The sequence below is a fragment of the Mytilus californianus genome, unplaced genomic scaffold (genome assembly GCF_021869535.1).
Source record: "Mytilus californianus isolate M0D057914Y unplaced genomic scaffold, xbMytCali1.0.p SCAF_8, whole genome shotgun sequence".
Classification (NCBI taxonomy): Eukaryota; Metazoa; Mollusca; class Bivalvia; order Mytilida; family Mytilidae; genus Mytilus; species Mytilus californianus.
Window position 1 is genome coordinate 75,673,353 of NW_026262734.1, and position 72,089 is coordinate 75,745,441.

Here is a 72,089-nt window from a genome sequence, read left to right on the forward strand (position 1 = left end):
TGTTCAGGAATGGTATTCAATCTATCATAATATTTATTTGAAGTAATATTTTTATAATAAAAGAACTAAAATTTGTTATTAGTATCTGCTTACCTTCCACCTGAGATCTACCCCAGTTTTTGTTGGGGTTCGTGTTGCTTAGTCTTAAGTTGTCTATGTTGTGTCTTGTGTACTATTGTTTTTCTGTTTTTTTTCTTTTTTAGCCATAGCGTTGTCATTTTATTTTTGATCTATGAGTTTGTCCCTCTTTTAAATCATTAGCATCATTAGACAAATCTTTTGACCTATAAACCACAAATTTACAACATTTATTTATTTTGGGGCATATAATATCGACCCCCTGAGAAATGTTTTGCCTTTGGAGCATTTTTTATATTTTTTTTTGTTATTTTTGTAACAATTGCAATTTTTTTTGTAAATATTGTGCAACTAACCTCTTAGTTTTTGTTGGCTTTTGAATTTTTGTATTCTGTTTGATAAGTTTCAAATGATATTTCAAAGTGTGTTATACAATTACCAGAAAATGGAATTGTTTAATTCAAGCAAAATGTTGATCATCAATACTGTCTCTTAAAGATATTCACTCATTGACGAATTTGCACTTTTCATTTGGAAATATCAATCTACTCATCACATAGCTCTCAAACTTTGATTGAAATTATGCATTGATTTATTTTTGAGCCGTCTCAACTTGGGACTTGAACAACTTGATACCGTATAGAATGAGGTGGTGTTTAACATGTTTGTAAGCCCTTAACCTCTAGCCTATGACAGACTTTAACAGCAAATCATAAGAACAAACTGTAAAAATCAGTTGGAAAAGACTTTACTCATTAAATCGAATGGAAGCACAAAAAATGTTTACATAAGGACATTGCTATTTGTGTCTCTCCTGCTATGTTAATCGTGGAAAGCGAGACAGGGATCGCTTTTCTGGTGACAATGACGATGATGAATCATTGATGATGTAGGCTTCAACAATTGTTAAGTTCTCTGCTTAATTAAGTTTGATAGGAACTTCTTGTGATAGATCAATGATATTTTGCATAACTATCAGTACATATCAGTTTGACAACTTTTTTGAGGCCCTGCCCCCTGTCATGGTCCAGTGACTTTGAATTAATTACCAATTTTCAGTGTTAAGTTTTCTGCTTTAGTTGGTTTGATAGGAACAATAGACAACTATATTTTCTCTTAAGTTACATTACTGTCCGTACATTTAAGTATGTTGACCATTTCGAGACCCTGCCCACTAGTTCATGGTTCAGCGACTTTGAATTAGTTAGTAATGTTGCTGTCCATCTGATTGTCTTTTTCTTAATTTTATGCAGACAGGCGAGACATATGTCTATGACAACAGTTTATTTCAACAATGACAGATAATATGAATCCAACAGTAGGAGACAACATTGAAAAATTGTTTGTTAACATCTTTATGAAAACAATATTACACATGCTGAAATGTCTCACCTGTTTTACTTATCATTGAATTCATGCTGAAAGTCTGTAATATGAATCATATTTTCTACTACAAGTATCAAATAAACTTAACATTATAAAAGTTCTATAAAAATGAGATCACAGTCCGATGAACCCTGCCAAACAGATATGTACACCTGTAATACAATCATTCAATGCACCATTTATAGTGGTACTAATCCTAAGAGTACCTGAGCAACAGATCAAACCACAAAATCTTAATATTGACCAATTAACCATTAAAATGAGGTTAAGGTCATATATGAAGCCTGCAAGATAGACATGTACAACTCAGGTTCACAACTGTTCCATACACTTGACCTATTGCTTATAATATATGAGAAATAGACCAAACCACAAACTTAAAATTGTCTAATGAACAATGAAAATGAGGTCAAGGTTAGGTAAAACTTGTCAGACAAACATGTTCACCTGACAAGCATTCAATACACCAAATATAGTGGTCTCAATGCTTATATTTGAGAAATAAATTGTGTCTGATGAACCATGAAATTGGGGTCATGGTAAGATAAAACCTGTCCGTCAGACATGAACACCTTACAATCTTTCATTGAAACAAGTTGGCCTATTGCTGATAGTATCTGAGATACGGACTTGACCATGTATCTTTGACCTTTGATCACTGATCCATGGAATAAGGTCGATTTCAGGTAAACCTAACAGACCGACACGTAGACGCTGCAAAGAGCATATATACCATGTATAGTTATCCTATTACTCATAATTAGTGAGTATTTCACTCAACAAACGAATGTATTTTTTTCAAGCAGTCAGTGAAACATGAAAATGAGGTCAAGGACAATGGACATATATGACAGACAGAAACTTCGTAGCATAATAAGTTATCTGCACACAGGACTTCTAACTTCTGAAATATTAAGCTTTAAACAAATTGTTTACGCCGCCGGATTGTAATACCTATGTCTTGCATACTGCGACCGTCCACGCAGACGAGACAAAAAGAGATCTGGTATGATTGCTAATGAGACAACTATTCAAGAGTTTGAAGCAAATTTAAGCAAACACGTTCAATAATGAGCACAAGAGTGCACACGCTGAAATGACTTGCCTGCTTTACTGACCTTTGTTTTTATGTTGATAGTCTTAAATAAATATAAAGCTTTACTACAAGTATTACATAAACTAAGCATGATCAAAGAAAATGAGATCAAGGTCAGATAACATAACCGGTTATACATGTACACTTTACATTCTTACCATACAGCAAATATAGTTGACCTATTTCTTATAGTTTCGTAAAAACGAACTTAACCTGGAAAACTTAACATTGACTAATAAACCTTGAAAATGAGGTCAAGGTCAGATGAACAATGCCAGACAGACATGTACACCTTACAATCAATTTATGCATTACATATAGTTGACATGTTGCTTATTGTGTCTAAGAAACAAATTTAACCATGAATACTTAACATTGACCAATGAACCATGAACATGGGGTCAAGATCAGATTATATCTGCAAGACTGACACATACATCTTACAACCATTCCATACACCAAATATAGTTGACCTATTGCTTATAGTTTAAGAAAACAGACCGAAACATAAGAACTTAACACTGAGTAATGAACCGTGAATACAAGGTCAAGGTTAAATAAAACCTGCCAGACTGACATGTACATCATAGAGGAATTCCATACACCAACCTCAGTGGACTTATTGCATATAGTATTCAAAAAAAATACATAACTGAACTATGAAAATGAGGTCAAGGTCAGATGGCACCTACCAGTTGGACATGTACACCTTACAATCATTCCATACACCAAATATAGTAGACATATTGCTTTTAGTATCTGAAATATGGGACTTGACCACGAAAACTTAACCTTGTTCACTGATCCATGAAATGAGGACGAGGTCAGGTGAAAACTGTCTGACAGGAAAGAGGACATTGCAAGGTACCAAATATAGTTAACATATTACTCACAATAAGAGAGAAATTAACATTACAAAATTTTTTTTTTTCAAGTAGGAACAATACCACGAAGATGACGTCAAGCAGAATGGACATATGACTGGCGGACACTTCATAACATAAGGCATCTATAAACAAAGTATGAAACATCCAGGTCTTCAACCTTCTAAAATATAAAGCTTTTAAGTAGCTAGTTAAAGCCGCCGCCGCCACCGGATTACTATCCCTATGTCGAGCTTACAGCGCAGGCTGAAAAAAAAACCAATACCGTATAGGCAGCAGCTTTAAATAAACACAAAGCAATTCAAACGAAAAATCAACAGCTTAAATTATGAAAAAAAGATAAACGAAAAACAAATTATCAACTTTTTTTTAAATATACTGCCGAAATTTACTCAAATTTATTTTAAGTAAATTACTTACTTGGGTAATGTCTGATTTTTTTTTCTATTTGTTATCATTGGCTATGAACTAGCTGTCAATCTCAGATCTGTACTTTTTTTTGTGTTGTTGTTATGGGGATGTATAAGTACCCTGCCAAGTCCGGTCTGTGTTTTTTTTCGTTAGACGTATTTTTGCTTTGTATCGATCTGATGAGTTGAGCACTTTTCAACTGATTTTTTATAGTTTGTTATGTTGTACTGCTACAACACTGTCCAAGGTTATAGGAGGGTTGGCGCCTTCAAACTAGTTTAACCCTGCCACATTCTGGATGTGCCTGTCCCAATTCAGGAACCTGAAATTCAGTGGTTGACGTTTGTTGCTATAAATCATATTTGTTTCTCATTCATTATTTTGAAAATAAATCAGCCGTTTTCTCGTTTGAAGTGTTTTACATTTGTCATTTCGGGGCCTTTTATAGTTGAGTATGCGGTATGGGTTTTGCGCATTTTTGAAGGCCGTAAGGTGCTCTATATTTAGTTGTTAATTTCTATGTCATTTGGTCTCTTGTGGGGAGTTGTCTAATTTGCAATCATACCACATATTCTCATTTTTATATTAGTGACCAAGGACAATAACTGAATCATACGCTCCGGACTTGGGACGTGCACATATAGAATCAGATGTACATTTTGCATGAGTTTTGTGACAGGCAAGAAAAAGTAAAATGCATCTGGACTCCTAGAAAGAAAGTATAGTTGTTTATAGGCACTGGCTACAGTTACATGGAAATGTAACAATAATAAAAAAAGTTATTGTTACATTGGAGACTAATTGCCGGAATACAGCTGGGTTGGGTAAGGATCCGATTAATTACGAATGTAACAATAATATTTGTGTCTGCGGTTACATTGCGTTATTGTTACATTAATGCACTTCAATGTACGCTAGATTTATTAAACTTAAACCTTCTATAGTTTTGTTGCTTAATTTTTTTCGCCAATAAGAACGAAATTACGATCACAAAATATCTGGACTCTGAAAATGAAAACACTGATTCCACCAGTTTCAAAATGTCGGGAAATGTTAACATCAATTACCTTCACAATAGACTTGTATTTTTAGTTTTATTATTTTTTTCAGCTATGCTAAGTTGGATATTGAAATCGGAGGTGAACATAGAGCCTGTGTCGCTCACCTGTATTTACTGATGCTTTGGAAATCATGTAAAATAAGGTTAAAATCATAATTAATAGTATTTATAATGATATCTTAGATAATAACAAAAAACTGCAAACTTTTAGTAAAATTACTAACTCAGGGGCAGCAACCCAACAAAGGGTTGTCGGATTCGTCTGAAAATTTCAGGGTAGATAAATCTAAATCTGATGAACATTTTTGCCACCTGTCAGATTTGCTCTAAATGCTTTAGTTTCAGAGATATAAACCAAAAACTGCATTTTACCCCTATGTTCTATTTTTAACCAAGTCGGCCATGATGGTTGGAAGGCGGGGTCATCGGACAAATTTTTTAAACTAGATACCCTAATAATGATTATGGCCAAGTATGGTTAAATTTGTCTCAGTAGTTTCAGAGAAGAAGATTTTTGTAAAAGATTAAAAAAATTTACGAAAATTGTTAAAAATTGACTATTAAGGGCAATAACTCTTAAAGGGGTCGACTGACAATTTTGGTCATGACAACTTATTTGTATATCTTACTTTGCTGAACATTATTGCTGTTTACAGTTTATCTCTATCTATAATAATATTCAAGATAATAACCAAAAACTGCAAAATTTCCTTAAAATTACCAATTCAGGGGCAGCAACCCAACAACAGATTGTCAGATTTGTCTGAAAATTTAGGGCAGATAGAAATTGACCTGATAATCAGTTTTACCCTATGTCAGATGTACTCTTAGTGCTTTGGTTTCAGAGATATAAGCTAAAATCTACATTTTACCCCTATGTTCTATTTTTAGCCATGGCGGCCATCTTGGTTGGTTGGCGGGGTCATCGGACACATTTTTTAAACTAGACACCCTAATGATGATTGTGGCCAAGTTTGGTTAAATTTGGCCCAGTGGTTTTAAAGGAGAAGATTTTTGTAAAAAGCTAACGACGACGGACGACGACGACGACGACGCCGACGGACGCCAAGTGATGAGAAAAGCTCACTTGGCCCTTCGGGCCAGGTGAGCTAAAAAGGGATAGTGCAGAATGGAATTGTACAGTATGCAATACAGACGTGCACATTGCTGCATCACTCGTTTGTGATGGCTGCTTAAGAGTGGTTTCACCAAAATGCGTCGGACTAAAAGATGCTCCCAAAACAACATACCGTGGATTTGTAGAAACTGTCATTGTGAATAATTTAAAAAATTGAATGCAATATTGTAAAATTCAAATAAAGTATTCCAGTTTTATTTTAATACATATTTTACTAGTCCTAGCGTACATTGTAGTGCATTAATGTAACAATAACGCAATGTAACCGTACACTCAACTATTATTGTTACATTCGTAATTAATCGGTTCCTTACCCAACCCTGCATTCCGGCAATTAGTCTCCAATGTAACAATATATTTTTTTATTATTGTTACATTTCCATGTAACCGTAGCCAGTGCCTTGTTTATATCGTCGTTTTCAAAAATGTTTACCCAATTTTCCCATTGAGATACATGTAACCAAGGAACATCGATATAACCTGTTGTATTAGGCAAAACCTTTTGGAATTGGATCTCCTGTAGTTGGTGATCGCAATACTGGTATACCAGTATTGTCCACAATACTGGTATAAAAATTTTGTACCAGTATTGTAACTTAAAAAAAAAAACAGCAATACTGGTACATTACTGATATACCAGTATTGTAGTTGTATTGTTCACTATACTTTAAGGTGTATAATGAAAAATGAATTTTAAGAAAAATTAGATATTGAAGATCAAAGGGAGCTCGAGATTAAACGAACTCAAAAAGATTATAGAGGATAATTGTGAAATCAATAAACAACCAGTTAAAAATAATTACTATACTTGTACAAATAAACAAAAGATTATTGTAATTAACTCATCTTATTCAAACAATTGTTAATTATATATATAATTGCTAATAATTTTATCATATTTCTATATTTTATTTAGTTCAATTTAGATAAAATACAATAAAAGCTTTATTATCTGAGTTATTATTTAATAAATTCAAGCAAATAATTACACTACAACACTGTAAATTTAGCATTTACTTGTATGCCATCGTATATTTTTTACTGATAATTTAATACATGTATACTAAGATCATATGCATTTGTTTGTCTTTATTTTCTTATTAATCTTTCACAATAAACATGATAAAAGATATCAATAGCCATTAAACATAAAAAGTTGCTTAATAGGGGAACCTGATTATAATCAAATTAACTAGTTTGTCTACATGAATGTTAAGGGTAGTTAAAGCAGTTGATTCAGAACCATGGGCAATACAATTTGTAGCAGATTTATCTACTGGTACAAATCCGTGCAGGTGCTATCTAAACAAGCTTGTAATCTAGTAAGCGTAAGAGAAAGTCCACAGACTGATACCTAAATATCAATAAAGGAAGTGGGGTTGCAGAAATGCCATCTGAAGAAGAAATAAACAATACCAATGCTGATGATACAGAAGCTATAACAGCATTAATGTCAATATAAAATTCACTAAAATATACTATTGAGTCTTGGAAAGAGCGAGCTGGAAGAAAACATAGAAGAAAGTAAAGAGTTTGTTAAAATGCTGAGACATTACGGTTCCCTTAAGAAAAAAACATCAGAAGATTTAAAACTTTCTTTGATTACAATCACAGTGTACCATCAATGGCATCATCAGTTAAACATATAATCATTCCATATAAAATTGTCATGTCATATTTTAATATCATTATGCATATATATGTGACACCTTTAATAAAAGATTAATTACCTATATGTATTGTTTATTTTAAATGAAAGAACCTTAGTGAGCGCGCTCACATACCCCACGTCCCCACATTGTCATTGGAGAAATAAAATAAGTGTAAGAAAAAAAAATTGTATCAGAAAAAAAATTGAATCATAATTTCCTGTCAATATGCACATCTACATAGTATGTCCTTAATATCTACACAGTTTCCTGAAATTCTGTTGTGTGGTTTGAGAGGAGTCGCGATGACAAAAGGTTGCAGTAGTATATTGGGCAAATAAGTTCAAAGGGGCATAACTCCTGGAAAAAAAATTGAATTGTAATTTCCTGTCGATATGCACATCTAAGTAGTATGTCCTTATTATCTGAAAAGGTTTCATGAAATTCTGTTGTGTGGTTTAAGAGGAGTTGCGATGACAAACTGTTGCAGTAGTACATTAAAGTAAATAAGTTCAAAGGGGTGTAACTCCTAGAAAAAAAATTGAATCACAATTTCCTGTCGATATGCACAACTACATAGTATGTCCTTATTATCTAAATAGGTTTCGGGAAATTCTGTTGGGTGGTTTGAGAGGAGTTGCGATGACAAGAAACAGGACTGACGGAGGGTAGTATATTGGGCAAATAAGTTCAAAGGGGCGTAACTCCTGGAAAAAAAATTGAATCGTAATTTCCTGTCGATATGCACAATCATCTACATAGTATGTCCTTATTATCTGAAAGGTTTCATGAAATTCTGTTGTGTGGTTTGAGAGGAGTTGCGATGACTAACTGTTGCAGTAGTACATTAAAGTAAATAAGTTCAAAGGGGCGTAACTCCTAGAAAAAAAATTGAATCACAATTTCCTGTCGATATGCACAACTACATAGTATGTCCTTATTATCTAAAAAGGTTTCGTGAAATTCTGTTGGGTGGTTTGAGAGAAGTTGCGATGACAAGAAACAGGACTGACGGACGGACGGACTGACGGGTCAAAAACATTATACCCTCCGCAACCCGTTGCGTGGGGTATAAAAACACAATACTGGTACAATACTGGTACAAAATATTTATACCAGTATTGTGCACAATACTAGTATACCAGTATTGCGATCACCAACTACAGGAGATCCGGAATTTATGGTCCACAACGCTCAACTTCGTACTTTATTCGGCCTTTTCACTTTTGTTATTCGATAGTCGCTGATGAGTCTTGTAAACGAAAAGCACAGGATTGCAAGACTAGAATCTTCGATGATTTTTTTCTATGACGGACGAAAGCTTCTAACAAATATGTAAAATTTCATATGCGAAGTGGAAAATAATTAGAAAAGGGTGCTATGGTGTATATCTCTGAGTGTATATACAAGGCTAGGAAGGCCAAGTTTTCTACAGCACCTTTTGTACACTTCCAAAAAAGACGGTGCATCTAAAAATCCTTAAATGCTTACCCACAAAAAGAGCATTTCAAGAAGGAAACATTACGCTCAATAATACAGACACCACAACTAGGAGATTGAGTTGGGGTATCTATTAACCTACAAGAAGCATATTTAAATCAAGCAGTCATCATTCCACACTGGAAGTACATAAGGTTTTGTATGCAGATTCGTCACTACTAGTTATGCTTAGTCTAATGGCATCTTGTATAAATATTGTCCCTTCTTAAAATAGGGGACGACAATTCTGAGGGAGGTTGAAAATAAATATTCTGGTCTGGTAAGAGATGAACATATATAACCTTAAATAAGACAGGATGAAAATGAATATTCTGTAACACTAAGTGCAGGAATCAATTATTTATAAAAGTGCAAATAAATGTTTGCGCGGAAAAAATAAGCATACGTAGCAACAGACGAAAATGAGTAGTAAATCCGAAAGAAATCGTGTGACCCAGTTCAGTTGTACCTCCTGTGTTTCTTTGTGGCCACAGATAGAAGGCCTGATATTTTTAATCCACGTATTTCAAACTCTCCTGATGCAATAATAGTGATTGCAATAGAAAAACAAAATTTTCAAGGGAGCTCCCCTACAATCACTTTAAATTATCATTCCCTGTTTTTTTTAATGATGTGTCCCAGTTGGGCATGTTGGGACGGGAAGCTCATTAAAATCAGCTTCATATTTCGAATTCGTGGACAAAGCAGGTCAAACAACTTGACTATTTAACATTCACAAAAAGGTTGTATTGCATTTCAATCTATAAATTTGTTTGCTGTATTGGTGAAGAATTTGCATTTAAATTGTCTTGATTTTAATTTAGAAAGGAGTCATGAATCTAATTTCAAATATATTATTATATGATGCACTAACACTAAACACACTGAAAATTATGCTATTTACTTCAATATTTGGTAACTTCTGTTTACCAAGGAAGCTCCTTTTGCATTCTTCGATTTTCTATGTAATTTTTTGTTATTCTGCAGCATTCGTTGTCCCTTTTTTGTTAACATGCTTTTTTTCTGTTCTCTGATTTTTGTTTTGTTTGTACCATATTTTTTGAAATGCACCTTATTGTTATTGTCCCTTTTCTTTCTTTCAATATTTTCATTTTTAATTTTGCCCACAGATACAATATTTCTAGCCGAAGACTGACAAAATGTAGAACAAAATGCTTCTCAAATGTTTTAAAGAAATATTATTTGATAACCGTGACTGTTTCCTATTTCGCATAGTTTTTTGTATTATTCTAAAGAAAATCTTGTTGTTTTAATTTATTGAAGCACAGATAAATGTATATTGTTTATAACAATTGCAACATAAACTTAAGCATTTTCCTTTGTAGCCTCAATTTTTGAATTTTGACTATGGAGCAAAATTTCAGTCATCCAAGTAAATCCCTTTGATGTACAAATTTCGAGCCCAGTTTGTCCATTGCTGTCTTTGATATTGACATCACAGTTGTTTTCAACCAGAGTAGTCAAAATCTCTTCAGATTTATATCCGTTCTTTTCACAGGCAACAAGGAATGGTGACCTGTGCGAGTTATCACACTTATTTATGTCACAACCACTCTTTAATAACAGTTTAACGATATCTGTCATACATCTTAGATATCTATGTGATGTATATGTCTCACATGCTATATGCAAAGGTATCTGACCAAAGGTATCTTCCTGATTGGCATCACATTTATTTTGCAGTAGAAGAACAACAACCTCTTTCTGAGAATGATCCTGTCGATGATATCTTGAACAACAACTTATCCAAAGCAGATTGTCATGTTCTACCTTCTGGATGCATGCATGATGCAAAGCATTGTGGCCATTGATGTCACAAGCATTGATATCGCAACCATGTTCAATCAATAATTCCACTATATCGTTGTATCCTTCTGTGGCTGCCAGATGTAAAGGTGTTAGATTTGATTTATCAGGTTGATTAATGTTCGAGTGATTTTGTAATAATAACTGTGTAATTTCTAGATGACCTTACCAGCATGACATGTGTAAAACAATTTGTCCGTCTTTATTAGGAATATTTACCTCACTTTTATTCTCTATTAATAAACTGGCAACATCTTTGTAACCATGAAAACATGCATAGAACAGTGGGGTGTTGTTCGAATTATCGGCCTGATTGATGTTGATTTTATTTTTGAGCAAAATATCAACTATGTTAGCATGACCATTCAAACATGCTTTTTGTAAAGCATTGCATCCTCCAATATTGATTTTATCAACATCGCAGTGATATTTTATCAATATTTTTACAACCTTTATATTAGATCTCTCACATGCCACAAATAAAGGAGTATGTCCATAATTGTCAGTGTGATTAGGGTCACATCCTCTCTTTAGGAAAAATTCCACAATATCCTCATTTCCTCCCTGACATGCTGCATGAAGAACACTCTCTCCTGAAGCATTTATAAGATCCATTTTACAACCAATGTCATACAAGAATTCTACTATTTCTAAATAACCCTTTACACTAGCATAATGTAAAGCATTTCGACCATGTGAATCTAGAATATTCATGTTGCAGGTATGTTGTACAAATACATTGACAACACATTTACTACTTGAGAAAAAAAGGGGTGGGATAACTGTTTTGTACAGATCATCTGGTTTATCTTCATTTACCAATGCCATTTTATTTATTTTAAGCAACTTCTTCAACAAAATATCCACTATTGTTGGATAACCACTTTCAGCTGCCATATGAAGTGCGGTGTTGCCATGACAATCAGCTATACACGGGTTTACATTATTGTGCAACAACATTTCCACAATTCTTTTCCGAAACGTTTCAGTGCTGACTGAAATTTTATCCTCAATTATATTCATGTCATGTTCAACTTCATCATTCTGAATGTCATCTCCTTCACCTCCAATTGACCAAGTATCATAATCCTGAACTAAAACTTGAGTATAGTATGAAGAGCAAGCCTCATGCAGTGCTGTTTTGCCAAAATAATTTATGACATTGACATCAGATTTATTTCTTATCAGTAGTTCCACTAAATCTTCATGTCCATTTCTACAAGCTACATGTAGAGGACTTTCACTTAAACTGTTACATATAGTAATATCACAATAATTGTATTTCAGAAGAATGTTCACAACATCTAGATTACCCCATTTGCAAGCAATAAAAAAAGGAGTCTCTTTGCAAAATCCTGGTTTGTTGATGGTATAGCCTTTTTCTAATAGTAATGAAACAATTTCTGGGTTATTCTTCATACAAGCAACGTGAAGGGCTGTTAGACCATCACAATTTTCCAAATCCACCTTACACTTACATCCCAGGAGATACTGCACAGTGTCTGAATGACCATAGTAACATGCAGCATACAAGGGGGAAAGGAGTCCTGGTTTGACACAATCAACTTCATATCCATATTTGACAAGAATTTGAACTATCTGTAAATGACCCTCTGTACATGCTATTACTAAGGGTGCATTTTTGTGTGTAATTCTATATCTATCTGAGTCAGTTTCAACATCTTCAGTGTCACTGTCATTAGCTGCTATTTCAAAGCTGCTTTTATCAGAAATATCTTGTAGTAATTCAGATGGGGTGTGTTGCTCCAACAAAAACTGTACAAAAATACCACATCCATACATCGATGAAAGATAAAGAGGCCATCTATTGTGTAGTAATTGTTCCATAATATCTTTCTTTTTGGAGAAGAAATCAATAAATTTCTCTTGATATAATTGAATATGGGATTGTGTGTTTCCAAATACATCATAAAAATTCTTTTTCACTATCTCCTCTTCCATGCGATTAAAGTACAAATGTTCATAGCATGGAGGTATCATAATTGTATATTCATCATGTTCTTCTTCTAAAGATTCAAACTGGATTCTATCTGAAATAAAATCTGGTGTAGCATATTTCACTATAGTTTTTGTCATTTTCTTTCCAAAATATGAAGAAAGTAAATCAAAAACTATGTCATGTTTGCTAGTTATTATTGATTCATTGTTTTCAATATAACTTGAAATATAAGTATCAATTAAGGTCCTTAATTTTTTAAGGACATGCAATTTAGAAGGACGGTTTGATAATTCTAAACTTTGAAAGACTTCTTTGAAGATCTTCTTGAATCCTGTGTCTATACTCTCTTCTTTGAAGACATTTGTATTTATTGTGTCATTGTAAATAACTAGCAACGCCAGTCCCAGGAAACACTCCTCATTTTGATACTGCATCTGATCAAACTGCTCTTCAAAATATTGAATAGGGAATTCAAACATTTTCATATCTTTGTTTTCAGATCTACCAAACATATCACATAGAAATGGAAACATGTCCAGGCCACTGATGATCTCCCTGCTAAGTTTATGCACGTGTTCTTGATCCATATGACAAGAGGCAATTTTCAGTTTTTCACCATTGGTGTAAGCCAAATCTTTTGATAGAAAATTGCATTCTTTCATATTTAGTTTGTCCGATAATTTTTCAAACTGTGGATTTTTTGTTATCTGTAATCTACAAGTAACAAGGATTCGAAAATGTTTATTTTCCTTAGAAAATCTTTCTATCTGACTCGAAACTCTGTCCCAAGAATTAATCAAATGCTGATCGACATTGAAAATTCCACATAAATCATCAAAAACAAATATTTGTGCAAGTCCCTTTGTATAATATTTCTCAATGTCCTTTGGGTCAGAAATTGGCAAAATCTGGTAGCCTTCATGTTGTTGTAAATGTAATGCAATTTGATGTGAAGTGGCTGTTTTACCCATTCCAGAACTACCAGATATGACTGTGACAGTATTTTCTTTTACAAAACCTAATATCTTCCTTGTGGCTGAGGTTTCAAAGAACTTTTCATCATCTTTTATCCAATGTTTAATTTCCTTCTCATACACATCTGTAATGAAGAATGCTAATACATTAATAATACTCTTTTATAGCTCTTACTTGAACTGTGTATAGAGCAAGGCAAACAACCCTACTTCCACCCTTTTTACCCACAATTTACTTTACTAAATATATTTTTCAGTAATGACATTCAAAGGGAAAATAAGTCAAAGAACTGACAATACCACAGCAATAAACAAAAAAACATGAAAAAAAAAATCAACAACCTACAATAAAACAATATATAGCATCCAAAAGCATCCAAAGAGTGCACACACTGAAATGTCTCGCCTGCTTTACTTATAACCATTGATTTTATGTTGATAGTTCTAAATATAAAATTTTACTACAAGTATCACATAAACTTGACATGACCCAAGAAAATGAGGTAAAGGTCAGATAAACCAAGCCAGAAATACATGTTCACCTTACAATCATTCCATACACTGAATATACTTGACCTATTGCCTGTAGTATACAAGAAACAGACCAAACCATGAAAACTTTATATTGACCAATGAACCATGAAAATGAGGACAAGATCAGACAAACCCTGCCAGACAGACATGTACACCTTACAATCATTCTATGGATCATATATAGTTGACCTATTGCATATAGTATCTAACTACCAATGAACAATGAAAATGAAGTCAAGGTCATATCATACCTTCTAGACAGACATATACACCTTACAATCATTCTATACACCAATTATAATTGGCCTATTGCTTATGGTTTAAGAAAAACAGACCAAAACACAAAAACTTAACATTGAGCAATGATCCGTGAAAATGAGGTCAAGGTCAAATAAAACCTGCCAGACTGACTTCTTTATTGTAATGTTTCCATACACCAAATATCCTTGACCTATTGCATGCAGTATTAGAAAAACTGACAAATACATAAAAACTAAACTTTAACCACTGAACCAGGAAATTGTGGTCAATGTCAGATGAAACCTGCGAGTCGGACATGTAAATCCTTACAATCGTTCCATACACCATAGACAATTGACCTGTTGCTTATATTATCTGAGAAATAGACCAAACCACAAAAACTAAACATTGTCCAATGAACCATAAAAAATAAGGTCAAGGACAATGGACATATGACAGACGGAAACTCCATAACAAAAGGCATCTACATACAAAGCTTCCAGGTTTTCTACCTTCTGAAATATTAAGCTTCTAAGTACTTGGTTAACGCCGCCTCTGTCTGATCACTGTCCCTATGTCGAGCTTTCTGCGACAAAAGTCGCAGGCTCAACAAAAAAACACACCAAAATCAGGGCTGATCCAAGGTACTCCAGATACCCGGGTAAGTCAATTCTACTCCACATATCACATATCACATTCACCAATGTGAACAAATGTGCAATGTCAAACTGAAAGTTTTCACATTTTTGTTAGAAATATTTTATTGGGTTAACTTTTAATCTAGCAATAATATGTGTCGGTATGGAACCAAGCCCTACTTGAACCATGTCCATTTACCATGTTTACAATGAACCACGAAATCTAGGTCCAAACATGAATTAGACATGGTTTTTATTTTTAAAGTTGCCTAATAATAAAGATTGTACAAAGTTTCAAGTTAATGTGACTACAACTCCAAAGTAAACTATCTTGAACCAAAACTTTCACCTACTTCAAAGGTGCATTAGCTACAACTTTGACAAAAAAAATAAATATAGGTTTTTTTTCAAACATTTATAAATCGGAATATTGAAATAATCTTATTTATTCAGAGTATAGTATTTGTCCCATCTAGAGCACCTGAGTTCATCTGTAGTGTTTAGAGAGCTGTGTTGCTCAATCTTCAGTTTTTATAGGTGTTGTTTGTCTTTATTCAATCCCTTATTACTGAACCCCACTTCATGTCACCTCAATATTTTTTTTCATTATCTATATCAGATGAAAATTTTTAAGTAATACTTGCCCTTGATATTTTTAGGTATAGGGTCATTCTGTTGTATTTCAAGTGACATCATTCTTTCTGTTACTTCTACAAGCTGTTCTTCGACAGCTACAATTCTGTTTTGCATTTGTATATCATGTAGACTATCTGACTTTTGTGATTCAAAAATCTGCATTTCCCTCAATTCAATAATTTCTCCATTGAACGATCCACCACCAAGTCGATGCAAAGCCTAAAATAATATTTATTCTTATTTGGAAGGAACAAAATCACAGATATCTTGAAATTCAGTATTTAAGGTGACAATCTTGGCTCAAAGAAAGTTTAATATCGTTTTTTTTTTTAATGTCAATCATTGGGATGGCCAACTCGGCAACTGATTACTATAATTGCCTTTTTATTTATTTAGTCTTAAGGGATTAAAATCGGGATAATATATAAAATGTCCGGCTGGCTAAAAATAATTTTGGAAGCCCTGGTTTTGAGGTAGGTGTTGTTTCATTTTCTATTCCATTGCATTATTTGCACATTTGTGGATTTTAGCAAGTCAACATGGCGGCTCACTCCTTAGTTACGACATGTCAACTCTGGATTTGACAGTAAATAGTAGCCAACGAAAAAAAATATGTTTGGGTTAAGAATTATGAGAATTGAACACATTTTTTCTAGTGCTTATTTAGGAAATAATTCATGTAAGACTTAGATTTTTTTTTAAATTTGTAGCTTTTATCTTACAGGGGGCAAAATAGAACAGCCATACACACAGCAATCTTACCTTCGCTTCAGTTTTTAAATAACAGTATTTGTCTTATTAGAATCGAAATAATCCATGGAAGCCATAGATTTGTTGGACATTTACTCATGGCCTGGGCCGTGATATTCAAATTTTATCCTGAGCGTTGGCTGTTCTATTTTGCCCCCTGTAAGATAAAAGCTACAAATTTCAAATAAATCTAAGTCTTACATGAATTATTTCTTAAATAAGCACTAGAAAAAATGTGTAAATTCTCATAGTTCTTAATTTTATCCTGAGCGTTAGCGAGGGATAAAATTAATGAATATCACAGCCCAGGCCATGTGTAAATGTCCAACAAATCTATGGCTTCCATGAATTATTTCTTGAATAAAAGTTAAACTTTTAAGATTTATCATTTCATTCTATAACATTACTAATATAAGTATACATTGAATAAGAGGAGATATGGGGTATATGTCCCCTGTGCTGTATAAATGAGGAATTAAATTGGGTGTCACAATGTGTCATTGTGGTACAAAATTCAAAATATGGTAAAAGTCCCATAAAATCTATTAAATCAAAATGACAGTATCAGTACATTGGTCAACTACACACAATGGCACACATTCCTATTAAGTATTAGAACTTTCTGTCAAATGGACTCAGATGAGTTGTGTTCTCAAGGTTACAATACTATAAAAAATAGTCAAAGTTCCATAATTTCTGTAAAAATTGTTGGATTCAAATGACATATAATATGGTCAACTTAACATGATGGCAATCATGCAGTCCTACCAAATATGAGGTTTCTGTGAAGGAGTCTCAGAAAAGCTAAATCACAAAGCGCTATTGTCATGATACTCCTAAAAATGGTCAAAGTCCCTTAACTCCTTTAATAAAATGCTCCGCAGGGCACAGCTTCATACGACTTCAGAGGTCAAATCCTGAACAGTTCCGGAAAGTATGGACACAATATTTAAGCTTGATACAGCTCTGAATTTGGATTGTGATTAAATATTTGACACAGCATAGGTTTCTGACACAGAATGAATGTAGTCTTAAAAATTTGGAAGCAGACATTTACCTATTATGGTCCAATATTCAAAATCTAAATATATGCATGGTAAGATTTAGCATATCAAAGAACCCCAAGAATTCAATTTTTTTTTAAATCAAAGTAAGTTTAATTGTGGACTCTTTGGATCTTGATGTGGACCAATTTGAAATCTGGGCCCAAAATAAAACAATCTATATACACCGTTAGATTTTAAGCATATCAAAGAACACCAATAATTAAATGTTTGATGAAATCAAACAAAGTTTAGTTTTGGACCTTTTGGACCTCAATGTCATGAATGTGAACCATTTTAAAAACAGGGCACAATATTAAAAATCTCAGTATATTAAAGAACCCCATGAATTCAAGACTTTGAATCAAACCCCATTAAAATTGGTCAAGAAATAAGCAATTTACATAAAGTATTAGAAAAGTAATTTTTTTTGCCCCTAATTCCTTAAGGGTAAGGGCCATAACCCTCAACCTTCCTTTTTTGGTATGGAACCTTGTGATACAATTTCATAGAGATCCACAGACTTATACTGAAGTAAATGTCCGGAAACTAATAAATCCTTGTTTTTTGGCCCCTAAATCCTAAACAATTTGGGTCAAAACCCCCAAAATCAATCCCAACCTTCCTTTTTTGGTATGGAACCTTGTGGTACAATTTCATAGAGATCCGTACACTTATACACAAGTTATTGTCCTGAAATAAGAAAAATGCTTGTTTTGGCCCTTAATTCCTAAACAGCTAGGACAATAACCCATAAAATCAATCCAAACCTTCCTTTTTTTGGTATGGAACCTTGTGGTACAATTTCATAGAGATCCATACACTTATACACAAGTTATTGTCCTGAAACAAGAAAAATGCTTGTTTTTGGCCCCTAATTCCTAAACAGTTTGGACAATTACCACCAAAATCAATGCCAACCTTCCTTTTGTGGTATGGAACCTTGTGGTACAATTTCATAGAGATCCATACATTTATACTCAAGTTATTGTCTGGAAACCAAATGTCTTTGGACAACAACAACGACATCGCCATACCATTATACGGCGGCAAATTTTTCAGATGTATAAAAATGGATAATTCAAAATGACGGCACTATATGTTCAACTACACATGATTGCAAACAATCCTACCAAGTATGAGAACTTTCTATAAAATGGAATCAGAGGAGTTGAGTTCACAAGGTGTCATCTGTTACAAATCTACCAGTATAAAATCAACGGTCACTGTCCCTTTACTCCCGTAAAAATTGTCAAATCATACTGCCAAATCAGCAAGGGCAAGTAAATATGACAACAAATAATCCTACAAGGTATGAAAGCTTTACATACTTTATGTCAAACAGTTTCTGAGTATTGATGAGTTTCTGGACTAACAGTATAATGGACAGACCATAATATCATATCCACTGTGGCATGGTGGGTTGGTGTCATTATGTCATTTATAGAGGTCAACATACAGTCTTCATCGGCAGTCATACCACAACTCCTTATCTTTATACTTGACAATAGACAGGTCTCTTGTCAGTACATCAAGCACTAAATCTCATTCTAACTGTGAGTGAACTAACAAAAGTATATATACCCCTCATACCCATATACCCAATATAAAGTATATTTACATGACTAAGTCTATAAAAATTTACAAAAATTGAAACTGAGGAAAAACAGTGTTTCTTTCAACATGTATTAAAGAGGTAATACTATTATTTTTTGCACATCCTCATCTACCAGTACTTATAATTTTCTACACATGTGTAAAAATGTATAACAAAAATACCAATTTTCAAGGCAAATTTAAAAAGGGGAAGTCCATAAAAACTGAAAAAATCAAAAGCTATCAATCAACAGAACAATTGAAAAACAACTGCCATATTTCTGACTTTGTACAGGCATTTTCCAAAAAAAAAATGGTGGGTTCAACCTGGTTTTGTAGCTAGCTAAACCTCCCACTCGTATGACAGTTATTTATAGTTCTGTTATATTGACAAAATTGGATAAGCAACCCAAACAGACATAATAACTTAATGATAATAGAATTTCAATAAATCAAAAATCATTGAAGTTTCATCAATAGTTGTTATTTTGAAGTAAGTAAGTTTGATTATCTCCCCTATAATATATGGGACCTGGATTATGTTATATTTATTAAGGCACATCCTCAGGTAGTATTCTACTTCTGTGCACATATTCATCAGTATCGGTCTGGTGGTTTAGGAATGTATGCACGTACAAAAGTCTTTTATCACATATTGCAATATTGAAGAAAATTCAATTATCTCCCCTATTACGTGGAGGACAGGAATAATATTCCTTAAGGCCAAGTAAATGTAATTGAAATCATTTAGCAGAATAGGAATAAAAAATATGTCATGAGATACAATAGTTGTCTTCCTTACTCAAGGAAATGAAAAAAAAAATAAGTTAGAGAATGGAAACTAAAAATTTTGCAATTTTTCCATTTATAAAGGGGCATAACTCTAGAACGGTTAAAGTGAGGCCACCAAAATTCAAATTTGATCTGTGTTTTGTGGTAATAAGCATTGTGTATAAGTTTCATAACATTTGGTTGAGGCAAACTTAAGTAAGAGAACGGAAACCAATTTTGGGAAGTATGGACGAATGGACGTACGTACAGACGTACAAGGGTAAAACTTAATGCCCCCTCCGCTACGGCGGGGGCATAATAAATGGGAAATGTGTCTATGGGATGATGCCCTCGCTTGCATATAATGTTATAAAGGGAAATTACTCAAGAACGATAAAAGTGACGCCACCAAAATTCAAAATTGATCTGAGTTTTGTGGTAATAAGCATTGTGTTTAAGTTTCATAACGTTTGGTTGAGGCAAACTTAAGTTAGAGAATGGAAATGAAAAATTCAGCAAATTTTCCATTTGTAAAGAGTCAAAACTCTAGAACAGAAAAAGTGATGCCACCAAAAATCAAATTTGATCTGTGTTTTGTGGTAATAAGCACTGTGTATAAGTTTCATAACATTTGGTTGAGGCAAACTTAAGTTAGAGAACAGAAACCAATTTTGGAACATACGGACGTACAGACGGACAAGGGTAAAACTTAATGCCCCCTCCGCTATGGCGGGGACATAAAAATTCAGACTCGTAAGTGACAGATGATTTTGGCCGTTTATTTTATTTTACTTTAATGTGTCAATTTAAATCTGAAGACATAAATTCGATTATAAATCTGGGCATGATAATTTCTTTGAAGAGGGTCATAATACCATTTTGGACATGCCTGATAGTTAACATGACTGTACCACTTAAAGAAATATAGATTAAAGACTCAAATGGCCAGGTTGCCCAAAATGTTTTAAACACTGGAAAATGTTATATACTGAACATTAAATATTTGAAATATGAAATGTAAAAATTCTTCAAACAATTCCTTTATAGCAGGTGCACAACTTTAACATATGTGCAATCTTTCTATGAAGTTTGAAGGATCTGGGTCGAGACCTCTATGAGAAGTTGATTACACAAAATTTGTACCCTCTTTCATATACCCAAGTCTGGAAAAATGAAAATAAAATTTCCCAAACAATATATTTGCATAATAGCAGATGAACAACTTCAACACATGGGCTATGTTAACTAAAAAGGTTTTATGTTTTTTTTTTCCTTGATGGGAGCATTAAATTTGTCAAAAATAAAGTTGATAACTTATGGTTCAGTTTATTTTCTAAAAATGATATAAATATCTCTTACATTACGATAATGGTGCAAATATTTTTATATAAATAAAACTCCCATTTGTATTTATTTTCAAATCCAGTAAATTGTAGTGCCTTTTGAATATACCTGTGCTATATCTTCCCAGTAAATATTGAAATGATCCTCCTCAATTATAAAACTGTCCATGTGAGCAATTTTATTTCTGTAATAATGTATCCTGGATAGATCATCACCAACACTGACTTGTGTAGGAAAGGGAAGTTCACTGCTGATGTGAATGTCTGTCAGATTTCTGATCAAATTTATCATAAGTGTAATGTCGTACTTTTCAGATGATGGTTTACCTGTAAACATAGAAAAACGTCATTACTGAATTATTTTTGTAAAATTCCATTTTAAATCTTATCTGCCTTTCATGTTTAAATGTTTAGGAAAAAGATTTTCTTATCAAGTCATGAACCTATATGCTACTTAATAATGTTTCTAAATGATCAGTTAAGACTAATGAAGTATTATGTTGTGCCATAACTTTATATCCACTACTTTCTACGAAAGTCACTTTTTTACAGTCTTAAAATATTTATTTGTTTCTACAAAGTTGGACCCGCTTTATTAAAAAAAAAAAAAAACAATTTTTAGCTTTTAGTTGTAGCTTGTATAAATTGACATGACATGTTGTACTGATGCACTACGGTTCCAGGTTAGGGGTAGGGTTTGGTGCCAGCAAACACGTTTCTGTATGTGCCTGTCCCAAGTCAGGAGCCTGTAATTGAGTGGTTGTCATTTTTTTCTGTTTCTCATAATTATTTTTCGTTTATTGTTTGTTGTTGTGTTGTGCCGTTACACCACTGTCCCAGGTTTGGGAAGAGTTGTCGCCTTCAAACATGTTTAACTCCGCCACATTCTGTATGTGCTTGTTCCCAAGTCAGGAGCCTGTAATTCAGTGGTTGTTGTTTGTTGCTGTATATCATATTTGTTCTATGTTCATTATTTTGTACATAAATCAGGCTGTTAGTTTACTCATTTGAATTGTATTATATTTGCCCTTTCAGGGCCTTTTATAGCTTACTATGAGGTATGGGTTTTGCTCATTGTTAAAGGCTATACGGTGACCTATAGTTGCTAACTTCTGAGTCATTTGGTCTCTGGTGGAGAGTTGTCTCATTGGCATCATACCACATCTTCTGATTTTTATATGAAATAGTTGCCCGAATTTCTTTTGAGACTTTAGCAAATAGAGATTATATATGATAAAATAAAAGAACAGAGTTCCAATGTCCCCTGCATTGCACATATTTTATTTATCCAAGGTACAGGGGCACTAACTAAAAAAAGCACTTTTTTTTTGTTCTATAAGACTTTTTATTAATATCTTAGAGAAATTAAGGCTTTAGAGCAAATGCAATGTGACCCATTATAATTAATATTACCAAGGGGCATAACCTGTTAAAAATATTTGATCAAAACTTTTTTTCGAAAGTGTCAAAGACATTGCTGATATATATAAAATTGACCTATTATATAAGTTTCATAAAATTCTGGCAAGAATTGAACTTATGAGAGCACTAACAATGCAAATTTCCATATAATCAATATTTCCAAGAGGCATAACTCTTTTAAAAGTAATTGATTGGCGCTTTCGAACTCGTCAAAGACATTGATGATAAAAACCTATAATATAAATTTCATAAAAATCTGGCAAGAATTGTACATATAAGAGTGCTCATAAGGCAATTTTCACTTTAATTCATATTTCCAAGGGGCATAACTCTTTTTAATTTTTTTGATCAGCACTGATTTTGGAACTAATTGCTAATACATGTAATATAAACCTATGATTTAATTTCAGAACATTCTGGCAAGAATTGTACACATAACAGTGCTAACAATGCAATTTTTCATATAATTAAAGTTTCCAAGGGGCATAACTCTTTTAAAAATAATTGATTAGCGCTTTCAAAATTGTCCAAGACATTGCTGATATTAACCTACGATATAAGTTTTATAAAAATCTGGAAGAGAATTGAACACATGAGAGCACTAACAATGCAATTTACTATATAATTAATGTTTCCAAGGGGCATAACTCTTTTAAAAATAATTGATCAGCACTGATTTTCTAACTCGTCCAAGACATTGCTAATATGAACCTATGATATAAGTTTCATAAAAATCTGGCAAGAATTGAACAAATGAGAGCGCTAACGATGCAATTTTCCATATAATTAATGTTTCCAATTACTGATTAATAACTCTTTTAAAAATAATTGATTTGGACTGATTTTTGAACTCGTCCAAGACATTGCCAATATAAATCTGGCAAGAAATGTACATGTGAGAGCGATAACAAGACTGGACGGATGGACGCCCAGTATTTCTATGTCCTCCGCAACACGTTGCGCGGCGGACAATTAATATGTAACCTAAGAATCTATTGATTAGAATAAAAAAAATCGACAACAAGAAACCCTATTCTGTAGAAAAAAAATGTGTTCTCCATACTTGTCAGTTTCTGTAAACAAAATTAGGAAAAAAATGTAAAAGGCAATCTGAAAACAGACCAGATAACTGATTATCTATAATTTTTTAAGTTTAAAGGTAAAACAGAAAATCAACAAATTGATAACTAATAAATGATCATTATCAAGTTTATCAATGTTGTAAATTGAAAAATTTGTTCAATGATTTTTTTTATTATTGAGAAAACTGTAACAGATGAGTTATATTTTCCCTTATCTTCTGAATTTAAAGAACTTCCCATCTCAATTTACTGGGCTATTTATAAGAGAACATGAATAGACTTCAGGGATAACTTTCTTAGATTAATAAACAACTTTCAAAAAATATATTATATATAAGAAATATTTTCATCACATATATATACTAAAAAGCTTTGAAGCCATTTATAGGAGTGGAAATTTGAGAAGGAAAATCTGTTAACTGTTATTTTCAAGTTTGAAGCCCATAATTTGGCACATTTAATTAGTGGAGCCAGACGTTAACTCAATCTGTAACTCATCATAGTAGACTCCCATACTAAAAATCAGTTCAATAATACATGTTAAGGCGTTTAGAATAAATAAAATGCTCCGCTGGGTGCAGCTTGATACGACCGCAGAGGTCGAACCCTGAACAGTTGGGGCAAGTATGGACACAACATTCAAGCTTGATACAGCACTGAATTTGGATTGTGATTAAGTATTTGACACAGCATAGGTTTCTGAATGAATGTGGTCTAAGAACTTAAAAATTTTTAATTTACCTATTCAAACCATATCATTATTATTTGCTTTTATATATAAATCAGAAATAACCAATTTAAAATGGAAAATTTTAAAGAAAAAAAAGAGGGAAAAAAATCCCCCCTCAAATTTTTTGAACCCCCTTATGATTCATCACCCCCAAACTCAATCCCAGCCTTCCCTTTGTGTTACAATGTATGGTGCCTTGCAGTACAATTTCAGAGAGATCAGTACACTTGAACACAATTTATTGTCTGGAAACTAGAAAAATGCTTGTTTTTTTGCACCTTTTTTGCCCCAAATTCCTAAACGTTTAGGGCAATTACCCCCAAACTCAAACCCAGCTTTCCCTTTGTGATATGGAACCTTGTTGTACAATTTCATAAAGATCCATACACTTACACACAAGTTATTGTCATGAAACTAGAAAAAATGCTTGTTTTTTTGCCCCTTTTTTGCCCCTAATTCCTAAAATTTTGAGGCAATTACCCCCAAAATCAATCCCAGCCTTTCCTTTGTGGTATGGTACCTTGCAGTACAATTTCAGAGAGATCAATACACTTGAACACAAGTTATTGTCTGGAAACTAGAAAAATGCTTATTTTTTGCCCCCTTTTGGCCCCTTATTCCTAAACGTTTTGGGCAATTACCCCCAAACTCAATTCCAGCTTTCCCTTTGTGATATGGAACCTTGTAGTACAATTTCAGAAAGATCCATAAACTTACACACAAGTTATTGTCATGAAACTAGAAAAATGCTTGTTTTTGCCCCTTTTTTTGCCCCTAATTCCTAAAATTTTGAGACAATTACCCCCAAAATCAATCCAAGCATTCCCTTTGTGATATGGAACCTTGTGGTACAATGTCAGAGAGATCCATAAACTAACACACAAGTTATGTCTGGAAGTTACAAAAATGCTTATTTTTGGCCCCTAATTCCTTAACTGTTGGTACCATAACCCCCAAAATCAATCCCAACCTTCCTTATGTGTTATTAAACCTTGTGGTAAAATTTCATAGAGATCCATTCACTTAAACTAAAGTTAGAGTGCGAAAACCAATGTGTCTTCGGACGACGACGACGACAACGCCAACGTCATACCAATATACGACCACAAAAATTTTTTTGCGGTCGTATAAAAATGTTGGTACATGTATAACTATTATTTTCACAAAATTTTCAAAGTTTAAAGCCTGTAATTTTGGCACAAATCAGTGGAGCCAGACATAAACTCAATCTGTAACACATCATAGTAGACTTGCATCCTAAAAATGAGCTCAATATGTGAAGGCTTTTAGAAAAAAAGTCCATATAACTGTTATTTTCACAAAATGTTCGGAACCAAACATAAATCAATCTGTAACTCATCATAGTTAAGACTCACATACTAAAAATCAGCTCAATATATGAAGGTGTTTAGAAAAAAGAGTCCGTAAAAATGCTGTTTTCATGAAATTTTCATAGTCCAAAGCCTGTAACTTCAGCAAAAATCAGTGGAGCACAACCAAACATAAACTCGATCTGTAACTCATCATAGTAGACTCACATACTAAAAATCAGCTCAATATGTGAAGATGTTTAGAAAAAATGTCTGTATAACTGTTTGTTGCAGAATGACTGAATGACAGAATGATGGAATGACGGATAAGGGTAAAACTATTTGGCACGGACAACTTTGTTGCAGGGCCATAATTGTCAGGGCCAAAAATGTGTTCTCGATACTTGTCACTTTCTGTAAACAAAATTATGAATATAATCTTGAGACCAGATAACTGATTTTTATGCCCCACCTAGGGTCATTATGTTTTTTGGTCTGTGCATCCGTTCGTCCATCTGTCTGTCCCTCCTTTCGCCCGTCCATTTGTCCGTCTATCCCACTTCAGGTTAAAGTTTTTGGTCAATGTAGTTTTTGATGGTTGAAGTCCAATCAACTTGAAACTTAGTAAACATGTTCCCTATGATATGATCTTTCTAATTTTAATGCCAAATTAGAGTTTTGACCCCAATTTCACGGTCCACTGAAAATAGAAAATGATAGTGCGAGTGGGGCATCCATGTACATGATGTACTTTAGACACATTCTTGTATATAATTTTTTAAGTTCAAAGGAAAAACAGAAAATCAACTAATTGAGAAAACTGTACATGCTGTAAGAGATCGTCATAAAATATAAGTTCCTTCATAATATAAGTTCCAAGTGGAAAAAATGTTCCGTAATATTATTTCCACTGGAACAAATGTTACAGTATTTGTTCCTTACGGAATAAAGGGTACAGAATATTTGTTCCAATAGGAACAAATGATGATGATGATGGATGGCTACTTAATGTCAAGCGGCAAATTAATATTCATATTCAGGACGAGAACATGTTAATGTGATATGAACATTAACACTGCTTTGTACTAGACTGACACACTGATCCGGATTTTTAACATGCTAGTTCACAAGGTAAAATTCTGCAGGAAGACATGTCACCTTACCCGGACATATTTTTCTGACTTTGAGCCGACCAGTCTTTGCTCTTAATCTTTAATGCTCAGGCCGTTCATTAGGAGGCAGTACCCGGTACTTTTGCCCTCCTATGCTACTGATAAGTACATGTACCAGCTGAATTTAGGAATTTTTATATTCATGGAATATATTTTAAAGTACTTACCACAAATGGGAAAAATACCAGTCAACATGAGAGATAACGAAACTCCTGAATGATGTGTGCATAGCGGAGAAGCAGCAAATAACAATTTTAAAGTCTTTGGTTTGACCCGGCCAGGGTTCAAACCCACAACCTCCTGCACTTGAGGCAAACATGCTATTACGAGGCGGTTAAACAGGAACAGATATTATGGCATTGTTTATAACAAAGTTTTTGACAAAATTTTCTTTCAACATTGTTCCTATTAAAATTTGTTTTTTTTGTGTGTTTGACAAATAAAAACTGGAAAATGACTAGTTTAAATTAAGGCCTTCTTTAATGTATTCTGTAACTAATCAAAAACACAAAAAAAAATGCAAATTTCAATAGGAACAATATTAAGGATGTATTCTTCTGACGTTTCAGTCTCGTTGAAATCTTGTTCTGGGATTATTTCCAATACATGTGATACAAGTGGAAAATATCAATGAATTTAAAAAGTGTTATAATCAAACTCAACTCTATGAAAAAATTGTGTATTTACAATAAGTAGTTTTTGAGTAATAAATTTTTCAAATTTTATTACCAATCAAGTCAGTCTTTTTAAACAAAATTTTGAGAAAATGGGTGAGGGGTACAAGAAATGATTTTACCAGAAACATATACATCCCATATCACTTTTTTCTTTTCAAATTTCTTAGATATGTTTTTTTTCGATCATTTATAACAAAGAAGTTGAAATAATATGTATTTTGTTCTTAAAACGGAGAAAAATCTCAAATTTACATAATTGACAGCATGGTAAATTTGACACGAAAAAGCATCAAAATATGATAAAACTTTCTTATATTAACACCTACCTATAGTTTTTTTTAAGTTTAATTTATTCAGATTGGTCCACTTCATCTTTATTGAAAGTATGAAAAAAAGTTTAATTGTGGAACTGTGATTTTTTTCACGATAATAGCCCAAAAATGGGTAAAAATTGATGGAAAATGGGAAAATCATCAAAATTGGGTCTTCAAAGGGCCGTAGCAAAAAAAGAAGTGCACCACCATATTATTTTTTCTTCACTAATTATTTTTTTACAGTCATATAAACCCAAAAAATCAGGTTAAGAAAAAAAGTTTAATTCTAGAAATGTTTGGCTCCTCAGAGGTGTACAACAATTTTGTCAGAATTTTCATGATTAAATCTGTGTATATGTTGTGTACAAGTTATCATTTTGTACAAATTATAATTTGTACCAAAAAATTGTACAAATTACAATTTGTATTTTGACTTTGTACAAATTGTAATTTGTACAAAAAGTGCTTGTGCAAATTACAATTTGTACAAAATTTGACTAAAATTCACTTATAACTTGTACAATAATTTATAGTATTTATTTTGTTATAAAAATGCATTGATACATACTATAGAATTTTTATTCAATGACTACACAATAAACCTTATTTACAAAATACAAAAATAGATCAGTATCATTTGATTGAGCATGTGAGTGAATTATGGCTTTGGTAATTGCACAACATCTTTTGCTTTTTGCATTTACATTCAGAAGTGGTGCATCCCCCTTTGTATTTACATGACAGAAACCCCTGACCACCGGTTTTTGAAAGCTTCTAAACTGCTTCACGTAGCGAAAGTTGAAGCTCAGAAACTGTTTCGGCGAATAAAGATGTGTCTTTAACAGCTTCAATTTGATTTCTCGACAAATATCCTGTTAAAATTCCTACAGCTGTTTCAATGCGGTATCCAAGTTCTCCAGATTCAATAATTACACTTAAGATATTTCGAGGATCAGTTGGGGCACGATCATATTGAGGAATTAGTATAATGACATTATCCCCCACTGCAAGTTCTGATTATTTCTGTTTTGGCTTGGATCTGTAGGCCAGACAGCGCATGCTTCCTGGCACATTTGATTGGTGTTTTAACGTCAGCGTCATCCTGATTGTCACTAGGGCCAATTTCTATTGTACTATCACATTGTCACTGGGGCCAATTTCTACTTTACTATTAGAATTGTCACTGGTGCCAATTTTTATACACCCGTCAAATTTTTGACGGGACGTATTATGGTATAAAAATGTCCGGCGTCCGTACGTCTGTCTTTCTGTCCGTCTGTCTGTCCGTCTGTCCGTCCGGCTTAAACATGTCGCACCGTAACTTGAGAATGACTTATCCAAATTTCATGAAACTTAACATAGTTGTTTCTTATGATGGTCAAACGATCTGTATACTTTTTGGTGAAAATAAGATTAAAACTTTTTGAGTTACGGGACTTAGTAACTAAAACAGGTGTGTGTTTTTTTTCACATGTCGCGCCGTATCTCAAAAACAATTTATTATTATTGCTTAAAACTTTACACACTTCTTAGTTATATTAATCTTAAGATCTGCATACTTTTTGGTGATGATTCAAAATTTTATTTTAGAGATATTGAGTATTTTGTTAAAAAAGGGGGAGGGGTTTTTCACATGTCGCGCCGTATCTCAAAAACAGTTTATGATTATTGCTTAAAACTTTACACACTTCTTAGTTATATTAACCTTAAGATCTGTATACTTTTTGGTGATGATTCAAAATTTTATTTTTTGAGTTATTGAGTATTTTGTAAAAAAAGGGGGAGGGGTTTTTCACATGTCGCTCCGTATCTCAAAAACGATTTATGATTATTGCTTAAAATTTTACACACTTCTTAGTTATATTAATCTAAAGATCTGTATACTTTTTGGTTTTGATTCAAAATTTAATTTTAGAGATATTGATTTTTTTGTAAAAAAAAAAAGGGGGTTTTCGCATGTCACGCGGTATGTCAGAAACTATTTATGCTTATTGCATAAAAATTCACACGCAGCTGGTTATTGTTATTCTATCACAATTGTCACTGGGGCCAATTTCTATTGTACTATCAGAATTAACTGGCATGCATGTATCAATTACATTTCCTGTCTCCATCCGGGTTCTTTTGTATTTTGTAAATAGGGTTTATTGTGTGGTCATTGAATAGCAATTCTGTAGTGTGTATCAATGCTTTTTTATAACAAAATTCATACTGGAAAATATTGTACAAGTTATAAGTGAATTTTAGTCAAATTTTGTACAAATTGTAATTTGTACAAGCACTTTTTGTACAAATTACAATTTGTACAAAGTCAAAATACAAATTATAATTTGTACAATTTTTTGGTACAAATTATAATTTGTACAAAATGATAACTTGTACACAACATATATATACTGAAAATATATTATTGATATATTGAGTAAATAAAGCATCACATGCAGTTTTGTGAGTTGATTACATGTATTTTCATCTACTTAGAAGAAACTTTTGGCTTCAGGTAAATTATTCAACATGTTCAATGGGTGATGGATTTCTCTTAGAAGAAATTTTGAAGGTCCCAGTGAATAAACTATACAGAGAACAATAGCTATTGTATTTATTCAATGGGACAATTGAACTGACAAAAATTTAAATACCTTGACCAAGAGGAGATGACTATGTTGAAGAGTTTCATTTAGTTCACAATAATTCATGTTAATATTACTTCTTTTTTCAAAATTTTTCACTTCTAAATTTTGTTTCAAATATTTGTAAATATATAAATTACTATAATTGTTTATTTTTTCCTGTTTATGTTAATAACTTGAATCTTCAAATTGTTTTAGGAAAGAAATTTATGAATTTTGGTAGTTTGTGTCACTTTAATACATTGTATTTATATCTAACTACTACGCTTTTTATCAACAAATATTTTCAAACCTTTTGGAGGAAATAACAATGTCCACTGGTGCTGATTTATTCTGTTTTTCCTTAGAAGATCTCTCAGCTTACCACTACTTCTGTTGAGAGTTTCTTGTAAGCAGTCAGGATGGAACTCTGTGTCAAACTTGAGTCGAACTATACGTTGTGAGATTTTTAGTATTAGAAGACATATTTTAATATAATTTGATTCTTCACTAGGTATTTCTGTTGCCATGGTATCAAGTAAATGAGTTGTCGATGAATCTGAAAATGATATATATATTAATATATTCTTCACAAGTTTCATATGTTTTAGACTCTGTAATTATACCATCATATTATTTCCTCTCATTGGTATCCATAATATAACTGGTCAATGTCCTCTTAAAAGATTTTGATCCTAATACCAAATTATTAGGTTTCCTTACTTCTTGCAAACATGTTGTTAAACCATAACCTCAATTCTATATAAACTGTCACAGAGATATGTCTCGCCTGTCGACATCAAATTAAAAAAAAAAAACAATCTGATGGACAACAACATTGCTTATTAATTCAGTCACTGGACCATGATCTAGTGGGCACTGGGCCTGAAAATGGTCGACAAACTGAGATGTACAGACAGTAATGTAACTTTATACAAAATATCCTTGTAAGTAGATCCTATCAATCTAACTTAAGTAAAACACTTAACATTGAAAATTGCAAATTAATTCAAAGTCACTGGACCATGTCCAATAGAGCAGGGCCTCAAAATAGTCACCAGGCTGATACGTACTGATAGTAATGCAACTTTATACAAAATATCATTGATCATTGATCTATCACAAGTAGATCCTATCAAACTAACTCAAGCAGAAAACTTAACATTGAAAATTGCTAACTTTATATTCAAAGTCACATGACCATATCCAAGCTAGGGGGCAGTGCCTCAAAATAGTCTTCAAACTGATATGTACTGATAGTAATGTGACTTCATACAAAATATCATTGTCTATCACAAGCAGTTCCTATCAAACTGACTTAAGCAAAAAACTTAACATTAAAAAATGCTTATTAGTTGAAAGTAGCTTGACCATGACCTAGGGGGCAGGGCCTCGAAATACCGGTAGTCATCAAACTGATATGAACTGAGAGTTATGCAACTTCATACAAAATATCATTGATCTTTCAAACTAACTTAAACAGAAAACTTAACATTGAAAATTGCTAATTAATTCAAAGACATAAAATTCCATTATATTGACAACAATGTGTGAACAAAACAAACAGACATAATAGGTAAAAATGTCAAAAATAGGGGTACAGCAGTCAACATTGTGTTATAATCTGAATCACTATAAAAACAAGCATTCTGAGAGTATTGCATGGCAATTAATACATAGTCCCCTACCGGTTAAAATTTCATTATACTGGAACAGAATGCTAACTTGATCTATAACTTGTCATGGTGTAAACTAATTAACAAACATCAAGTCAATATCTTCAAGCATGATGAAAAAAGGTGTGGAAACTGATAATTTGAGTGAATTTTCCAAGTCCAAGGACCATAACTCTGCACAAAATAAACAGACCGGAACAAAATTCATACTTGATCTGTAACTTGTCATTATAAAACTACATACCAATTATCAAATCAATATCTTCAAGCATGACCAAAAAAAAAGGTGGAAAACTGATTATTAGGATGAATTTTCTAAGTCCAAGGACCATAACTCTGCACAAAATCATCAGACCAGAACAAAATTCAAACTTGATCTGTAACATGTCATGATAACACTTATATATACCAATTATCAAATCAATATCTTCAAGTACGAAGAAAAAAAGTGTGGAAACTGAATATTTGAGTGAATTTACTAAGTCCATGGACCATAACTTTGGACAAAATCATCAGAACGAAAACAAAATTTGAACTTGATATGTAACTTGTCATGATGAAAATATATACCAAATGTCAAATCAATATCTTCAAGCATGAAGAAAAAAAGTGTGGAAAACTGATTTGCCGTATTGACGGATGGACAGACAGACTATTAAAACGTTTAAACCAGCTGCATTTGTTTGCACCTGTCCTAAGTCAGGAACCTGATGTTCAGTGGTTGTCGTTTGTTGATGCGTTCATAAGTGTTTCATGTTTCTTGTTTTTTATATAGATTAGACCGTTGGTCTTCCTGTTTGAATGGTTTTACACTAGTCATTTTCAGGGCTTGTTATAGCTTGCTGTTCGGTGTGAGCCAAGGCTCTGTGTTGAAGGTTGAAGGCCGTACTTTGACCTATAATGGTTTACTTTTACAAATTGTGACTTGGATGGAGAGTTGTCTTATTGGCACTCATATCACATCTTCTCATATCAACAGACAGGCTTTTCAACTCTTTACACTGAACTTTCACACAATCTTATCAAACAAAAGTTTTCTTATTTGATTAAACAGTCATTTAGTAAATCTGAATGCAAATATATTTGCTGCAACTCATTTAAAGCCTTCTTCTCTAATGAGAATGGTAATTATGCTAGATATACTTACTGGAGGTGTGATGAGATGAATGAAGCTGTTTATTTTCTCTGATAATATTCATGTACTTTTCAGCAATAAAGTTTATCAACAGGTTGTAGGTATTCCTATGGGCACAAATTGCACCCCTATAATAGCAGACTTGTTCTTGTACTGTTATGAATTACAGTTTATGACCAAACTCAGTAAAGACCCATCTTAATTGCATTTAATTGATAAATTCAACAACACTTCCGGTTATCTTGATATTTTTTCGTTAAATAATCCAGAATTTTCTAAATATACTGCCCAAATTTACCCAAAGGAACTTACTATGAATAAATTAAATTTAAACGATAATAACTGGCCTTTGCCTAGATTAAGATATTTCAGTTTTACACTGGAAACTTTACACTAAAATTTACGACAAAAGGGACGATTTTTCGTTCCCTATTGATAATTTTCGTTTTTTGGATGGTTATGGTCCTTTGGCACCATCTTAAGGTGTTCATATATCACAACTTGTTTGCTATGCCTGTGTCTGTTGTGGCGTTTTGGATTTCAATGAACGTAATCTATGTATTACTGGTAAATAATTAAGTCAGGGATTTCGTTACCACAAATTACTTAAAACATTTACTAAATTCTTCCATAGATATAAAGATTTGGTTTGGAAGTTTGGTTGTACCTGTAGAAAACTTATTTCAAACGGGATAGCACATCCTAATTTTTATGGTGATGTTGTTTACCGAGCCAGGAAAATTTAGATAAGATCCGGGAAAACTTAAAATCAAATTAACTTATTCTAAAACATGTAAAAGGTTACCAATTCAACACTATAATTAGATCTTTGAATATTGTTTATATTGATACAAATATTGATTTTATTATCAGTAAATTAAAATCAAACTAAATATTATTCTTATATACATATGCACATTCATGGCTCTACAATCTGTCAATACCTTAATCTTGGCATTGCACAAGATCATGTTTTTCTCTGACTGTTAATGAGGTCTTTACACTAAATCCATTGGATGTTAGATCTGTACTGATTGATATTTTAGTCTTAGATGCATGATATTTTTATTAGTTTTATTGGCTTTGAACTAGCTGTCAGTAACATGAGTAACTTCGAGTACTCTCAGATCTGTACTTAAGTGTCTTTTTGTTGTGGTGATGTATAAGTACCCTGTCTCTTCCACTCTGTGTTTTTGTTAGATGTATTTCTGCTTTGTATCCATCTGATGAGTTAAGCCCTTTTCAACTGAATTTTATAGTTTGTTCTTATGTTGTACTGTTACACTATACTGTCCCAGGTTAGGGAAGGTTGGCGTCTTCAAACTAGTTTAACCCGCCACATTCTGTATGTGCCTGTCCCAAATCAGGAGCCTGTAATTCAGTGGTTGTCATTTGTTGCTGTATATCATATTTGTTTTTCATTCATTATTTTGTACATAGATTAGGCCATTACTTTCCTCATTTGAATTGATCGAATTATATTTGCCACTTTCGGGGCCTTTTAAAGCTTACTATGAGGTATGGGTTTTGCTCATTGTTGAAGGCAGTATGGTGACCTATAGTTGTTAATTTCTGTGTCATTTATTCTCTTGTGGAGAGTTGTCTCATTGGCAATCATACCACATCTTCTTATTTTCAGACTTAATAAAATATATTAAAGTAAATCTATATCCATTAAAATAATATCAGAAAATACAGATTTGTCTTAATGTTTGCAAATTTTCCGATATGGCATCAACTTTATTAAGCAAATATCAACATTGCACCATCCATAATCACGGTATTTGTTCAGTTGGATAATCAGCTTCAACATGGAGCTCCATAAGGCATGGTAGGGTACCCTTTATTTCAAAAGGTTGCATTTAAAAATTGTTTTACTTAGGTAACCAGGTCACCTTTAAGCACAGGTAAACAAGAGGCTCTCAAGAGCCTGAATTGCTCACCTGTATTTCAGAGGAGAAGATTTTTAAATGTTAGTAAACTTGATGAACAAATTGTGTAAAATTGTCTTTAAAGGGCAATAACTCCTTAAGGGGTCAATTGACAATTATGGCCATATTAACTTTTTGTATTTCTTACTTTGCTGAACATTATTGCTGCTTACAGTTTATATATATCTATAATAATATTCAAAATAATAACAAAAAACTGCAAAATTTTGTAAAAACTACCAATTCGGTGGCAGCAACCCAACAATGGGTTGTTCAATTCGTCTGATAATTTAAAGGCCGATAGATCTTGACCAATTAAACAATTTTACCCCATGTCACATTTGCTCTAAAAGATTAGAATTTGAGATATAAGATAAAAACTGCATTTGACCCTTATGTTCTAATTTTAGCCATGGCGGCCATGTTTGTTGAAGAATACAAAATTCTGATACAATTTATAAACAAGATACCCTAAGGAACATTAAGTTAAAGTTTGAAGGTAATTGGCCCAGTAGTTTCAGAGGAGAAGATTTTTAAATGTTAGCAAACTTGATGAACAAATTGTGTAAAATTGTCTTTAAAGGGCAATAACTCCTTAAGGGGGTCAATTGACAATTACGGTCATATTAACTTTTTTTATAGATCTTACTTTGCTGAACATTATTGCTGCTTACAGTTTATATATATCTATAATAATATTCAAAATAATAACAAAAAACTGCCAAATTTAGTTAAAACTACCAATTCGGTGGCAGCAACCCAACAATGGATTGTTCGATTCATCTTAAAATTTCAGGGCCGATAGATCTTGACCAATTAAACAATTTTACCCCGTGTCACATTTGCTCTAAAAGATTTAGTTTTTGAGGTATAAGCCAAAATCTGCATTTGACCCTTATGTTCTATTTTTAGCCATGGCGGCCATGTTTGTCAATGGATACCAACTTCGGATAAAATTTATAAACAAGATACCCTAAGGAACATTTAGTTAAAGTTTGAAGGTAATTGGCCCAGTAGTTTCAGAGGAGAAGATTTTTGAAATAGTTTACGACGACAGACGACGACGGACGCCAAGTGATGGCATAAGCTCACATGGGGCCCTTCAGGCCTCGGTGAGCTAAAAAGGTCATTAAAAAACCTTTTAAGCACCATAAGTCTTGAACATTTTTAAAGGTCACAAGTCCTCTTAAATGAGATGCCAGGTAAGCAAAGTCGCTGTCAAAACCCCCTAAGATCGTTTATATTTCACCGTCACCAGCATGACCAGGGTATATACCCTTTCTGTCATGGTATTTGCAATAACTTATATGCCTTTTTTACCCTTCAAGGAGGCGCTTGATCAGTGTTTTATTAAATAAAATTGTTTCTATCCATCATCAGATATATAATTATGTTATTAATCGAAAATTTTTAAGGATTTGTGATTCGTTAAAACTTGATCACATGTACATTTGTATTCACTCTGTTTGCACACCAATAATGTTGTGTTTATCTTTTCATTAGGTTAAAAAACAGCATATTGCACAGGGCATATAGCATGTTACTAAAAATACATTCTAGAATTCCCAACTAATACATTGTTCATGCAATAGTTGTTGATTAATAATATAACAATTGTAGCCTTTGGTTGAGGTAAATACTTGTATTACAGGGCGCCGAAAACGGGACTCTTGAGGTTTTGTACTCGAAATTCAATTTTGTCAGGACAAAAGTGAGTTTTGTTCAACAAAAATGAGTTCAGTTTACCAACATTTGTAGCATACTACAGTGGACAAAAGTAACTTTTGTCATGACAAAATTCATTTTTGTATCACAGACTTTACTTGTTACCTAACTTTAAAAATTGGTCAACAAAAGTCAATTTTGTAGGCAAATTAGTTTAGTTTGGATTCTGTCAACTAATTTGCATACAAAGCTGAGATTTTGTCACAAAATTCAATTTTGTGTTTATTTTTGTGTAGACAAAATTGAGTTTTGTTAAATTTTCACTTCTGTTTTAACAAAACTCAATTTTATCTACACAAAAATAAACACAAAATTGAATTTTGTCTCACAAAATTGAGTTTTGTATTACAACAAAATTGAATTTTGTCTCACAAAATTGAGTTTTGTCTCACAACAAAATTGAGTTTTGTCTCACAACAACATTGAATTTTGTCTAACACAATTGAATTTTGTCTCACAAAATTTAACTTTGTGTTTTAATTTCCATATCAGGTAACAAAAGTCAATTTTGTATGCAAATAAGTTTATATTTGCATACCTATTTGACAAAATTGAATTTTGTCTACAAAAAAGAATTTTGTCATTACAAAATTGAAGTTCTCATAAAACAAGTCTGTATCACATACTATTAGTTTTGTAAAACAAAAATGATTTTATTATGACGGAATTGAATTTTATGTACACAAAATTGATTTTGATTACAAAAAGTTCAAGTCCCATTCGGCACCCCTAAATATGATGTAATATCAATCAAGAGAGGTATATTGACCTCGAACTTCGTCCTCAGTCAAAATGCTTCTCTTAGGTCGATATAACCTCGTATCAACCTCATACAAAGGCTATTACTGCATGTACTGTATAATATTTTTAATCGAATACTTTTAAGGATTTGTGATTCGTCAAAACTTGATCACATGTACATTTGTATTTACTCAGTTTGCAAGCCAATACTGTTTTTGTTAGCTTTTCGTAGGTCAAAACAGCATATTGCACAGGGTATACAGCATGCTACTAAAAATAAATTCTAGAAATTCACAATTTTACATTGTTCTTGCAATAGTTGCTGATGAATAATATAACAATTGTAGCCTTTGGTTGAGGTCAATACCATGTTATATGGACCTCGTATCGACCTCATACAAAGGCTATAATTGTATAATAACATATTTATTCAGGAGGGGTATTGTCGCATTTATTAGTGTCATTGTTAAAACAATGAAGGGCTATAACTGCTGAAATGCATTTATGAAGAACCAAAAGTGAAAATCAATTATATCAAACTTGACTTCAATTTTGTCATCAGTAATAAAATATCAAATTTGAAGAGCATTGGTTATGTTGGTAGAACATATATGGTTCTTATTTTAATATGAATTGAAAAGACTGAAAATGCCATTTTTTAATTAATCAAAGGCCATAAATACTGAATGGCAAAAGGGGAAAAAATTTCAATATCAAACTTGATCTCCATTTTGTCTTATAATTAGTAACAACATATTAAAATTTGAACACTATTGGTAGAACAGTTCACATTTGATTGCAAGGAAACAACATGAACAACTTACATTGCAATTTTTCAATCAATCAAGGAGGACTATAATAATCAGAATTCCTGAACTGCAAAGGTAAAAATTGACATTATCATACTTGACCTCCATCATGTCCATTTTGCCATAAGTAACAACAATGAACATATCAAAATTAGAAAAGGAATGGTTGAATTGTTCATCAGTGATTTGTAAGTTATTGGGCAGAAACAACTGGTGCTGCAATCCCATGGTACAACCCTAAATCAATTACTGGATTTCCATTGGAAAACCTGGTTAATAAATGAAACTACAGTATTTGATTTTTAATTTCTTTATAATTTACTTACTTTTCTCTTTCAATGCATCAACATCTTCTTCAAGGGCACTCAATCTTTTTTTACAGTCTTCATCACTTTTCTTTAACCTATCAAGCCTCTCTATATACATGTTACTTGTTTCCTCATCCATGCAGCATGTTTCCAAATAAATAAACTTGTCCACAAATTCTCCTGTTTGTTTTCCTATGTAAGTCTCTAGTCTGCCTGCAATGTCCTTAAACTGTGTAAAGTGCTGTGATAATTCTGTGTCTGATACTTGTGCATTACCTCTGTGAAGAGTTTCATTTCTGAATCTTCGGATTCTTTCAAAATCATCTCCTGGTGTGACTTCTGTTGGGCAGGGAGCAGTAGAATGGTCCCATCCTTGTATAGGTGGTGGTACAAGATTCAAATTTCTTACAAGTTTATAAATAAGAGGTATATCAAAGCCTGTGTATCCATTTATCATAACATTACTTATCAATAATAATTCATCAGATCTTAATATTTTTGACAAGTACTTGTTTAAGTTGACATCATGGGATAACCTTTGAGGAGGTTCTTTAATCGTAATAAGCTCCTGGAGAATGTCTGGAAACAGTTGTTGTACTGCATGGCCTATTCTTGCATAATTTGTTGGCAATGACCCAGGCATTGCTGAGGAAGATGAACTTATTACTGAATTACGAATTTTGATCTTTTAGGTGCATTTTTATCCATTTTTACATCTATCATGTCTACAAGTATAATAAAATAAAAAAATCTTTTAAAAAATAAATCATATCAAATCAAATAATTTCATTAGTGTAAACATATCAAATGACACTGAGGGGATGGCCATTTTTTATCATAGAATGGGGCAGGGGATTTTGAAATGAATATTTTGGTTCAGGCAGAACTGAAAACAAATAATCTTGCCCAAGTAATGATAACTAGAGGCTTTAAAGAGCCTGTGTCGCTCACCTGAGTCTTCAACAATGGCCACTTTATAGTAAAAATCATCATGAAAGGAAAATAACTCTTTCAAGAGTTAACCGACAATTTCAGTCATGTAGACATATTTGTAGATCTTATGTTGCTGATAATTTTTCCTTTTTAAAGTTCCTATTTATCTATTAAAGTATTCAAAATAAAAGGCAAAAAATGCAAAAAAAAAAAGGTTAAAAATCATCATTAAAGGGCAATAACTCCAATAAAAAGTCAACTGACAATTTCGGCCATCTGGTTTATTTGTAAATCTTGTCTTACTGATCTATTGTGATATTTATAGAAAATAGGCAAAAATAGGGAAAATTGTCATTAAAGGACAACAATAACTTCAATAACATGAATAAAGAGTTAAACTTACCAATTCGGTCATTTAGACTTATTTGTAGATCTTGTCTAGCTGATCTTTTTTGCTGTTTAAGTTTCTATAGATCTTTAACAGTTTCAAGATATTAGGCAAAAATGGGAGAAATCTTCATTAAAGGGAAATAACTTCAAAAAGGAGTCAACTTACAATTTTGGACTTGTTTTACTTATTACTATATTAGTAGATCTTGTCTTGCTGATCAGTTTTGCTATTTAAAGTTTCTGTCTATCTATTGTATTGATTGTAATAGGGAAAAATTTTTAAAAATGGTAAAATTTGTCATTTAAGGGCAATAACTCCAAGAAGAAGTCATCTGACAGTTTTGATGCTAACAGACAAGAGGTAGAGCTCAACATTCTTAACATTTTTGAGCCTATCAGATCTTCTTTATCTATAGTGGTTTTTCAAAATAATAGCCAAAACTTGCATTTTAACCTTATGTTCTATTTTTGGCCATGTCGGCCATCTTGATAAGCAGGTGGGGTCATCGAACACACTTTTTAAACTAGATACCCCAATGATGATTGTGGCCAGTTGGTTTCATAGGAGATTTTGGTAAAAGTTAACAGATGACAACAACTGGCGATGGACACCAAGTGATGAGAAAAGTTTACTTTGCCCTTTGGGCCAGGTGAGCAAAAATGAATATGCTGTAACGTCAAATGCAGTCAGTTTTTGTTTTATGGGTTTCGTGCTATGGTTTAACTGAGCACATTCTTTTGTGTTTCTTTAAATGAACACATCCTTTCATTCATACTTATTTCTACAGAAAATTCACGAGCCTCACAAATTTCACCTAGAGGAGTAATGAAGTTAAAGAGAGTTGTTATTACCTGTATGTTAATCTGGAGATTCTGTATTCGTATAGTTTGCAGATTGTAGAGTTTGAAATGATTCTTTATGTGATGCAATGATATAGCATTAAAACAATCTCAATTTTCAAATTTTATCAAGAGACAAATTTTTACAAGCACTTTGAAATCAATATTTCTGAAATTGCCAGTAAATTCTCCTTATAACTAATGCTTCCTCCACCAACAAAAGAGAAAGAAAGAATGAAGGAAAGAAAGAAAGAAAGAAAGAAAGAAAGAAAGAAAGAAAGAAAGAAAGAAAGAAAGAAAAAGTAGGAACATCTGATAATGAAAAAATAAGCATAAAATTGAGAATGGAAATGGGAAATGTGTCAAAGAGACAACAACCCGACCATAGAACAGACAACAGCAGAAGGTCACCAACAGGTCTTCAATGTAGTTAGAAATTCCCGCACCCGGAGGCGTCCTTCAGCTGGCCCCTAAACAAATATATATACTAGTTCAGTGATAATGAACGCCATACTAAACTCCAAATTGTACACAAGAAACTAAAATTAAAAATAATACAAGACTAACAAAGGCTAGAGGCTCCTGACTTGGGACAGGCGCAAAAATGCGGCGGGGTTAAACATGTTTATGAGATCTCAACCCTCCCCCTATACCTCTAGCCAATGTAGAAAAGTAAACGCATAACAATACGCACATTAAAATTCAGTTCAAGAGAAGTCCGAGTCTGATGTCAGAAGATGTAACCAAAGAAAATAAACAAAATGACAATAATACATAAATAACAACAGACTACTAGCAGTTAACTGACATGCCAGCTCCAGACTTCAATTAAACTGATTGAAAGATTATGTCTTCATCATATGAATATCAGGCACAATCCTTCCCGTTAGGGGTTTAGTATCATACCATCATAACATATATGAGAAGAACATAACCTGTGTCATGCCAACAACTGGTTTTTAAATAAATGTGTTTAGTGCCGATGCAAAGACCCTATAAGTGAATCAATATTAACGCCAAAATATGCAATCTTTAATGACCTGACAACAGTATCGTAACTATATCCCTTCTTAATAAGTCTATTTAAAGGTTTTGTTAGCTTCAGAGGTGAATACTGACATTTTTGTGCTTTATAAAGAATATTTCCATAACATGCATGATCATGATGGTAATACACACATATATATATTATATGCATGATCTTAGGACAGTACTAGTGAACATTTAGGCAGGAATCTAAAAAAATAACGTGAGAAAATTATAAAAAGAGAGTTCCAATGTCCCCCACGTTGCATATATTTTATCTGTCAAAGGGCAATAACTAAAAAAAATAATTCTTTACATTTTTTTAAAAATCTTAGAGAAATAAAGGCATGAGAGCAAATGCAATGGAATTTCCAATATTTTTTTTAAATATTTCAAAAGGGCATAACAATAATTTTCAAACTTGTCCGAGACATTGCTGATATAATAAAATTGAGAATGGAAATGGGGAATGTGTCAAAGAGACAACAACCCGACCACAGAACAGACAACAGCAGAAGGCCACCAACATAAACCTATATAAAAGTTTTATAAAAAATCTAGCAAGAATTGTACATGTAAGAGCACTAACAAGACCCGACCGATGCCTGGTATTTCTATATCCCACACAACAAAAATACATGATTTCTATCATTCTACATTATTTAAAAATACTTGATATTGACAAAAATTCCTGTATTTGGTTTCAAAAGTTTTGGAATGATTACTAGTCAAAAATTGACTGTCAAAATTTATATCAAAGGTTTATAATGTCTGTTATATTTTTTTTTTGGTAAAATATTTTATTAAAAATTAGGCCGTTAGTTTTTTCAATTGAATTGTTTCATATTTTTTAAGTCGGGGCCTTTTATAGCTGACTTATAATACAGTAATGGTTTTCTTATTGTTGAAGGCTGTACGGTTGCCTATAATTGCTTACATCGATTCACTTCATTTGAACTCTGGTGGATAATTGTCTCATTGCAATCATACCACATCTCCTTATTTATATATTGATGTATTTAAACAAACTTATACTGGTTGGCAATAACAATTTCCATTAAGTTTGTACATCCAGTTACATTTGTATGTTATTTCACTGGAAATCTTTATTACATGCTGTTTAAAATGACATTTTAAAAGTGACATTACGTAAATTCATGAAATTACATAAAAAAAAAAAAAAAATATTTTGCATTACATTCTTATTTTGTTTAATTCATTGGTATTCTGTCATTATGGTGACAGTAAAAAAAGATTTTATATTTTTTTTTGTCATGGGAAAGACTTGTGTGATCAAAAATGTGTGGGGATAATTTACATAAGACAAATGTAATTCATGATATATATGGCCAATGAATAAATACTTCCTTGTCAGATTTTCTCTATCTGTAAGGGTTTCCAAGATAATAGACACAACTCACATTTGCCCCTATGTTCTATTTTTCTACATGTCGGCCATATGTTGGTTGGCAAGTTGGATTATTGGGCAAAATTTTCAAATTAAATATCCCATTGATAATTGTGGTCAAGTTACTTCTAATTGTCTTAGCTGTGTCAGATGAGAAGAGTTTTATAAAAGTTAACAGACCACATCAACGACAGACCATGGACGCCAAATGATGACAATGGCGCATACTGGTCCTTTAGGAATAGGTGAGCTAAAATGTTATATCTTCTGCTTTTCAAATATCTTGATTTTTAATAGATTGTGAAACTGTCTTTCATAGTTGCCTTTACTATTCATAAAAGTATAATTTTAAGGACAATGAAAATGTTATTTGACTGTTATCTTCTATGTATATACATGATATACTGCCTATTTACAAGCCTCTAGGGAGCATTTTGAAGGGTCTTCTGTGGTTACATTCTTTACTTAATTTTCTAGATTAAATGTTGATCTCTAATTGAAAAAAAATGTAAGTGAACCATGAAATATGTATGAGGCATGTTTTGACGTCTTAAAAATTGAGAATTTCAGGGGTTTAAAAAAATTACCTGTACAAGTAAATTTTCATGGAAGCATAAGGGGAGGTAATTCAGACCCGATAATTCAAATCCTATAAGAAAATAAAAATTCTGACAAATTCACTTATACAAGTTATTATTAATAACATCTTAAAGTATATCAACATGACTAGTATATTTTATCACCACTGACTTAAAGCAGTCATAAATACTAATTGAATCAAGAAAGCTGATCCAAACTTTTAAGATCCAGGCAACAAATTATAGAAGAATTTTAATTTTTAATGGAAACAAATGACATTTATATTTGTGAATGTCAATATGTCAATATCACATGAATACATCAGATAAGCTAGATTTTCATTTTCAAGATGTTTATTCACGTAATTAATTCACAAATAAAGCCTAATGGGCCAAGCAGATATGATTACTTTGATATTATTCTTTGAAATTAAAAATAAATCAGCACAGAATGTACTTGTAAGTAAAACATTGACACCAAACATATCGTTGCTTTTTCACATTTATAAACAACAAGACAATATTTTTCAAACAAATGTAATTGTTGCAACACACCAGTTCATCACTTAATTCATACCAAAGAAAAAATTAAATGCTTTCTTATATCAATATAATATGAACAATTAAATAATTTTGATGTCAATGTTATAGTTCTAAGCCGATCTGATTCTTGGTTTTGAACATATTTAAACATGTTAAAGGTCACAGGTCCTTTTAATTGAGATGTTAGGTTGCAAGGTCACCTGAAAAAAAACCCCAAGAATGCAGATTGGATTTGACAATGTTTAAGCCACATCTATTGAAAAATTATCAACACTCAAATTACAACCACTGGATTTTACCACAGGCTCTTGAGTACAGTATTCCAATAATGCTTTTTTTCATTGTTTGTACTGAATATTCATGATCAATTGTCTATGTTCATACCACATTAAATAACTATGTAAAAATAAGATGTGGTATGATTGCCAAAGAGACCCTCCACCAGAGACCAAACGTCTTGTCTGTCTGAATTCTAGACACCTGGACATCAGGACAAATGGGCATCAGGACGATCAGCAAGACATTACCCTATCATTTCACACAGGCACCCAGACAAATTAACACCTCATTAAGCATGTTAAGACAAACATCTACCTTGTTTTTTTCATTGTTTGGTTTCTTCTGCCTTTGGTTAAATTTCTTGATACTGATGTTGGTCCTAGAAGTTTTGTGTAATTATTATATTTTAAGGTCAGGAGAACAACATTTAAATATTAATTTTTTTTTAGTCTTTACCATGTAACATGTGTAAATACCAATTCCTGCAGGTTTATATAGTTGTTAATCTTCTTCATTATGTACAAGTTTCAGATATTTTGATGACTTTTTTAGTACAATGTACATTTGTATTTGGACAATTTGGTGTTGATTGCAAATATTTAAATTGTTTCTGTTTAACATGTTTAAAGTTGGAAAAATTAACTACTTTTACTAAGATTAAGCATTTTATACATATTGTTATGTATAAACACCTGTCTTTTGGGTCTTTTGTTAAAGAGTCTGTTCATGTTGCCCTGTGGTTTTGTCAAATTGGTTCAGAATCACTTCCTCAAGTGATTTTGGCTGTGAAATATTAAAAATTTCACACAGACTTTTTAAAATCACTGAAACAAGTAATTTAATAAGTGTTTATAACATTTTCTTGATATTTTTCCCACAAGCTTGATTTTTTTATTGGTAAAAAGACAACAATTCCATCGAAAAAAACAACTATGTACATGCAGAAATTGTCTTTTGCTTGATAAGCCTGACACTTTTACAGTTTTTTTAAAATATGCAAAAACTGGAATAGTTTGTAGATCAGGTCATAACCTTGAAGTAGATCATTCTAACTCTAAAGAAAACCAATCAGGTTACCTAATATTGTTGATCTTTGTCTGATAGTAAGAGTAGTTAATGAATTTTTGATTACAGAAAAATTCCCAAGGGTACTTTTAAAAGCTTTAGCGCACTACTGCCCAAGAGCACTGGTGAAATTAATATACAAAGAAAAAGGGATAATTGATTTATTTAGGAAAATTATAGAAAAGATTGTGAAAATATGGAAAATCAATGAAATTAGCATTTGAAGATCAAAGAAAACACTAAAATCACTTAAATAGGTGATAACTGAATTTATCAAATCACTGAAATAAGTGATGATGAAATCACTTGTTTAAGTAGCACCCCTGACTGATATATTGTAAAATAAGGGATTTATGAAAATGAGGGGGGGGGGGGCTCAACACAGGGTCCTGTCCTCAAGCACCTATGACTATTCTCTCTATACAAGAGGGTCTGGATACGGTTTACTGAGTGAATAGAGAATTTGGGGTAAAAAGTGTAGAATAAATGGATAGAAAATAAAGAATGGAGAAAATAGACCCAAAAAAAGTAAAGAATAGAGAAAAGTGGTCTAAATAAGTAAATGCAAGACACCCAATCCAAACCCTCATACTATTTGCCACTGGACATTAAGCAACCAACAATCAATCAATCAAACCCTCATACCTTATATCATTTGTCCAATATTCTCTAATCTTTATATTTTTTGTCCATTATTCTCTATTTCTTTTATATCACTTGTCTATTATTCTTGAATTCCTTATCTGTTTATATCAAACAAAATTTTAGTGATGCAACAAAAAATCTAATTTTAAATTTGTATTAATATCATTATACATGGTAAATCCCGAGGATTTGTCCCAGCTTCAACTCTATATCTATATAAACCTTATCTGTAATCTGCAATCGAATTCCTGCCAAATTTGAAGGCAAAAAACCAGTCAGTTAGTTTTTCCATTCTTTATTTTTGGTCCTGGTTTTCTATACTTTTCTGTACACCCCATCTATACGGTATCGGGTCCGTTCGCGCCCAATACACGTTCGCACCCTACACGTTCGCACCCCACACGTTCGCCCCCTAGGTCCGTTTGCACCCTACACGTTCGCACCTTTTTTTTTATTCAAAAACCTGATAAATTTTTAGATGTTTAGTAGATGTTTATATCAAAATATTTTTCATAAGTAAAAATTCGGGAATTTTTAAATGAAATATTGTTTTTAAATTGATTTGATGATTAATTATTAAATGTAAAAGACATTGTCAGAATCTCGCTTTATTTAGAAACAATGAAAATTTTTTTTTTTATATATATATATCGCCAATGGCAGTCAGCAGGGTTTAAGAACATTTGTTGTTCGACCTGTTAGTCAAATGCGTTTTGTTAAAATATACTTTTTCGCTCTTTTGGTCTTTTGGAAAATGTTGTTTGTGCTGTATTTAGACCCCTCTAACAAGAAATTTGTTTTGCATGCACAAGTATAAAAATTGCGGTTTTTATCCAATGCAATCATAGGTTTGAACGTTGTTTTCAATTTAGACTTGTTTATATATATAGAGCAATACACTTACCTAAACATGATTAAAAATTATTCAACACAAAAATAAAATACTGGTCGTCAGAATCTCACTTTATTTAAAAACAATGAAAAAAAAAAAAGTTTATAGCAATATATTTACCATGACAAAAAAAACCTTGTCAGAATCTCACTTTATTTAGAAACAATGAAAAAAAAAAAGTTTATAGCAATATATTTACCATGACAAAAAAAACCTTGTCAGAATCTCACTTTATTTAGAAACAATGAAAAGATATATATTTATAGCAATACTCTTACCAAAACTCGTTTACAAATTATTAAACACAAAACCAACAAAAATTGGGCGCGAATGTGTAGGGTGCGAAAGTGAAAGGGGGGCGAACGTGCATGGGGGCGAACGTGATTGGGCGCGAACGGACCCGGATTCAATCTATACCCTCTAATTTCGAGCCTGTTTTATTTCGTCAAGTTTATCCTCCATACACACTGAAACAATGATTCATACAGAAAAAAACAATGTCCAACCCGAGACTGGTGCTTTTAGTATGGATGGTAAATAGGGTCTAAGGGTCAGAGTTGATAAAAACAAGCCAAGGGAAGACATCCATAAGCAGAGGGTGGTAAAGGGTTATTTTCGTGCAACTTGTTTTGCCATTTTTATTCCACGTGCAGCCGTGAAAAAGGTTCGTTATTCACCGTGTTTCGTGAAATCGGTAAAAAGATCAACGTGCAAGAATTTTTTAATTGTTCGTTCATCGTGAAATGGCAAATTTATTTCGCGTTCTTCCGTGCAGATACCCCCCCCCCCCCCCCCTTTGCGCCCCTCATAGCAGTGTTTGTGTACATGTGTATAAAATTAGAAAGTTGAAAGCGGAAAAACAATGGTTCTGTATCCTATGCAAATCCTGTGCCCTTGAATAACATCTTGTACATTCACTTACTCCAATGATGAACGTGTGCTTCCAGATGAATTTCTCGATCACCGTTTTCAAATAATTTCATGAAATTAACATGACTGATCAAGGTCATTTCGTATCTGCATGTTATCAAATTATGGTCGAAAACGGGAACAGTGAACTAGCGCGTACTTCGTGAAAGTTCGGAAATAAAATTATGGAAGGGGGTTACTGCTATCACTGCAGAATAATTACATTACATGTACAGTATGGCTTAATATGTATGTTTCATAATAATACGTTATTTTGATTGGCTAACAGCAATCTCGCGTCATTCTGAAATTAACCTTTTTCAAAAATGAAATGTAACATTCATGGTTCATGACGGCAAGAGCTTCCACAATTAAGTGCACAGGTAAATAAAAGAAAAACTTGATAGAAATCGTGTTTTCATGACCTAGCAAAAAAAATGTAATTTTAAGTATTGAATGCTTCTTTTAGTAATTTTGTAGGGTTATAAAAGCGTGACCGTGCGCACATTTTTAGAATGAAGCGCTTTCGCGCTTCATACAAAATGTACTTCGGTCAACGCTTAATTTTACACCCCAATAAATTTACAAAAAGAAGCATTCAATTCTTAAATGAATTTTAAGACCATTCTTGGTGGTGGGTTTCCACCCTCATTAGAGGTGATAACCCAACCTGAGCATGCTGAGTACACAACTCTTGAAATCTCCCAAGAAATATCAATCAACATAAAATCTATTTAGCAACATTCCAGCAGCGCCTGCATACGAAGTATGATATCTCCCAATTGATACGATATTCCCGGGCTTGTATTTCCTATCATGATTTCCTTGATAGAGAATTGCTGCTCACAAGAAAGCTATATATATTAAACCAAGAGTTCCAAATGGTGAAGTTGAAATCATCCCTTTGTAAATTTTACGGACGCCATCACGAGTTGGTTGACCGTTATGGAATAACCGTTTCACAGATGATATCGGATATGTTCCTTATGTCGTAACTACAATACCCTTCCGTTTTCACGAATGTGACCTACCGAATTCGACTATTTACCGGATTTGTAATAACATAAGCAACACGACGGGTGCCACATGTGGAGCAGGATCTGCTTACCCTTCCGGAGCACCTGAGATCACCCCCAGTTTTTGGTGAGGTTCGTGTTGCTTAGTCTTTAGTTTTCTATGTTGTGTCATCTGTACTATTATTTGTCTGTTTGTCTTTTTATTTTTGGCCATGGCGTTGTCAGTTTGTTTTCGATCTATGAGTTTGACCGTCCATCTGGTATCTTTCGTCCCTCTTCTATATATAATTATGTTGATCTTTCTTAACTAAAATGACTGACCAGGAAAATTGCTGAAACGGTGGCATGTATTTTTTTTTACGGATAATACGTTATAAACTTTTTTCAAAAATATGCCCAAATCATTTATGATCATTTATTACTAGACTTGATTACTATAAACTCCAGAATTTTGTTATCCCGCTTATTATTGAAAGGGGGTCTCGTTTTGTGGGGGGGGGGGGGGGTCTGATCCCGGATCCAGCTTATTGTTTTGTCAGATTCCCGTATCCTGCTTATCATTGTAATGATGATGCTTGTAATTTCACGTGTCCCGCCCGACGTCGTTTCCCGTTTTCACACTTAAGAATTGGACTTTCACGTGTCACGCTTACAAGAACTAGGCCAATCCCGCATCACACTTAGACCCAAAATGAGACCCACTTGAAGTGACTGTGCACTAACAATAAATATATGTAGATATGCATCATGCATATGTCAATATTAATGGAAATCACCTCAAGAAGTATTACCATTGACATAATAATCTACACAAATATGATCCTTTTGAATTAATAATATTCATTATATTTATTTCTCAAAAATGATTTTTTTTTTCTATGAATGGACTTTGTCTTGTACTTCAAAGAAATAAATTGTGGAAACAAATTCATCTTTTTTTTTTGCAAAACAATAGAAATGTTATTGAATGATGACCCCCCCCCCCCCCCCCCGCGGCCCCCCTCCCCCAATGATGATACACAGCAGTACCTTAAACATGTTAACTTACTGCAACCCCGTTTTGTTACAGTTTTTTCCCCTTTTTTCCATTTTTTCTCCATGATGTGATTTTTTCTTTGACTGATAGTTTTTAATACTGCATGGGTATCCTCTCCCTCTTTTGTATCAAAAGCATGCAAATCAAATACCAATTTATATAAAAAGCGAACATCCAGGCAACACAGAATAAACTGGCATTTAACAAAAAAAAAACATCTAATCTCCTTCCCGAGTATGTTCTGTTATCTATCTACATTGATGACGAGCTTTATAAAGTTTTGGTCTGCATATGGCGCTATGTAAGATTCATGCAATAATTGACTCTTTACTGGGGTCAACATTTGAAAAGGTATCAATTGCGCCACTCTCTATTTTATTGGTGGTATTAATTGCGCCAATAAATGGAATCAAATTGCGCCACATTTACCTGTATATTTTTTACCTATATCATACATGTACATGTATTACACGGTAAAATATACAATAATTAACCTATCCACTTTAGATTAAACTGAACACGCATCAAAATTAGAAAACTCACCAATAAATAAGTTGTTCAGTAATAGAATAGTTTTTCACATGTAAAGATATCTGATATATCGTTCAAGAAAATAGAGTCTGATAGAGGAAAACCAGTCATCGTTGTCGAAGAACACAAATTCCGCGTCAGGCATTTGTTAATAAAAATGGAGAAATAAGATGGAGATGTGCATTTAAGTCGTGTTGTGCTAGGCTATTTACATATGAAGCTAGTACAGTTATTTTGAGTGGGGAATTAGATCATATACATGAAACTAATTTAATACTCAGAAACTAGAAAGACAGATTTTGAGAACAGCATGCATTGAAAAGCAACTGATATATTATCTGAGCGACCTTCTAAAATAATTACTTCAGAGCTCTTCAAAATTGACGAAGAATTTCATTTAGAAAAGAAAGATTTGAAATATGTTCTTCAATTCATGTACACAGAAAAAAGGAAACTGCATCCAGCTCATTACGACAACCAAAAAATCAAGCCAAATTTCAAAGATAAAAAATAAATTCATAAAATTGGCACAATTAGACGATTTTTTATTGGCGTAAATGATACCTATAGTTTTTAAAATGAAGTGGCGCAGAAGTAGCATTGGCGCAAATAAGTTGTTGCGCAAATGAGTTCATTTTTGGCGCAAAAAGATATCGTCCCAGATTTTATATATGAAATTGCTTTTCAATAAAGAAGCATGAAATATGTTGCTAGACTATTGGTTGCTTCAACAACTAATCACTAGATTCTATAAATGAGAACTTTATTTATTTTAAAAACTTAGTGACATCTTAAATTTGAATTCAGAACGAAGAATATTTAAACCGATACAAATTGAAATTATAATGATAATTTTTTTTATTCACAAATGTCATCGCACTGGCTCAATCCAATCATATGTCATTTTAAAACAAACAATTGACAAACATATCCTTTAACTACATACTTTTTTAATGATTATAGCATATTTAAGCATTAGTTCTTTTTCAGGACAAACTTTCTGTACTATCTAACGGTATTGCTATCTAAATATCTAGACATGCTAAGCACATTTTGTCTTCTGCTAAGCATTTTGTATAAAATACCCAGTCGTCAACAGTTAACTTGACAATGATTTGTTGGCCTGCAACGAGTTGACATTCGCTTGAAATGGTATTGAAATTGACTCCCAGACATGCATCATTCATTGCACATTCACAAAGACAGGTAATTTTGCTAGGTTGTATTTCATTATTCAGCAATGTCATGTTACCATATGCTCTAGAGACGCCACAAAAGGATCCAGTGAAGAACGCTAAAATAAAGATGTTTTGTCTATTATATCGGAAGTTAATAATAAAAATGATTATTATTATACATATTTTTATTTCATTTAATTTTAATCAAAATGCAACGATGGAAGAACAAATATTTACTACCGCAAATTTGCAGATCTAATATTGGACATCGAGCCACATTTCAAGCATAGTGAATCGCCTCAGTGGTTTCTTGGTAGTGTGCTCGCCTCGAGTGCGGGAGTTTGTGGGCTCGAACTCCGGCCGGGTCAAACAAAAGACTTAAGAATTGGTATTTGTTGCTTCTCCGCTAAGCACACGGAATTAAGGAGTAAGAACAAAGACTGGTGGGCTCGAAGTCAGAATAATGTGTCCGAGTAGGGTGACACATACAAATCATCATCATCATCATCATCATCATCATCATCATCATCATCATCATCATCATCATCATCAAACGAAGTGTCTATAAATTGTTATGTTAGCCCTTTATCCGAGGGAGAACATTTGTAGTAAAATTGTCATATATTGCGACATGTGTATTGCACCCAGAATTATTTTTGCTTTATTGGTTTCATGATCTATTAATGTACTTTCTGTCTCCTGACAAATATTCATCCAAAATTATACGGACTTGAAAGAAGGATAAAAAAGAAAACCACCTAAAACCTATCAGTCATACAAAACAATAAACAATTAGAAATAAGGACATCTTTCTACCCAAATATTCTAGATGTCTCAGTTTTGTTTGCTGCGGTATTGTTGTCATAGTGAATGATGTATAATCCACATCTCACTGATTTAATTTCCACTTACGAACGTGTTCCAGAATCCACATTCCTTCAGCTCCCCAGCCCGTCCTTATACCTACTCCCTGTATTTGTAACGGTATAGTATCTGTATAATCTAATCACATTTTCAGTTCCAGTGTTGGCATATTTTGTGAGATTTATTCTTCCGTCTACTGTCCAATTCAGTACAAATGTCATGTAAGCTGTGCAATTTAGTACTCCTGGGGTCATTGTGTCTACAATTTCGCCGGTATTGTACTTTCGACGAAGAAATGTGTAAGCCTTTCCAAATGATGCACCCAAACATATTTCATAGAAGTCGGGAGAATTTAAATCAACTGCAGCAGATAGGAGAATAATGGCGTCATGGCATGCTTTTACTTTAAAAGTTTACGAATTTTTTTTTAGTGGGAAATAAATGGTAGCTAGATAGACTAGTATAATAATCATGAACATTTTGTGTATTGGTAGCATCAAAGGTATAATAATTATGAACATGTTGTGTATTGGTAGCATCAAAGGTATAATAATTATGAACATGTTGTGTATTGGTAGCATCAAAGGTATAATAATTATGAACATGTTGTGTATTGGTAGCATCAAAGGTATAATAATCATGAACATTTTGTGTATTGGTAGCATCAACGTCTCCACTGTTCTTTGTCTGAATCCATATTTCATCTAAGGTCTGACCTGCATTTATAAAAAGGTCTTTTTTTTTTTAATTTTCGGATAAAGTAATTGCAAAAAGACATATATCTAAGGTTAAAAGTTTGGTAATATTCATACATTCATAACATTCATTCATGTTGTGACACGAAATTCTCTATCTGTTTTTTTCTAATCTAATTCTGCAAAAACCTTCAAACGTATTATTCTGTTCAAAGTTTTTTTTCTCCAATAAACGTCTCCAATTTAGACGAAAATTGCATTAATAGTTTAGGTCTTGTTTAGTTTTGAAGCTCTCACATTTGTTTTCTTCATATTGCTTCAAAAACATATTATAAACCCGGTATTTTTATATTTATAATTCTAATGCTATTTCTGGTTATTTCTATCTAAGTCTCAGTTGAATCATTTTCAAATTATGCTTAATGCAATTAATTTTCTTTGTTTTTAATACACAGAATAAATTGAAAACTGTGTCTAGTATATATATATATGACGAATCTTACCTGAAACAGAAAAGAAAACTACCAGAAAACAAATGGGAATTTTCATTTTTCACTCTCGTATTCGATAAAATGTGTTTCTTATGATAATCTGTTTTAATATTTGAATTCAATAATAACGTTTGATTCAAACAAAGTGTAAAGACCAGGCATTGAAAACCATCCAATATTTTATTACGATCAATAAATACAGAATATTCCGATAATTTCTCAATTCATACATAAGGCCGACCTATAGCTATAATTGAATCTGATTGAAATTTAGATCTATCACAACTCGCGTGCTCGTATACAAGGATAGCGAAATTATAGATCTGTATTTTAATAAGATTGACCTATAACCGCTTTTATCTTCGATAGTTGAACTAGTGGATAGTTGTGTCATTGGCATTCATACTTTTAGAATGAAATGTAAAACAATGCTCATTTACACAGACGTATAAAATTATCCTGACCCAAAATTTCCAAAGAATATTATATTTTGATAGCTATTAATGAAAGATATTTAATAAGTTTAGCCTAACACTGCCGCAACTGATTCTCTCCTGAGAACAAAATTTTACGTGAAACAAAATTCAATGTACTCAAGGTAAATTTCGAAAATGAAAGGTCCTTACTTTGAAACCGCGTTGGGTGCCAAAGTAAACGGAATTTGACCTAAACGGATGTTCCGTCAATACTAATTTAAGTCTCATGGATTTATACCCCAGTAGCTTAGCCGTTTACATTACTGGTAGAGGGGGTTCGTCCACTGCTTTCGCTTTAGGTATTCGGACAACTTACTGACAATCATCAGAACCAAACCAATACAAACTGATGACAGGTGTCAGAAACCTAGCAATGACAAGAGACGACGATTGTGCCAAGCAATATAATCGCTCTTATATTTATAACAAAAAACCAAGACCGATTAAACAATTTTATATTTTTTGTAAACAAAGACATTTAACACAGACATCGAACTTATCTCTTTGCGAAATTTAAACCGTTATGTTTAATACATTTTCGAACCTCAAATGCGATTAGTTTACATAACGCTTTTGCTGTGTGAAACTATCCATAATAAAAGACAAGGTGTGATAAGGGCCATTTTTTGCCCCCTCCTGAAAATAGGTTACTTCCTTAATTAGAGTCATGATCACCAGCTATTTCAGGTTCCTTCCTTAATTTGAGTCATGATCACCAGATATTGCAGGTTCCTTCCTTAATTTAAATCATGATCACCAGATATTGCAAGATCCTTCCTTAGTTTAAATCATGATCACCAGATCTTGCAAGATCCGTACGTATTTGATTTATGATCACCAGAAATTGCAAGATCCGTACATATTTGATTCATGATCATCAGATATTGCAAGATCCTTCCTTAGTTTAAATCATGATCATTAGATATTGCAAGATCCGTACGTATTTGATTCATGATCACCAGATATTGCAAGATCCGTACGTATTTGATTTATGATCACCAGATATTGCAAGATCCGTACGTATTTGATTCATGATCACCAGATATTGCAAGATCCGTACGTATTTGGTTCATGATCACCGGATATTGCAACACATGTGCGTTATTATATTCATGATATAAATATTTTCATATTTTACTTAAGGCTATCAGTATATCAATATTTCCAGTCTTAATCCCTGTTATGAAACTGGAATGATATCCCGTAAATGTGCTTATTTATGATCTAAATATTTAGTTCACTTTTAGTCAGGACTGTTCACTTAAAAACTGTTTCAAACTATATCACAGTCAAGTACTGAGGGTCTGGTTGGGGTCCTTCATTTTTGTATTCTTTCATTTTTTAGGCCATTTTTCTCTATTCTTTATACGTTTTACCCATTATTCTCTGTTTTTTTATGTTTTAACACCTCATTATTCTCTATTCTATATTTTTAGGTCTATCTTCTCTATTCTCTATAATTTTTGCCAATTATTCTGTTTTCTGTAAACCTCCATCCGCACCCTCAGTACTGTTGCTATGAAAAACAACCCATTAAGTTTTGAAAGATATGTAAAAAGTAAAACAACAAAAATACCGAACTCCAAGGAAAATACAAAACGGAAAGTCCCTTAACAATTGGCAAAAATCAAAAGCTCAAACAAATCAAACGAATGGAAAACAACTGTCATATTCCTGACTTGGTAACAAACTAACCTGAACAAAACAAATCGTGTCTCAATATGCAGGACAACATCCTTGACGACAACCATTTTACTACAAAATATCAAAATTCAAAATTTGATGTTGACCTCCCCGATAATATAAAAAAAAACTTTTAGGTTCCTTCCCCCGCTGAAAAAAAATGAGTATCTATGTTATTTCCCGTCGACTCAAGGAGACACAGTCTTTTCCTTATTCCATTTAAGTTAAATAATTGCTCTCTAAAATATGGTTTGCGCAGAGGGAAAAAAAAGACAAACTTGCAAGGAAAGTGATGTCTGTCAACTTTTATTACAAAAGGCCATCAATTTTCGGAGTGTTCCACAAAGTCCTAAGCATGTTACAATTTCCCCTAAAATACTTATTTTCACATCTTAGTTTTCGAGTACACCGGTCTGCTCTTGTCAAATGAACATTCAATATAGAAATATTGTCTTTTCGTGAATATAACATTTTAAAAGTCTGTCTGTGCAGTTTGAAAAATTAAAGATAAATATTTTCATAAAGTTGGTATCTTTTTACTATTATTTATACAATTTTACGAAAAGGTCGTCTCGATTTTTGTACATATATTTGCGGTCTTTTCGATATTTTCACATTCAATCAGTAGAAAAAAATTTGAAGTTGGTGCTCCAGGAATTTAATCGCATAGCAACATTTAAACCCAATTTTACATCAAGCTCATATAGCCTGCTGTACTCGTCGTTTGCTATTTAAGGAGGGAAATGATAAGATTAAATGGAAGTTTTGTTTTTATTTTAACTTATTTCTATTTCTACTACTTATCAGAACGTTTTTCCGTGAATTTATAATTGATAGCGTCCTTGCTAAAACGGGACAAACATTGAAAAGATCTAGTTGTCAATGTTTACAGGGGAGGTAATACTATGTCACTAGATTTCTCATTCATAAAATGTCCTACGTATATCGATATAGGTGGCACGGTAGTATTTCCTGGCCCATAAGGGATAATGATAGCCTTTTTAGAATTTTCACCACTTTCTAACACTGCTAAAAATTCTACATTCACAGTTTACTGAAGTACTTTCATTTTACTATTCAGAAATGAATTTGAATATGTATCATGACCGTTTACTTTTTTTGCTATCTTTAAGAACCTAAGGCCACTAGTGCTTTTAGGTCTTTTATCGTGCAGTGAATACAAAATTTAAAAAAATTCTCAAAAATTCATTTTCATCTGTATGTAAAATTTTTTCATATTTTTCTACACCTGATTAATCCCTCAGTTTGGGAAAGTATGTTCAGTTGATACTGTATTTTTTGTCCAATCATAATGTTCAGATACATTGACTTGGGTACAAAAAAGAGCAACCTAAATTCTGGAATGCAAATACTACCGTGCTACCTATAAGGAATAAGTGCATTAAAGAATTGCGGCGTAAACAGGAATTGAAGAAAACTTTATCATTAATAAGTATAGACTTTCAGTGATGTATTGACCATTTGCGTGTTTGTAAGTTGAACGATTGCTGAATTTTGAACAGATGACAGAAAAAAGGATTTGCAATGAATTGACTTCTATAGGTAATCCTTCAACGAGTAATCAAGAGATCAAAAGGCGAAGTTATAGATCAAATATCTTCAAACAAACTTTTTATATAGCGCTTATTAAAACTTTCATATCAATCAATTTAAAATTACAAGTTTTATGCTAGTTTGACTTTAAAGTCAAATGAAACGAGTTTCTTTGAATTATAATGCTTAGTAAATTATTAAACCAATGTAAACATAAATAATAAACTAAGTTCTCTACGCACGTTTTTTTTAAAATGTTTTTAAATCTAGAACGTTTTATCGACAAATAATATTTCATTTAATGACTGTTGATTGCAAGCTAATCCACTTTCGAGTTCGTTGCAGAAGTTTTATTGTCGAAATGCTCATCTGGTGCAGAAAATTTGGTACCGTTAATGTTGTTATTACCGGATCGTGACATTGATAAACAATCAACACAATCATGGAACAATTGAAAAATAAGTGAATTGATAGATGTTTTTTTTTGTATTTTTTTTACATTTTCTATTCGATACCATTTGTTTATTAAAATTTTCCATGAAGTTTTAAATGATTTGGTGTATTTAATTTGTTCTTTAAGAATAAATTATTACTTTTTACCTCCCAGTGCACGTATGTTTACGTTCTTTCATCACGGGTTTTCTCTCGTACATGCGCTGTGCGGTAGCCGAAATTCTAACGAGTGGTCACTGCATACGGGAAAATATCGGTAAATTGGAGTACGGGAAGACAATAATTTAATAGCAGTACATTTCGGAAGAAAAAAGATTATAAGAAAGTCCACGTACACATGGTACACTTGTTTTATAGCAAAACTTAGCCATTCAAGTATATAAAACATATTCAATTTTCAGTTGAAGTTTATAAAATTTGAAGTATCATATGACTTTATATATAAAATAACACGTGCACATAGCTGAGAGGGTGATAGAGCAGATTGTTACCCCGAGAAAATATTGTCAACTGAAGCAAAGCCAAGACTATGTGTTATTTAATTTATTATACTGAATGTTCTGTTATAACTGTCTATTAAATTTCAAATTCAAAGTAATAAACTATGTTGTCTTGTACATAACAATCATCCGTATTTATTAGAACACGCACTTGAGCAAGCGTCTCCGTGAAGGGTAATAGAGTATTTGCCATTGGATAGAGTAAATTGTCTCCCTCGTATTAACCAATCAAAATCTGGCATTTTGACATGAAGTATAATAATACGGAATAAAATCTAAGAAGATGCACACGTGTCTATTCTATTAAATGCTGTCATACTGATACAGATGGAAATATTCTAAATGATAATGTGATAGTCAAATTGAGAATTATACTATATTTGCTATATTTTATTTTTATTTTTATTATTTGATAAAATATACAGTTTAAAATGAAGTATTTGTTATTCATTTTTATCTAATTGATTTAGTTAATCTGTAAAATTACTGTAAACTACAATTCTTAAGAGATCATCGAACATGAACACTGTTTACTTGCAAGGAGTAAATTATTCGTAACATCATATATCATGTTTATATGGTTGTATTTTATAGGTTTTACAGTAATTGTGTTTATTTCTATATTTAGTTAATAGCATTGTTTCTTGTATATAGAATAACTTCTTTTGGTTTGTTAAATGTATGAGTATATTAATCGAATTGATTAGTGGTTCTCTCCGGGCACTCCGGTTCCACCACCAATAAATACTGCTTCATACAAAATGTCCTTCGGTCATCGCTTTTACAAACCAATAAAATTATAAAAAAGAAGCATTCAATTCTTAAATGTTTTACTATTTTTACCAAATATTTGTTTTCAAAATTTTAAATGGGATATTTATATTGTTTTATCAAAATTATTTTTAGTTTACTGTTTTTATCACTCTTACCTCTAATCATGTTTTTAACTTGGCTGTGTAAGTCATCCCAAAGTTAAATCAGAGACTTCAACACTAGAACTCCGAAAAGAAGAGGCAAGTGTCATACTGTTGGCATTTGTCTTGGTGAACTAGCACCCTAAAGTCCAGGTGACCCACAGGCAAACTGGCTAGAACAAACAGACAGGTACTTTTGTACCATTTGGCATTTTAAAAACTTTTGGCAACTTTTACTTTTGGACTTTTTTTTTTATCTACTAATTATTTTTTTCCAAATATGCCCAACACCTTTAAGTTGAATACACATTTTGGCTGCATACTGGTTATACAAGATTAATTTATTTTTATGAAATTTGCATCGCACACTTTGGCATTTTGTAACTTTGGCTGTTACCTTAGATTTATGTTATTATAACCATTTAATACTGAAAATAAAAACTAACACTGAGTAGGCTTATACAGGTGGCTAAGGTTGATATGGAATAGAAAGAAATGGAGGGAGAGAGGGTAAATAATGAGAGTATTATTTAAAGATGTATGTCCTATAGGGATTAAAAGGAAGAATTGAGATGAGTAATATTGAGAGTGGTAAGTAAGTTTGGGAGAGAGTTAAAGAGAGGGAGAATGTTAATGTCTTTGTAAGGGCTTGTTGTACTGGTGTAATAGAAGTGTAGCTTTCTGTTTTCTCTCGTGTAGATTCTATTTTCGTCAACAGCATCTACTAACACTTCTATATGTAGTAATATAAACACCTACACATTATAAATGATTCTTTCATTCTGAGAAATTTTACTTTCCAATCTTTTGAAATGCATGCATCTTTTTATTTCCTTTCTTGATCTTAAATCTTGTTTATGTGTTTTTGCTGTCAAGATTCTCATGCATACCCGTCATACGGATTTCATATAAGTCTTAAAATGCTGTAATTTTTTCAGTTATCTTATATTTCATGGTCAACTTACATGAATAAATTAAGTCTGTAAAAATAATTCTACCAAATACAAGAATACAGAATGGGTCACTAAAACATTCTAATGACTTGCATCAATACATTTACTAGTAAGTCCTTTTATCTGATCGAATAAACCAGTTAAAATTTTCATGCATTATGAATGATCAGGGACCGGGGGCCTGTTTATCAAATCGCTCTTAGGACTAGGACATGTCCCAAGTTCATCTTGATTAGGACGTATATTTCTCTTAAGTGGGTTTATCAAAAATGTTGTATTTTAGGAAAAGTCATAGGATTCGTCATAAATTTAGGACACGTATTTAGGTGTCTAAAGATGGTCTTAGGAAGGTCGTATTTTCGGATTTATTTCATGATGGTTAATTTGTAAACAAATACGACCGCCGCCTATAAATGTTCATTTATGGAGCAGTATTAATAAATTTTACAGAAAAAGACCACTTAGGAACTGTAATAATTTACTGAACTAATGGGGGTGACATTGATATCATACGCAAGTATATATTATCACAAGCTCTGCGGGAATGGATTCCTGTGTTGTTTTTTTTTTTTTTTTTTTGGTATTTTAATTTTTATTTAGTAAATATTCTTTAATGTTTTAACCTATTTTCACTTATATAATGTGTTCTTGCTCTTGGTATTATACACAAGTTTCTATACCACAAAGGGATGGTTAGGATTGGCTTTGAGGGGTTATGGCTCAAACCGTTTAGGAATTAGGGGCAAAAAAGGGGGAAAAACAAGGGTTTCCTGGTTAATGTACAATTAAGACAATTTGAAAGCAGTGTAAGGGAGGTAATCCAAACACAAACAATGTTTTAAATTATGTATAAAGGAATGTTGTATTGTCTTGAGGTGATTAGCTGTCAATTTATACTTTAAGAAGTTACTATTAAATTTATGATGATTAAAGAATATCGATTTTAGCCATGGTTATGTATGTCATTTTCTATTTTAAGACTTTTAAGATGTATTTAAATGGGTAATTATGGTTGCAAACTCCAATGGAAATTTGAAATAAGATTATGACCATATTTTGAGGGAAGGAATTTTTTGTTTGGAAAAAGGGTGGGGGAGGTGAAAAAAAGGAGGGGGGTAAACAAGAAATTGTGGGAGGGGGACAATTTTTTCTCATTTCATATTTTAGAAATTATAAAGAAAATTTCTTCATATATTTTTTTTTTTGCAAAATAAAGGGGGGATAATTTTTTTTAAAGGGTGGGGGAGGTGAAAAAGGGGGGGGGGTAAAAAAGAAATTGTGGGAGGGGGACAATTTTTTTTCATTTTTTTTAGGTGATTAGCTGTCAATTTATTTTTAGAACTTATGTTAAATGTTGATGAAGGAATTTATTTTTAGATATTACTATTAAATTTTGCTGATCAAGGTTCTTTTTTTAGCCATGACTATGATGTCATTTTCTATTTAATACTTTTATGATGTACTTAAATGTGTTTGGTTTGATGAAGGAATTTATTTTTAGATATTACTATTAAATTTAGCTGATCAAGGTTTTCTATTTTTAGCCATGACTATGATGTCATTTTTTATCTAATACTTTAATGATGTATTTAAATGGGTTTGGTTTTTTTTTGTATTAGAGTAACCTCCCTTACAATGGTTTTGTTATAAAGAAATGTTGTAATCTCTTGAGGTGATTAGCTGTACATTTATTTTTTGAAGTTATATTAAGTGTTGACAAAGGAATTTTACTTTTAGATATTACTATTAAATTTTGCTGATCAAGGTTTTCTAATTTTAGCCATGACTATGATGTCATTTTCTATTTTTATACTTTTATGATGTATTTAAATCGGCTTTTATGGTTGCAAAGTCCATTGGAAATTTTGAAAGCCAATCTAAATTTAAAATATGCGCTTAATTTTCCATTATCTTTTGAATAGCAATTTATATAATACTGCAAAATTTAGTATGGTTTCATATAGTGCTATGATGTCGTCATCGTTTGCATCGTCGTCAACTGAAAACACATTTGATTTCCGAACAATAACTTTAGTTTAAGTGAATGGATCTCTATAAATGTTTTTAAGAAGGTTTAATACCATAAAAGGAAGATTGGGATTTATTTGGCAGATGATTGTCCCAACTGTTTATGAATTAGGAGCCCGAAAGGGACACAAAACAAACATTTTTCTACTTTCAGGATTATAACTTGAGTATAAGTATTTCAATTGCTCTGAAATTGTATCACAATGTTTAATACCATAAGTACAAGGTTGGGATTCATTTTGGGGGTTATGGTGCCAACAGATTATGAATTAAGGGCTAAAAAGGGGCCTTAAACAAGCATTTTTGTAGCTTCCAGACAATAGCTTGTTTGTAAGTGTATAGATCGCTCTGACATACATCAAGGTTCCATATCACAAAGGGAAGGCTGGGATTGAGTTTGGGGGTAATTGCCCCAAACATGCAGGAATTAAGTGCAAAAAAAGAGCCAAAACAAACATTTTTTAAGTTTCCAGACAATAACTTATGTTTAAGTATATGGATCTCTCTAATATTGTACTACAAGGTTCCATACTACAAAGGAAAGACTGGGATTGAGTTTGATGGTTAATGCTCCAAGGGGGATTCAAAAAGTTGAATTGAATATTGTGTCCAAATTTGCCCAAACTGTTCAGGGTTCGACCACTACGGTCGTATCAGGCTGCGCTCAGCGAAGCATTTTATTACCTATTATGTCTGTTTGTTTTGTTCACACATTGTTGTCAATAAGATAGAATTTTATGCGACTGTCATACAGGTGAGAGGTTTAGCTAGCTATAAAACCGGGTTTAATCCACCATTTTCTACATAAAAAAATGCCTGTACCAAGTCAGGAATATGACAGTTGTTTTTTATTCGTTTGATGTGTTTGAGCTTTTGATTTTGCCATTTGATAAGGGACTTTCCGTTTTGAATTTTCCTTGGAGTTCGGTATTTTTATTATTTGACTTTTTTACTTTTTTGTGTTTTTGTTTTTGTATAATAAAGTTTGAAAGAACAATTATCTGATAAATACTATTTATTATCATTATAACAAATTGAATGCTTATAATAACTCTAATTTTTAATCTAATAATTAATATTACTGATGACAGAAATCGATGCATTTGAAAGCATTTTGAACTTTTAATATCCTAATTTTCTGTACGCTAACACTTAGGACAGCAGTCAGGACATCCTGGCTAAGATAGTCCTAAGATAGCTTCGATGTGCATGCTGAGACATGTCGTAAATCGGTCAAACATTGTCCTTATTTATTCCTATGGTAGGTCTTAGGGGAAATCCTAGGACAGCTTCGACAAACAGCCACCTGAATTCCAGAAATTTGTATAAGAACATTTTTTTTTTTTTTTATATTGATACTGACACTGATCAAAATTTTATGATATTGGCTCTTTTGACACAAAAAGTTGCTAATTAATGTTTTACTCTTATTTGAAAATTTAATATTTTTTATCCCACTATCTCTTGGTGCAAAAATATTTTAAGATGTGATTAATGTCCCGCAAGGATGCAAAATATTTTCTGGAATTACCTACCTTTTCATACTGATGTACTAATCGCAGAGCTCAAAAATGACAATTAATATACATAGTATTTATCTTGATCTTCAATATAGACACTTCAGTATTATTTGGGACACATTCTCTTGGAGTGGGTACAAAACTACAAATATCAATTCAATCATTTAAAGCTTTCAAAAGTTTTGAGTTGGACACAACTTTGTGTAATTGATTGATTGATTGTTAGTTGCTTGACGTCCAGTGTTGTATAATTGAATATGGTTATGTAATGTTGAACTTAGTTTTGACAACCCCTATCTAGTGATTGGCATCAAACAGACAGAGTGATTCCGCTTTGGTTGATGTGTCTAATATTTTTAGTAACTCCTGTCATCTTTTGATATATATTACCAGAATAGAGAAACTGTGCATTTTATGACAATGACGAGTCCACATCATAATACGTATGCTAGATTTTTAAAATTAATTTTGAACCAACGAACATACATCAATCACACATTTTGTCATAATTATCAAAATATAAATGTTTGTCTTCCTTTAACAATCTTAAAGCATAAGAAAGTTTGTAGCTCATACAAAAAAAGTTACATTTCTGAAAAAAAATGTTTGAGTAAACATATTATATAAAAGAGAAAAAAAAGAAAATTCTTGTAAAACTGCATAAAGTCTCAACACCATACATGTCACGTGTTACGTGTTATTTCCTTAATGATCATTGAACTGATCTATGCTTGCACTCTCATTACAGAAGTTGAATTCCCAACAAAATCGTATAAACTCATTAAAATAATATTAATCTATAGAATTCAGAAGATGTAGTTATGATAGTTTGCAGACTTATCTGTAGGAATCGAGTTTTAAAACGCATCGATCAGTGGAGTCAATATACGATAATAGAAAAAAACGAATTATCCATTTAAAGATTATCTATATATACTGCAAAAAGCACTATAAATATAAAAATAAGGAGATGTGGTATAACTACATTTATATGGTTTAAATTGTAAATATTTGAAAAAATTATGAGATATGATATTATATTACAATGACTGCTGTGCCCCAATTTTTGACGTTTTTGCCTGTTGTGTCTGTTTGTTTTGCTCACACGTTGTTGTCGATGTGCTGGAATTTAATTCAACTGTTATACAGAGGTTAAGCAAGCTATAAAACAAGGTTTGGTCCACCATTTTCTACATAAGGAAATGCCTGTACCAAGACAGGAATATGACAGTTGTTTTCCATTCGTTAGATGTGTTTGAGCTTTTGATTTTGCCATTTTATAAAGGACTTTCCGTTTTGAATTTCCCTTGGAGTTCGGTATTTTTGTTATTTTACTTTTTCCTTCACTGTTTTGCTCACACGTTGTTGTCGATGTGCTGGAATTTAATTCAACTGTTATACAGAGGTTAAGCAAGCTATAAAACAAGGTTTGGTCCACCATTTTCTACATAAGGAAATGCCTGTACCAAGACAGGAATATGACAGTTGTTTTCCATTCGTTAGATGTGTTTGAGCTTTTGATTTTGCCATTTTATAAAGGACTTTCCGTTTTGAATTTCCCTTGGAGTTCGGTATTTTTGTTATTTTACTTTTTCCTTCACAACATTCGTTAAGTTCAATTGTCAATGTTGCACTAACTGTACAGCATTCCTTTATAATTTTATAGATATAACTGTTTTTTTAATAAGCTTTAGCTGTTTCATAGTTTTCTTTGTTCTGTATATAATTGAGACGATGAGGTGAATACCTTCTGCTATGGAGATAGTCAGAGATTGCTCTGAGGTCTGCTGCCTGTTTTAGGGGACTTGCTGGTGCCGCGGGATGTCACAGAACCGTCCATATAGAAATCAAGGCAATTTCCGAACAAGACTTGCAGCGACAAAATTCTATCTCGAAATCGTAAAAACATCAATTTTTAAGTAGATAAATCATACATCATTCGATTCCATATTCATTTTACTCCACGAATATATATCTTTTATTCACGTTATATCCCCCTGTTGCACAAACGAAAGTTTTATTTACATTAACCCATCATTTACACCGACATACTTTCACTTTGCACAGTAAGTTGCAATCTCGCTTTATTTCCTGACAGCACTTGTAATCAAGGAACTAATTTATTCACCCAGAGCTCTAATTTCTTGTCTTAGTTTGTATTTCCTTTTGTTCCTTTTTGGTTTTATCAGCTCCTCACCGTTTGTATTAGGTTTTAAACTTTCAAATAGTTTGGCCTCGATCATCATTGAAGAGACATTATTTGTCGAGATGCGCACCTTGTGCAGTTAAAATGCCTGTACGCAAATCAAGAATATGACAGTTGCTTTTCACTTGTTCCGTTGACTGATAACGTTTGATTTAGTCAGTTTTTTATTGACTTCCCTTTTTTGAATGCCTTGGTGTTCAGTATTTTTGATATACTTTTTTCGGAAGCGTTAATGTTATTACTACCACTGTATCAATAACTTTGCTGGTAGACATTTAATCCCCGATGGACAGGCAAGAAAATACGGATATGATTTTTTTTATTAAGATTTACTGTTATTAAATTTCGAATTAAGATTTATCTCCCATACGCTTAACTCTGGTACCTTGTCCTGGTTTGGATTAACTTTTTGTCCTTTTTGGTTTTATCAGCCCTTTTATTTGTATTAGGGTCTGGACTTTCAAATATGTTGTTCTCGAACATCACTGAAGAGACATCATTTGTCGAAAAAAAGTATCAACAAAAAAAATACCAAATTCCGAAGTAAAAATCAAACGTTTAACTATATCAACCAACGGAACGAATGAAAACATAACTGTCATATTCCTGACTTGGCACAAGCATTTTCAGAAAAAATGGTTGGTTAAACCTGCTTTTATAGCTAACTCAACATCCCTCTTGTATGAGAGTTGTTAATAGTTCCGTGATAGTAACAAAATTGGATGAGCAACGAATAAAATTGGTTAATGTGACAATAATTGGGATGTAGCAGACAAAACTGAAAGCATACATCACAAATATACAACACAACTGACTAAAAAATTTGGACACGCATACAAATAAATATGACAAAGACGCCAACAAAAAAAGTTATTGGAGTTGATAGTAAATCTGACAAAGACGCAAACAAAAAAGTTATTGTAGTTGAAAGAACATACAGTAAATAAAAACATAATGCCGTACAAGTATACTCTTTCCCGATAAAGTACAAATTAAGTAAAATATAAATACAAGGGTAAACAAATAAAAACAACACTATTAATTAAACCTCTTACGTATGAAAATCGCACCTCTGGAACCATCTGCACAAAAAACCGAAAGCCAAAAACCCGATAGATGGATGCGCAAATACCGATTCACACCAGGAGTCATACGATTAAAATGAACATAAAATCACAAAGACAATATAAGGAAAAATTAATAAAAGTAAACAAACATATACACAACTTCAGCACCTAGAATCTTTAACTCAAGACCATCTTGTATTATATACGAAGTAAACAATGAATATTTATCCATTACATTTGTAGGTCTTGGTATTTTCAGATAAAAAAAAAAAAGACGAAACGCTCTTTGACAAAACCGTGGCGTATTAATATTTTGCTCAGACACCCATGACATTTTACAAAGTCTGAGTGGCAGTTGCAAGCTCTTGAAAATGAGTTGAGAAATGTATACTGAATACGAGGGTGAGGATGGTATATTGCTGTTTAATAGAAATAAACTTTGCATTTTTCTTCGAGTAAAATGAATAAGAAATAGAATAATGAGTGATTAATTTACACCAAAATGGGTCTTTTACGATTTCAAGATAGAAACTTTCATTCCAATTTCCATGTTTTCTATATGGATTGCACTCTGAAGATCCACGGCCCAATCAAGTGATACAAAGGCCATTATACTTCTGACTAAAAGCGAGCATGAAATAACAGATAGTAAAATATACCGATCATACACAACTGCATGAAGAGGAAGAGGAAATATCAACAGCACACATAATTTAGGAGTCGAGAAAGATTAAATGCACGGATGTACGAACAAACAAGAAAATGCATTATAAACAGGGAACACTGAAGTTAAAAGATTTGAACACTACAAACTAACACGTAAACGGATTGCGGTATCAGGTAATTCAAAAGTAGAAGCAAATACAGCTTTGGTTATTGCTTGATGTTATATAGTCTCTGTTTTTGTCAGTGAAAATTTATTGAAAAGATGATAAGTGTTGGATATGAATGCACTCAACTCACATAGGCTGTATTATGTACTATGTTGAAGCTTATTTTCTGTACTTTATGTTTTGTCTTGGCGTACATAGATCATTGTTAATTCCAGTAAATCAAAGTCAAACGTTTTGATTAAAATTTCTCAGATTTACAAGAATTAAGCCATATAACTTAATTTTTTTCTGGCTCTTTAATGATAAAATGATCCAGGGAACATGTAAAACATAAACCACAGGATACAATAATTCCTTGTACAAGAGGTTAATAATAGGTTTTTACAGAAAGTTGCATTTCTAAAATCTTTCCATAAATTGATCATATTGCTGTAAAACAACACATTTCTATGACTTTGGTAATAATTTGTTCTTTAAATGTCAAGAAAATCTCTGTTATTTTAAACTTATTCATTTTCTTACAAAACTGACTTATATTCGAAACTTTTACAGTTACTGAAAATATATTCCATCCCGAAATGGTGATAATTTTACTTTTGTATGGTAAGATATTAGTAAAAAAAAAAACAATTTAGGTCTATTTCAGGTCGAAATTATTTCCGATTATGTTCCAAGGACTAAAAAAAGTACGAAAAGAATGCGCGGCTTATATTCACGGAACATATTTTTTTCTGAAGGTATTTTCATTTTGAAATGACATTCAAATTATGAATTCTCTTTCCTCACTAATCAATGGCAAAATTGATACTACTGATCAGAAAAAAAAATATTCACAAAAATACCAAACTCTAATTCTTTAAAGTGAAACGTGGAAGTCAATAAAGCTGAAGTGCGGGAAACTTATATTGTCAAGCAGTTCTCTTTGTCCAAGGACCGCACATCTTGCAAAGACCGATCTTCCAGAACGAAACACAACCACGACCTCATACTTCTTGTGATATGATTATAAGGATTATACACAAAATATGTTATCATTTGATTTATGCATTACAGAAAAAAGTGCGAATACTAATATTTTTTTTTTTGTTTTGTGTCCCAAGGCCACAAATACCACAAAAATCGGTCAACGAAACTCAAAACTGATCTGAAATTTCTTGTGACATAACTTTCTACTAAATATGTATCCTAAAGGTTATAAGTGCGGACAAATCAAACATTAGCGATTGTTTAAATTTGTTCTAGAGGTTTTTACATGTTTTAACATGATTTTAATTTATCTTTCATAACATAAGATGTATAATATTTTTGACATCTTAAAAAATACGAAATTCGACATTTGGTCTTGATTTATCGAAAATTGTAATGTTCATATATGTGACACCAGGAAAAAGATGGTTTACAGACGACAAGCTTTCGAAGAGTATATGCTATACCGTATGGAAGGGGTGCATTAGAAATTCAACGTTATGCCTAATGTCACTATATTATTGCCGGCTCATGAAATTTTTATGTCATAAATAAGTACACACATAAAAACACACACACGTATGTGTCTTGCATAGAAATAATATACGCAATAACATGCAACATGTTTAACCCCGCCACATTATGCGTGTGCCTGTCCCATGTCATGAGCCTATAATTCAGTGGTTTTTGTTTGTTGAATGTCCCTTTAGTATCTTTCGACTCTCTGACATTTGTTTTCCATTCGTTTGATGTGTTTGAGCTTTTGGTTTTGTCATTTGATAAGGGACTTTCCGTTTTGAATTTTTCTTGGAGTTAAGTATTTTTGTTATTTTACTTTTTTCTCTTGTTACTGTATATCATATTTGTTTTTTCGTTTACTATTTTGTACATAAATCAAATATTTTTCTCGTTTAATTTTTTTACATAGGTCATTTCGGAGCCTTTCATAGTTTGCTATGCCGTGTATGTTTTGCTAATTGTTGAAGGCCGTACGCTGATCTATAGTTGTTAACCTTCTACGTCATTTGGTCTCTGGTGGAGAGTTGTCTCACTTGCTATCATACTACATTATTTCATTAAATGATAGTGTGTTCTCAGAAAATTAAGCACACTTTGTCGCTAAAATACGGTGCCTAAGCTATGCGCATATCTTTGACAAACATAAGTCACCATAGGGACATGTGCATACACATGCTGTGTACGACAATTACTAAATTGAACTTGTCCAGAATACTTTAGCAAGCAGTTCCCGAGCGGTATAACCTAACTTTTTTTTCCATTGCCCGACGTGAAATAGAGCTGCTAAGCAATCAAGATGAGAGCTATTCTTCGTTGAAGAAATGCAAACACCCTAACTATTTCGGGAAGGATAATAATTTGCCCAATACATATTATCATTATCCAAAACGAAATATGTAATGTGATGTTGCCTGTCCAAGTTTTTTTTGAGGGGCATTAGCTACGAAATATAGAAAAAAAATATGATTTTTTTTTGTTCAATCATTAATGAAAGTAAAATTATAGTGATATAATAATTCGCTTTTAGCAGGCAGTTTGGTTCAGTTTTGTCAAAATAAGCAAAGAAACATCGCTAATGAATTATTCACTTGCAAGTGAATAATTCGACCTCATTTAATCCGTGTTCATGTGAACTTCAATTGAACTCCTTAGCTAGAGATGGGTTACGCAAGAACCAGACGTGTTCAGCTTTTAAAGAGAAAACAATGTCAACATTGGAAGTGAAACAAGGGCAAACCAATTGGTTGACTGATTCGATCTACAAAAACTCATTCTTATACAGGTAATAACGATGATTAACATATGTTTTAAACCTATGATATAAAATCAAATAGACCTAGAAAAATACAATTGCACGAGTTCGCTTTCTCTTTATTTCTATGTTTATGTTTATATCGGGTTATATGACCGTCGGCAGTCTTCGGAGGTCATCTCGATGGTTAATTAGATAACGTTTAGACTATATTACACATGAAATACTGATACATATTATCGAGTCCGTGTATCGTAAATTGTTTATTTTAGACTTTTTATAATTTGGATATACGTTTTAGTATGTTATAAATCAAATATGAGAATTTGAGTCAAATCGGTGAAGATGAATTTGACAGCTAATGCCCCTTTAAATGTACGGATTTGGTTAGATAATTAGATTATCTTAACTGTTTTATAATTAAACTAGCAACACTATTTTCAGTATATATACATCGTGAAAGGACAGTAAATGATTCATTTGTTCTCTTATTGATTTCAAATATATATCTTACATTTTTTTTAATCTTATAAGGGTAGGAAATTTATTTGAATTTTAAATTAATTATATAGGATGCAATCTACTTACTATTCTGTTGACAAAGCCCAAGCAACATTCTCGAATTAAACGTTATAATTACCTCGCGAGCGCTTTGAATATACAGTTTTAAACGCTGGTCAAACAACGAAAGCAACACATATTGTTATAAAAT

General features: G+C 32.5%; 3 protein-coding genes across 4 annotated transcripts in view; 1 reads left to right on the top strand and 2 right to left on the bottom strand.

The window, feature by feature from the left end:
• The window catches only part of LOC127712479 (uncharacterized), an 18,961-nt gene extending 18,885 nt beyond the window's left edge, over positions 1-76 (top strand). For both annotated transcript variants that reach the window (XM_052218935.1, XM_052218936.1), the window contains exon 5: positions 1-76. This exon is cut by the window's left edge and continues 762 nt beyond it. The gene's annotated coding sequence lies outside the window, so the exon portion shown is untranslated.
• A 10,281-nt stretch (positions 77-10,357) lies between these two features.
• On the bottom strand, positions 10,358-13,204 carry LOC127712474 (serine/threonine-protein phosphatase 6 regulatory ankyrin repeat subunit B-like). Its single transcript, XM_052218927.1, has one exon. It carries the CDS (start codon positions 13,103-13,105, stop codon positions 11,174-11,176), a length of 1,932 nt encoding a protein of 643 aa, XP_052074887.1. The 5' UTR covers positions 13,106-13,204; the 3' UTR covers positions 10,358-11,173.
• A 2,765-nt stretch (positions 13,205-15,969) lies between these two features.
• On the bottom strand, positions 15,970-39,853 carry LOC127712852 (uncharacterized). The gene is made up of 4 exons (XM_052219458.1): positions 39,153-39,853; positions 31,123-31,368; positions 21,603-21,820; positions 15,970-16,209 (listed from the first exon to the last, which is right to left on the bottom strand). Exons 1-4 carry the CDS (start codon positions 39,775-39,777, stop codon positions 15,970-15,972), a joined length of 1,329 nt encoding a protein of 442 aa, XP_052075418.1. The 5' UTR covers positions 39,778-39,853.
• Between the last annotated feature and the right edge of the window lie 32,236 nt (positions 39,854-72,089).

Excerpts from the sequence above, each read along its gene's own strand:
- LOC127712852 (XM_052219458.1), bottom strand. The coding sequence starts at position 39,777 with ATGCCTGGGTCATTGCCAACAAATTATGCAAGAATAGGCCATGCAGTA. Across the intron at positions 31,369-39,152 it reads TGATGCATTGAAAGAGAAAA|ATTCATCGACAACTCATTTA; the intron begins GTAAGTAAATTA and ends TATCATTTTCAG. Across the intron at positions 21,821-31,122 it reads ATTGTTATTTCCTCCAAAAG|GTAAACCATCATCTGAAAAG; the intron begins GTTTGAAAATAT and ends CTATGTTTACAG.
- LOC127712474 (XM_052218927.1), bottom strand. The coding sequence starts at position 13,105 with ATGACAAAAACTATAGTGAAATATGCTACACCAGATTTTATTTCAGAT.